This window comes from Pseudorca crassidens, chromosome X, assembly GCF_039906515.1.
Source record: "Pseudorca crassidens isolate mPseCra1 chromosome X, mPseCra1.hap1, whole genome shotgun sequence".
Taxonomy (NCBI): domain Eukaryota; kingdom Metazoa; phylum Chordata; class Mammalia; order Artiodactyla; family Delphinidae; genus Pseudorca; species Pseudorca crassidens.
In genome coordinates, this window is record NC_090317.1 from 43163910 (window position 1) to 43235998 (window position 72089).

Here is a 72089-nt window from a genome sequence, read left to right on the forward strand (position 1 = left end):
CCACCAATAAGGGGCTGGTTGAATAAACTGTGGTCCATCTACATCTGAGAGGACTGTGCAGCTGTAAAAAGCAATGAAGACTCCTCCTCTGTACTGTTGTGGAGTCATCTCCAGGATATATTGTTCAGTGATAAAAGCCAGGTGCAGAAAAGTGTGTGGAGCTGCTGCTGTCCAATATGACGGCCACTAGCCTCAAGTAGCTATTTACAGTAAATTAAATTCAAATTACATGAAATTAAAAAATCAGTTACTCAGAGTTGCCACGTTTTAGGTGCTAAATGTTCAATTCCTGAATAAGACTCAGGTACTTAATGACTGCTGTGTTGAACAGCACAGATACAGAACATTCCCATCTCCACAGAAGTTTCTGTTGGAGAGCACTGGTGTAGAATATGACAACTTTTACGTATGAAACGGGGAGAAAACAAATGTATGTTATATTTCCTTATATTTTAAGAACTGTACAGTTAATACAAAAGATGATAAAAATGCGTACCTATAAGGGGACAGAAGAGCAGCCCAGGATGCAAGCCAATGACGTAGATTCTCTTAAATATGAAACCTATATTACTGGCTCTATGCACTGAAAGGGCAAGAAACAATGACCAACACAGTAGTAATCAGCAACTGTAGTCCCTAGACTGAATTTCCCACTAAAAGGAACCAGGCTTCCTTGGAGAAATGCCTGATTTTTGGTCTAGGTAAGGATTGTACCAGGTGAGTCTGGACGGAACTCTCATACCAGAAATTATATCAAAAAGACTCATAACCTCAGGGCCTCCCATTGGCCAAAGATAGAACAATTTGAACATCAAAAACATTAATGACTATCATGCACTAAAACACGTCAAATATAGAAACATCTATGACACTCTAAAAAAAAAGCCAACAAAACCAACTCACTGCTCACCTTTGAGAATCCTAGGGAAACACCTGATTTTTGAAAGTGCAAATATTGCCAGTGAACTGTATATACACCTTGCCTTTCCTGTGCTTGTTATACCTACACATAGTTGTTGAGGGAAGAATTCTTTTATAAAAGAATTTCCGCCAATACATGCAGAAGCAATTAAAGAATTTGTACGTCATGCTTTTGCAACCTTTTATGAAATGTAGCTCTAGGCAATGATCATTAGAGGCTGCAAAAAAGGGATGTGAAAAGCAGATGGGAAATTTTATAAAAGCTGTGTCACAGTATCTCTGAATTTGCCTTTCCTCACTTGTAAAATGGGAACAATTCTATCCATATTAGACAATTACTGTGAGGAGCAAAAGGTCAATCGGGCAGATGATACATATAGTGCTGAATAGGGATGAATAGTCTTATCTCATACCTGACCTTCCTTTAAAGGAGATTCCCTTGATACAATCCAAACAGCATGATTATAAGACAATAATGTGGAAATATTAAATGGAAGGGAAACGTATAAGTTTTCATTACGTATTCACTTCAGTGTCATTTCTCTGTGCTGGAGTCATTTCTCAGATAATTTAGGAGAAAGGAAAACTGACTCCAGCATTTCCATTGGGTGTGTGAAAGAAAACCATTGGTCCATTTCACATTATTTCATATCTTTTCCCATTCCACTTTTAATAATTATGTTAATTTCTTAAGAATAACATGTGTACTCAAACGAACTTATCTATCAAACAGAAACAGACTCACAGACAGGGAACACACTTGTGGTTGCCAAGGGGGAGAGGGGGTGGGGGAGGGACGAATTGGGAGTTTGGAATTATCCGATGCAAACTATTTATACATAGAATGGATAAACGACAAGGTCCTACTCTATAGCACAGGAAACTATATTCAATATCCTGTAATAAACCATAATGGAAAAGAATGTCAAAAGGAATATATATGTGTAACTGAATCACTTTGCTGTACAGCAGAAATTGACACAACATTGTAAATCAACTATACTTCAATAATAATAATAAAAAAAGAATAACATGTACTGTAACCCAGCAAGAATGGGCTTTGCAGAAGAACACTACAGTAAATCACTGGGGGCCAGGCACATCATAGGTTCTTGGGTAAATCGTTTCCCCTATGCTGGCCATTTTTTTGGATAAAACCTCTCAGATGTAGAGGCTAATGAGATACCATCTGGTAAAGCACTTTTGAGACCTTAGATGGGATGGAAGAAGCTATTATTTCTACGTAATTACTTTCCAATCTACACTTCAGATATTATCATACTCTGTGTTGAATGAATTCAGTAGGCATAAGTCCTTGCATTACTTTGTACTTGAATGGCCATTTGTGAATAGTCTTAGGGTGGTTGGAAGGGAAAAGTTATATATTAGGGCAGGACCTCTGGCCCAGAAAATCATAGGGACTTATCTATTGTGAATGCATGCATTTTTTCTATCTCATGCATTTTCCACAACATTCCTGGAAGGTAGAGAATAACATATCTTTACATCATGTTGTAGCTGGAGAAACAGTAATGTACAGAGGTTAAGCAACTTGGCTGGGGGTCATCCTTCTCTTAAGAGGAAAAGCAGAGACTGACACCCTGTATGTCCAAGTGCAGACTGCATGATGCTCAGCTGCACATGACACCGTATTCAAATAAGTCTTGCTTTCCTGCTGACCTGGGTCACTTCTGAAATCTATCTTCACTTCCGATGCCAGGCTGATAGTCCTGCTTGTATTTATTCAAGTCGGTGAACATCACTGTACTTCAATTTCCTGTTCTGTAGAGACAAGGGAATGTGGTTAGGTCATTAGTGTTTGAAAGTGAATTCCCAGACAACATAAGGAATATGCACAGTATAATAGAGGGACAGGTGTTATGCTGAGGATGAATAATTGAAGGAACAGGCTCCAAATGCATGAAGGTCAAAAGTTCCTGGATTCATTAATGCATATTGATAAATCAACCTGTGAAAAAGTTGTACTAAGTGAAATCCCCACCAGCAATATCAGACTTTGTAGGATTCCCCATATGCACCCCCACACTGGAAATTCTCAGTAGTTTATTGTTACACTTGAAAAACATGAACATAGAAATTCTCTTATTGTCATCAGATTTAATTGGATAGTAAGGTTATTTAAAAGTATCCCTAGTATGCAGACTCTTCTGCTAATCATCATTTGCATTAGTTATTAATGCAAAAAGGTCCAGTGACATCGGCAACCTAACAAACCATGAGTGACGGCCTTATAAGCCAGCAAGTTCTCCTAGGGCTACTGCCTGCATGAAGGCTCCAGGGTGTGTGTGTGTGTGTGTGTGTGTGTGTGTGTGTGTGTGTGTGTGTGTGTGTGTGTGTGTGTCCTCTGGGGCCTCCTAAGGACAATGTGTATCCCTAGAAAGAGATTGAGAATATCTCTTTGTGATATATGTTGAGTTCAAGTTTAGAGAGGAGCTGGATCTGCTCGTTCTTGAGTCTTTCGAAATGGCACAAGAGTTGGACCACAGCAAGCTTCTGAGCAGACAGTAGTCTCGTTCCCCCAGATGGAAGGCAAGCCTGTCTGTGAACTCACCTGCTCAGGTCAGGGATGGATCCCTCCAGGACATAAGGTGTGGCAGTCTGCCTAAATGTGCCTCTGAACACTGAAGTTGAGGGCTCCCATCTTGCAGCTGTCAGTTGCAGAGCCCTGAGAAGCTGCATCCTCTCAGCCACCCACCACCATGGGCTCAGTCATCTGCATGAGGAGCTCTGCACTCAGGGATAAAAATCCTTAAATTCTTAGCACATCTTTGACACGTCGTGCATTCACCTATTCATCCGTTCATACGTTTAACAGACATTAAGAAGAAACTCTACACTATCCCTTCAGTAAGTTTTAGGTTTCTCCAGAATGGTAACAAGGAAATAAAGTGTGGGAAGGCTGGTGTGGTCAATTCAGATGTTAAATCTAAGAAGAGATAGATCCTTCTCATTAAGATTTCAAGCTGCTCAAGTATCTTATAAATGGTGATTATAGAACATCATTTAATGCTGTGGGCCTCTGTCCACATCTCTGGTTACTGACCTCTTTACATATATATTCTGCACTCTGCAACTAAAGATCTACAATGAATTCTTGATACTCAGTTCACATCCCCCGACCTCCCCTCCAACTCAGTCTTCATCTCTCATCTAATGGGGACGTCCCTCCACTCCTCCACTGAAATTTATCTTGCCAAAGTCAACAACCACCTTTTTGTCACATTTATACATCATGAGTGTTGAAATGCATGGCCAAATGGAGACAGAGGTTTCCCTAGCCAGGATACAATTAAGTTGCTTGTCTACAGACAAGGATTACATTGCAAACTGATACTGGCAGTTACCTGAAATCTAGAATTGTAAAACACCTTGCATGGAGACCAAGTCAGGTAATGGGGAAGTGTGTGCTATAGACAGTAGGCTTTCAAATGAAGTTGAAAATGTCCCCCACATGTCTCATACTTTTGCATCATTGAAAGGGATTTTACAAATAGGTCTACAGCAGGATAACAATGTTTATTAGGGTCTCCTCACTAGACTCTGTCTCACCTGTCTTTTTTTTTCTCACGGTATTTCCAATTATGGAATGAAATCATCTGAAATTGTAATGTTGTCTCACGTGTTGAGGGGCCGTATGGCCCAGCAGTTCCAGTTCTAGTTACACACTCAAGAGAAATAAAAACACGTCTACATAAAAACTCGGAGAAAAATATTCATAGTAACATTACTCATAACACCCAAAAAGTGGAAACAACTCACATGCCTATCAATTGATAAGTGCACAAGTAAAATTTGGCATAGTCATACAACAAACTATTATTCAGCCATGAAATGAATGAAGCACTGATACATGTACAACATATACGATCTTTGATACCATTATGCTAGTGAACAAAGTCAAACATAAAAGACCAAATACTATGTGACTCAATTTATAGGGAATGTTCAAAATAGGCAAATCCATAGAGACAGACAGCAAATCAGTGCTTGCCTGGTACTAAGTATGGGTACGGGGCTTCAGTGTTTTCAAACATTATGGAAGTGTTGGGAACTACAGAAATGCCTAAAATTCAGTTATGGTGACGGTTGCATGCATTTACTAAAAATCATCACACTGTACCCTCAAAGTGTGTGAACGTTATTGCCTGTAAACTTTACCCAAAGAAAGCTGTTTAAAATTAAAAAATTAAAAATAAAATATGATGTTGGCCTGGTCTTCTTTTGTACCACCATAACAAGCAAGTTACATTCAGGACGGACGTAGTTAAGGATGGTGATAGGAGTTGGTTATAAGGATTGCCATCCTGATAATTCCCTACCTTCATTCCTGGGCCTGGATTTAGGAAGGGAGAGCGAATGAGAAGCAAGGCCATGAAGGGGTTGAAAGAAACAGAAGGAAATGTGGTTGTCAGTGCGCACACACACACATGCACCCATACACTGACACACTCACACCATATATATTCATACATCGACCAGGCTGCGTTTTGAATCCTAGGACTCTCACAAGAGAGCGCAATGTGTGCTCAAAGAGGACACATTCCGCTCATGTGCAAATAGCCACATGAATCCTGAACTGTGCCCTTCAGCGCAGTTAAATGCCATCCACACAGCCTTGACAATGGGGAATATAAGGAACACTGAATTCCAAATGACACGAGGTTGTGAGACTCCATTATGTCTCATCCATAGGATGGAATTCTAGTCAGGCAGCAAAAACGAGTTATAGTGACGACAAGGAGAGAGGATTTGTTGCCTATCAGATTAGCAGCGATTCACATTATTTCTAAAGTGTGCAGAAACAGGAATTTTCATATAGTATTGTTAGAAATATAAAATAGTAAGAGTTTGTTCAAATAAAAGTTTTTTCATTGTTTTGAAAGAACACTTCCAGAACTTATAAAAATGCTTACTAAGATATCTGCATGTATATGAACAAGAATGTTAAGCACACTATAGTTTGTAATAGAAAACGTGGTAAAGGAACTATATTTACATCACTAGTACTGGAAAAGTGAATTCTGGAGCATTCATATAATGCAACAACCAGGGCAATATAAAAAAAATAAGTGAAATTTTATTGTCAAGTAACTTAAAATGTTATCACAGAAACTCATCTACATGGAAATATGGTCACAATAAGTGCCAAGGTGGGTTACAATGATCATAAATGACAGGGATCCAGTTTTGCTTATATAGGTGTATACCTCTTTATCCAGAGGTCTTTAAAAATAATAAAAAAAAAACCTTTCTGTTAAAACATAAAAATAAAAATGGTCTTTCTGTTGAAATCACATAGAGCTTTCCACTCAGCATAGAAAGAGGCTGCACTTTCTGTCTAGATACCTCAGTATCCCTGTACCTGGAGTGTGTCCCTTTTCCACCCAGACTTCCAGAAAGCTCTCTGGATTTAGGCCTTTCGCTCCCACATTCTGGCTCAGCGATGTTCATGCTGCAGTTCGGTCCACTGTCACGAGGTGGCACCATCGTACCTCCATTGTCAAACTTCTCTACAAAGACGTTCATTCAAAGAGCAAAAAAATACCATCCTCTTCCTCAAAACGCAGCCCATGAACCTATGTATAGAATGATTCTAATTTTGCCTGAAAAACCTGTTAGGTGTAAAAGAAGAGTGTAAAAACATATACTCCGGGTCTTGAATACGAAGACGAAATAGCAGGTGGCAGTAGCGTGTTGGCAACAGTCGGCTGTTGAAGGGCTTTACAGGACTGGTGGGAGGTGGAAGAGAGAATGGGGCTCCAGAGCGGGGTCTTGGCGGCTGTGCCCAGTGTCATGGACAGGGTATGACAGGGAGTGGGAAAAGTTCTGGACAGACTCTACGGGGTGGGTGGGGGTGGAGGGTGAACACCCTACTCTCTGGGAGGGACCCCCCCACCCCACCCCCCACCCCCCGTCTGCAGTGTGGACACTTCAACCTACACTTAGGAGATACCTCAATAAACTCGATGTTCTTTTCGGGTCAACAGCAGATGGGACTGCTCTAGTAATACATCTAAGTTTCACAAACATAATTAGTGTCTTAGTAAACAAAACATTCCAAGATCTTCTTATCCTTGGCCTCATGTGCTCATTTTCTTTGTGAAAGAAAAATGGAGGTGGAAGCCACCTGCTGGCCAGATCCAAGATTGCAGCTCTGAGGCTCCGACCAGGGAGCTTGGCCGAGGAGAGTGAGGACGAAGTTTGGGCTCTGGGTTAATGGTGTTAGCCAGTGTTTTCCGGAATTTTTCACTTGCTGGTGGCAATTTCTCTGTATCTACCATTTTTCTGGCATATCTAAATCTGAGATAGGAATCAAGCTCTGGTCTGATATGAAGATAAAGATTGTGAAGTGGAGTGTACAAGCCATAGGACATATAGAAACACACACATACACGCACCGTCAATTCAATTTTAAAAGCTACTTTGTTCTTCTATAAAATTGAATGTAATGAATGTTTATGACGTGAAGAATGTATGTGCACACATATGTGCACTATCATCTTCATCGTCAAGAGGGATTTTTGGGTGAGTACCCATGGGGCCACAATATCAGGGGAGTGTAAGATGCTCACTTCTCAAGCCTTGGAAGCCCATTTTCTCAAAGGGAGGCTGCCCTGTGTCCTCTCTCTCCTTAGGGCAAGGGATGTAACTTCATTTGAATCCTGCCACTTATCTGGAGAGGTGCTGTCGGTTCTATGAGCCTGAGCTTTGTTGTCTATGAAATGGGACTCGGGATCCTTTTGTCACACAGCCATCCCAAGGAGAAAATGAGAAAACCTGTTCAAAGTATATGGTACATTGTGGGACTTCAAGGGCTCTTTAAAAGTCAAGGCTCAGTAGCAGGGGCTGGCTGAGCCTTAGGGCTAAGGCAGGCACTGTGGAAAGGTGTTTTTCATTCTTTCTCCTAATGAGAATGTAGATATGTTTATGAAGGAAGCAAATCTCTCTCTGGTATGCCTTGAGTTCAAAGTTTTAACGACAGAAGGATCTCTAGCTTCTTGGGAGACTCAGAAGCTCCTAAGAGCTGCCCAACATCGTGCCTCTGCGCCGACCCTAATCCAGTTCCCCATGCTGGGAAGACAGGCTTGCCTTTGACTCACCTGGTGAGCTCAGTGAGAGATGGCACCAGGGCAGCAAGCCGTAGTGTTTGCCTAACTGCTGCTCCTGGACTGCTGCGCATGTTAATACGTTTATAGGAAAATTCTAGACCTGTCTCCCATTCAACAGTGCAGGGGTCCTCAGATCATGTCGCACCAGGATTTCAGCCACCTGCTGCCTCCCTGAGAGGCAAAGATCCACAAATTACTACCATTTCTTTGACACACAATTATCCATTCTTCCTATCACTCATAGCTCAATATATATTGAGCTCAAAAACCCATACTGTTCATTGGAGGCATCCCATTAACTCTAAAGTGGAAATAAGAGGGAAATATGGGAAATTTCTTTCAAAGGTTAAATCTGAGATGACATGACTCCTGCAATATTAACTTTTGCACTTTCAAGGAACTGAAGATGTAAAAGAAAATCCCTCTTTGGACCCCTTTTCCCCATTCAGTCACAGGCCTTCTCTCTGTGTCTGTCTCTGTCTCTGTTTCTCTCTCTCTCTCTCTCTCTCTCTCTCTCTCTCTCTGTCTGCCTCTGTTTCTCTCTCCCTTTCTCCCCCGTCCTTCAAAATCAAAGTTCCAGAAAGCATTTTCTGCATTCCCGGTTAACATTCTTCACTTCCCACTAACCTCTTATCTCACTGCACTATTGAATCTTGCAATGAACGTGCTCTCACCAAGGTCACTAGGTCCAGCTATTTGTATAAATATGTTAATACATGAAAATTGCCTTAATGACCTCCTAAATTATACATGCTATGCAGACTGCTTCTGTTACTTAACAACAAATCTTTGACAGTTTCCCAGGCTCTGGAGCGTGAGGTACAAACCCAAGCTGTCCTGTTCTCTAACTGTGTAGTCCTAGGCCAAGTTCTCCCCGTCCCTCAGTTTTTCATCTAGAAAATGGGGTTGAGCAACTGTATCTACCTCTTAGGGGTGCCTGGAGCATTAAATGAATCAATACAGTAAAAATCATTAGGAGTTTAAAAATTTAGCCATATTTATTTTATTTATTTTTTTTTTTTGCGGTATGTGGGCCTCTCACTGCTGTGGCCTCTCCCGTTGCGGAGCACAGGCTCCGGATGCGCAGGCTCAGTGGCCATGGCTCACGGGCCCAGCCACTCCGCGGCATGTGGGATCTTCCCGGACCGGGTCACGAACCCGTGTCCCCTGCATCGGCAGGCGGACTCTCAATCACTGCGCCACCAGGGAAGCCCGCCATATTTATTTTTTGCATATATCTTTATTATCATTACTATCCCCACAGGCACACACAAAAACATAGGATACAGAGTGGTGTTTATTCACAATCAATGACATTTGGAGTATACGGTTAGTGTGTGTGTTTGTTTCCTAGGGCTGCTGTTACTAATTAACAGGAACTTCGTGGCTTAGAACAACAGAAATGCATTATCCCATAGTTTTAGAGACCAGAAATCTGAAATCAAGGTGTCGGCAGGCAGCGGCCATGGCTCACGGGCCCAGCAGCTCCGCGGCATGTGGGATCTTCCCGGACCGGGGCACGAACCCACGTCCCCTGCATCGGCAGGCGGACTCTCAACCACTGCGCCTCCAAGGAAGCCCCAGAGGAGAATTCTTCCTTTCCTCTTCCAGCTTCTGGTGGCTCCTGGCTTCCCTTGGTTTGTGCCAGCATAACTCCAGTCTCTGCCTCTGTCTTCACATGGCCTTCTTCCCTCGGTGTGTGAAATCTCCCTCCTTTCTTTTATAAGGACATTAGTCATTGGGTTTAGGGACCATCCTAAATCCAATCATCTCTTGAGATCTTTAACTTAATTATATCTGCAAAGACCCTATTTCCAACTAAGGTATGGGGGTGTTATGATTTCGAAATATTGGGGGCACCCAATTCAACCCACTACAGTGAGATAAGTTATAAAATTAAGTGTAAGATGAGATCTTATGATTTGTATGTAAATATATAAATGTATGCATACATGTATAAATATACAATACCTGCATAAGTATAATTCTGGAGGAATATAATGCAGATGAAAACATTAGAAGGGCTTTTTTTAAATAAAATATTTATTAATTTATTTAAAATAACAATGATAAAACCATTATATTCAACCTATAAAATTAACAGAAATAACATTTTTATGAAAATAATTATACTTCTAAAATGAAAATAGTAAGAAGAGTAGCATTGTTTTATACTTTGGGCAAATCTCTTTAATGTCTGGCATAATAGGAGATAGTGGAATTCTCATACCTGCTTCTACAGTCAGACTATTGTTATATGTTGCTTTGGTTGAGTCATATAAGAAAATCTAGCCTCACACAAATATGTAGCTGGAAAAGGGGAAAGTATTTTAACAGCCTTGTTAAATAGTTGTGGATTTTCTTCTTTGCTGCTACATGAAAACTCAGCAAGAACTTCCTTCCAAAGAGTTCACTATGGAAAGAGGGGGAAAAGAGTAACTTTATAGTGGAGACAAACACTACCTCAGACAAGTGTGATCAAGGTTAACATCAACAGTGTTAAGTCACATTGATCATATGTGCCCTTGATATGATCTGATGAAAAGAGCACTTGACCTCTGTGGTCTTCTTCCCAAAGCCCACAATTCCAGTCAAATCATGAGAAAAACATCAGACAAATCCCATTCGAGGGACAGTCTACAAAATAACTGACGAGTATTCCCCAAAACTGTCAGGGTCATCAAAAAGAAGGAAAGTCTGAGAAATTGTCACAACTAAGAGGACTCTAAGGAGGCATGATGACTAAAGGTAATGTGGTATCCTGGATGGGATCTCTCTCACATAGCTCTTCAAATGTGCAGTCGGCAACGGTTCCACAGGCTTTATTCAGCCGCAGCTCTCTGCCTTGCACTTTTAGAATCCTTGGTCTAGTTAAATCACTTTGTTTCTGAGCCAGCTCATCAAACAACTTATCCATGACAGCCTCCACATTAGCTTCACTTGTGAGATAGTAGAGTTCTCCTGCAGCAGGAAGTTCCCTTTTCCGATAATCTATCCCAGAATCTAGCTGGACCATATTACAGTATTCCAGAAAGAAATACAGCATTGCCCACATACATGCATTCCTCTCTCTCATTGCCTCAGAGACCTTCAGGACAGCTATGAATGGTACAAAGTTAGCTCTTTGGGGTCCATTTTAATAGAGAACATCTGGTGGCCTGTTGGATGTTGCCACAACAACGACCCCATTTTTTTTTTTTCGGTACACGGGCCTCTCACTGTTGTGGCCTCGCCCGTTGCGGAGCACAGGCTCCGGATGCGCAGGCTCAGCGGCCATGGCTCACAGGTCCAGCCGCTCCGCGGCATGTGGGATCTTCCTGGACTGGGGCACGAACCCGTGTCCCCTGCATTGGCAGGCGGACTCTCAACCACTGCGCCACCAGGGAAGCCCGACGACCTCCATTTTTGAACAGATTTTCAAAAAGCTGTTTCAGAATCATGGCATCAGCAATGTCAGTGACCTGAAATTCATCAAAGCATAAGAGACATGCTTCTTCACTGATTTCTTCAGCTATAGGAGCTATTGGATCGTATGATTTAGCCATGAGTCCTGGTTTCCTTTATGGCAAACTCTGTTTAAGGCGGTGTATTCTTTTGTGAGCATCTAGCATGAAACCATGAAAATGAACCCGTTTTTTCCTCTTCATTTCCACATAAGTATAAAACATGTCCATCATCATTGTTTTCCCTGCACCTTAGAAAGAAAAGGCCTTCTGCCTCTATACTGTATCCTTTAAGGTCCTCATGTAATTCCCGCAAACACTGTATGACTCTTCTGTGATGTTCATCGTCCTTTAGCTCACGAGCTTTGATCAGAAAGTCACAGAGGTCCAGTGGTCCATGACAAACAGCTAAAGCTTTTGAATAAACCTCTGTAGCAGCAGTTGGAGACATACTCTCGGGGGTCTGAACTGTATAGGCTTTACAAAAGGGGTTTCCAGGGGCGGTGACCGAAGGGGCGAGAGCAGCAGCCCAAGCCCTGCACCCAACACATCTTCCTCTCAGCCGGCTCGGCGCTAAGCGCCTAGAAGGGCTTTTCTTCAGATGGTGGGCTTTGAGGTATTATTATCTTATTTCCCTTTGTATGTTATCTATTTTTAACTGTAATAAATTCCCATTGCCCTTGAAATTATACAAAATATTAAAAAGGCTGGAGAAACATAAACATTTTCTGCTCCAAGCACAGGGAAGTTATCCACTTTAGTAGGGGAACATCCCTGAGGCACAGGAAGGGAGACAGAATGTTGCAGGAGCCCCTTCCACAATATAACAGGACACAGGTCTCCAAATTCCAAACCACACTGATTAAGATCTGTTGTTTAAACTTTTGCCCAGCTAACTGAGAAAAAACCATGGGACGTTAGTTTTATTTCGCTGTGCCCTGATGAACAGTAATGTTGAGGGTCTTATCAGATGAGAAGCACTAGTGTGCACTAGTTAGGTGTGGGGCTCAGCTGCCACGCAGAACTGGTTCATATCTTAATCTTGTGACTGGCTAGCACTGCCATCACTGTGCCTCAGTTCCCTGATGGTTACAGTTCAGAAACAGTAGCTTCTCCTCACAGGACGTGGTGGGAATTAAATGACCAAGTATAGGTTTAGCACTTACAACACTGTAGGGCCAGAGGAAGTCAGTAATAATATTAACCATTCTTATTATTATCATACCTAAATTGACCATTAGTGCTTAAGGCCATTTTATTATTATGTGGGCTTATACTGATTGGCTTGAATTGACCTCCATAATATGATGTTTGTAGAAAAAAAGCAGTTTACAAAACCGTATGTAGGGTATCATCTCATTGCTCATCTTAAAAATGCAGGTTATATTTGCATAACAAAATTTCTGAAAACAAATATACACTCACCTCTTAAGAGTACTTATCCATGAATAGTAGACACCAAGGTTTTCTAATGATTTTTGCTCTTTTTATCTCTTCTTGAGATCCCCAAAGTAACATGGGGTTATAGATAGTTTAAGAGAAAGGGACATTTGACTAAATGGGATCACAGATCATTATGGAACAATACTTAATTACCTATTTAACCAAAGTGACAATAAAAGAATTTAAAAGCAAATACAGCAGGTTACATAGTTGTGAGCAAAACGTAGCTATTTTAATACTGAGAAGACTGTTTTCTTATGTAATTAAAGACATGATAAACACAACATGAAGCACAGGAAATTATTTTGGAAAGAGAAAAACTATCACCTTTCTAGGCAGATTATTTAAAAGGTACAGAAAAACCTTTCCCAATCTCTTATCAAGAGCAGACCTACAGTCAAAGAAACCCTGTCTTCATAGCAGATGAAAGAAAATTAAGTTTTATTTTAACAAAAATATACTATTGATATTAAAGCTTATTATTTAAACATTTATGGAAGATTGGCTCAAGATGGGGGAGTAGAAGGATGTGTGCTCACCCCTTCTTGCCAGAGTACTGGAATCACAACTATCTTCTGAATAACCATTGAGAGGAAGACGCTGGAACCCACAAATAAAGATACCCCACATCCAAAGACAAAGGAGAAGCCACAATGAGATGGTAGGAGAGGCACAATCATGAAAAAATCAAATCCCATAATTGCTGGGTGGGCGACTCACAACTGGAGAACCATTATACTACAGAAGTTCTCCCACTGGAGTGAAGGTTCTGAGCCACGTGTCAGGCTTCCCAACCTGGGGGCTCGGCAACAGGAGAAGGAATCCCCAGAGAACCGGACTTTGAAGGCCAGCAGGATGTGATTGCAGGACTTCCACAGGACTGGGGGAAACAAGAGACTCCACTCTTGGAGGGCACACACAAAGTCTCATGCGCACCAGGACCCAGGGGAAAGGAGCAGTGACCCCACAGGAGACTGAACCAAACCTACCTGCTAGTGTTGGAGGGTCTCCTGCAGAGGTGGGGGGCGGCTTTGGCTCATCATGGGGGCAAGGACACTGGCAGCACCAGTTCTGGGAAGTACTCTTTGGTGTGAACCCTCCCGGAGGCCCCCATTAGCCCCACCAAACAGCTTGCAGGCTCCAGTGCGGGGGTTGCCTCAGGCCAAACACCAACATGGAGGGAACACACCCCTCCCATCAGCAGACAAGTGGATTAAAGTTTTACTGAGCATGCCCTGCCTACCCACCACCAGTTCCACTCATCAGGAAGCTTGCACAAGCCTCTTAGATAGCCTCATCCACCAGAGGGCAGACAGAAGAAGCAAGAAGTACTACAATCCTGCAGCCTGCAGAATGAAAACCACAACCACAGAAAGTTAGACAAAATGATTATGTCCTAGATGAAGGAACAAGATAAAACCCCAGAAAAAGAACTAAATGAAGTGGAGATAGGAAACCTTCAAGAAAAAGAATTCAGAATGGTGAAAGTGAAGGTGATCCAGGATCTTGGAAAAAGAATGGAGGCAAGGATGGAGAAGATGCAAGAAATGTTTGAAAAAGACCTAGAAGAACTAAAGAACAAACAGAGATGAACAATACAATAACTGAAATTAAAAATACACTAGAAGGAATTAATAACAGAATAACTGAGGCAGAAGAACGGATAAGTAACCTGGAAGACAGAATGGTGGAAATCACAGCCGTGGAACAGAATAAAGAAAAAAGAAATGAAGACAGCCTAAGAGACCTCTGGGACAACATTAAACACATCAACATGGGCGTTACAGGGGTCACAGAAGGAGGAGAGAGAAAGGACCCAAGAAAATATTTGAAGAGATAATAGCTGAAAAATTCCCTAACATGTGAAAGGAAACAGTCAACCAAGTCCTGGAAGCGTAGAGTTCCAGGCAGGAAAAACCCAAGGAGGAACACGCTGAGACACATAGTGATCAAACTGACAAAAATTAAAGACAAAGAAACAATACTAAAAGCAAAAAGGGAAAAATGACAAATAACATACAAGGAAACTCCCATAAGGTTATCAGCTGATCTCTCAGCAGAAACTCTGAAAGCCAGAAGGGAATGGCACAATATGTTTAAAGTGATGAAAGGGAAGAACCTATAGCCAAGATACTCTACGCAGCAAGGCTCTAATTCAGATTTAATGGAGAAACCACAAGCTTTACAGACAAGCGAAAGCAAAGAGAATTCAGCACCACCAGACCAGCTTTGCAAAAAATGCTAAAGGAACTCCTCTAGGTGGGAAAGAGTCTAGCAACTTAAAACAACCCTGTACATATATAGACAGCTATATCAAAACTTCATGTGAGAAGATATACAGACTGCCAACAAACACATGAAAGAATGCTCAACATCATTAATCATTAGAGAAATGCAAATCAAAACTACAATGAGATATCATCTCACACCAGTCAGAATGGCCATCATCAAAAAATCTAGAAACAATAAATGCTGGAGAGGGTGTGGAGAAAAGGGAACACTCTTGCACTGCTGGTGGGAATGTGAATTGGTTCAGCCACTATGGAGAACAGTATGGAGGTTCCTTAAAAAGCTACAAATAGAACTACCATATGACCCAGCAATCCCACTACTGGGCATATACCCTGAGAAAACCGAAATTCAAAAAGAGTCATGTACCAAAATGTTCATTGCAGCTCTATTTACAATAGCCCGGAGATGGAAACAACCTAAGTGCCCATCATCGGATGAATGGATAAAGAAGATGTGGCACATATATACAATGGAATATTACTCAGCCATAAAAAGAAACGAAATTGAGCTATTTGTAATGAGGTGGATAGACCTAGAGTCTGTCATACAGAGTGAAGTAAGTCAGAAAGAAAAAGACAAATACCGTATGCTAACACATATATATGGAATTTAAGAAAAAAAATGTCATGAAGAACCTAGGGGTAAGCCAGGAATAAAGACGCAGACCTCCTAGAGAACGGACTTGAGGTTATGGGGAGGGGGAAGGGTGAGCTGTGACAGGGCGAGAGAGAGTCATGGACATATACACACTAACAAACGTAGTAAGGTAGATAGCTAGTTGGAAGCAGCCGCATGGCACAGGGATATTGGCTTGGTGCTTTGTGACAGCCTGGAGGGGTGGGATAGGGAGGGTGGGAGGGAGGGAGACGCAAGAGGGAAGACATATGGGAACATATGTATATGTATAACTGATTCACTTTGTTATAAAGCAGAAACTAACACACCATTGTAAAGCAATTATACCCCAATAAAGATGTTAAAAAAAAAAAAAACTTCATGCGAACAGCAAACCCAAAAACTACAATAGATACACACACAAAAAAGAAAAAGTAACCCAAACACAACACTAAAGATGGTCAGCAAATCACAAGGGAAGAGACCAAAGAGGAAGGGAAGAAAAAAGACCTACAAAAACAAACCCGAAACAATTAAGAAAATGGCAATAGAACACACATATTGATAATTACCTTAAATATAGATGGACTAAATGCACCAACCAAAAGACCCAGACTGGCTTAATGGATACAAAAACAAGACCCGTATATATGCTGTCTACAAGAGACCCACCTCAGACCTAGGGACACATACAGACTGAAAGTGACGGGATGGAAGAAGGTATGCCATGCAAATGGAAATCAAAAGAAAGCTGGAGTCGCAATACTCGTATCAGAAAAAAGTAGACTTTAAAATAAAGACTGTTATAAGAGACAAAGAAGGACACTACATAATGATCAAGAGATCAATTCAAGAAGAAAATATAACAATTGTAAATATATATGCATCCAACATAGGAGCACCTCAATATTTAAGGGGAATATTAACAGCAATAAAGGGAGAAATTGACAGTAACACAGTAAGAGTGGGGGACTTTAATACCCCACTTTCATCAATGGACAGATCATCCGGACAGAAAATCAATAAGGAAATACAGTTCTTAAATGACACATTAGACCACATGGACTTAATTGATATTCATAGAGCATTTCATCCAAAAGCAGCAGAATACACATTCTTCTCAAGTGCACGTGGAATATTCTCCAGGACTGATGACATGCTGGGCCACAAAGCAAGCTTTAGTATATTTAAGAAAATTGAAAATATATCAAGCATCTTTTCCAGCCACAATGCTATGAGATTAGGAATAAACTACAAGAAAAAAACTATAGAAAACACAAACACATGGAGGCTAAACAATATGCCACTAAACAAGCAATGGTTCACTGAAGAAATCAAAGAGAAAATAAAAAAAAATACCTAGAGACAAATGAAAATGAAAACACAATGATCCAAAACCTATGGGATTCAGCAAAGGCCATTCTCAGAGGAAAGTTTATAGCAATACAATCTTACCTCAGGAAACAAGAAAAATCTCAGATAAACAACCTAACCTTACACCAAAAGCAACTAGAGAAAGAACAAAGAAAACCTAAAGTTAGTAGAAGGAAAGAAATCATAAAGATCAGATCAGAAATAAATGAAATAGAGACAAAGAAGACAACAGCAAAGATCAATGAAACTAAAGGCTGGTTCCTTGAAAAGATAAACAGAATTGATAAACCTTTAGACAGACTAATCGAGAAAAAAAGGGAGAGGACTCAAATCAATAATATTAGAAATGAAAAAGGAGAAGTTACAACTGACATGACAGAAATATGAAGGATCATGAGACATTACTACAAGCAACTCTATGCCAATAAAATGGACAACCTGGAAGAAATGCACAAATTCTTAGTAAGGTCCAGTCTCCCAAGACTGAACCAGGAACAAATAGAAAATATGAACAGACCAATCACAAGCACTGAAATTGAGACTGTGATTAAAAATCTTCCAACAAACAAAAGCCCAGGACCACATGGCTTCACAGGCGAATTCTATCAAACATTTAGAGAAGAGCTAACACCTATCCTTCTCAAGCTGTTCCAAAAAATTGCAGAGGAAGGAACACTCCCAAACTCATTCAAGTGAGGCCACCATAACCCTGATACCAAAACCAGACAGAGATACCACAAAAAAAGAAAATTACTGGCCAATATCACTGATGAACATAGATGCAAAAATCCTCAACACAATACTAGCAATTCGAATCCAACAATACCTTAAATGGTTCATACAACATGATCAAGTGGGATTTATCCCAGGGATGCATCGATTTTTCAATATCAACAAATCAATCAGTGTGATACACCACATCAACAAATTGAAGAATAAAAACCACATGATCATTTCAATAGATGCAGAAAAAGCTTTGGACAAAATTCAGCGCCCATTTATGATAAAAACTCTCCAGAAAGTTGGCACAGAGGGAACATAGCTCAACACAATAAAGGCCTCATATGACAAACCTACAGCTAACATCATACTCAATAGTGAATAGCTGAAAGCATTTCCACTTCAATCAGGAACAAGACAAGGATGTCCACTCTCACAACTTTTATTCAACATAGTTTTTGGAAGTCCTAGCTATGGCAATCAGAGAAGAAAAAGAAATAAATGGAATCCAAGTTGGAAAAGAAGTAAAACTGTCACAGTTTGCAGATGATACTATGTATAGAAAATCCTAAAGATGCTACCAGAAAACTACTAGAGCTCATCAGTGAATCTGGTAAAGTTGCAGGCTACAAAATTAATACACAGAAAACTGTGGCATTTCTATACACTAACAATGAAAGATCAGAATGTGAAATTCAAGAAACAATCCCATTTACCATCACATCAAAAAGAATAAAATACCTAGGAATAAACCTACCTAAGGAGACAAAAGACCTGTACTCCAAAAACTATAAGATGCTGATGGAAAAATCGAAGAAGAGACAAACAGATGGAAGGATATACGATGTTCCTGGATTTGAAGAATCAATATTGTCAAAATGACTACACTACCCAAGGCAATCTACAGATTCAATGCAATTCTTATCAAATTACCAATGGCATTTTTTCACAGAACCAGAACAAAATATCTTAAAATTTGTATGGAGACACAAAAGAGCCTGAATAGCCAAAGCAATCTTGAGAAAGAAAAATGGAGCTGGAGGAATCAGGCTCCCTGACTTCAGACTATACTACAAAGTTACAGTCATCAAAACAGTATGGTACTGGCATGAAAATAGAAATATAGATCAATGGAACAGGATAGAAAGCCCAGAAATAAACCCATGCGCCTATGATCAATTAATCTATGACAGTGGAGGCAAGACTATACGATGGTGGAAAGACAGTCTCTTCAACAAATGTTGCTGGAAAAACTGAACAGCTACATGTAAGAAAAATAAAATTATATCATTCTTTAACACCATACACAAAAATAAGGTCAAAATGGATTAAAGACTTAAATATGAGACGGGACAACTCCTAGAGGAAAACATAGGCAGAACACACTGACATAAATTGCAGCAATATCTTTTTCAATCCGTCTCCCAGAGTAATGGAAATAAAAAGAAAAATAAACAAATGGGACCTAATTAAACTCAAAAGCTTTTGCACAGCAAAGGAAACCATAAATAAAACGAAAGACAACCCACAGATTGGGAGAAAATGTTTGCAAATGATATGATTGACAAGGGATTAGTCTCCAAAATATACAAATAGCTCATGTGGCTTAATATCGTCAAAACAAACAACCCAATCAAAAATGGGCAGAGCACCTAAATAGACATTTCTTCAAAGAAGACATACAGATTGCCAACAAACACAGGAAAAGATGTTCAACGTCGCTAATTATTAGAGAAATGCAAATCAAAACTACGATGAGATATCACCTCACACCAGTCAGAATGGCCATCACCAAAAAGTCTACAAACAATAAATGCTGGAGAGGGTGTGGAGAGAAAGGAACCCTCCTACACTGTTGGTGGGAATGTAAATTGGTACAGCCACTATGGAGAACAGTATGGAAGTTCCTTAAAGAACTAAAAATAGAGCTACCATATGATCTTGCAATCCTACCCCTCGGTATTCATCCAGAGAAAAACATGGTCCAAAAGGATGCACACACCACAATGTTCATTGCAGCACTGTTTACAATAGCCAAGACATGGAAGCAACCTAAATGTTCATCGACACAGGAATGGATAGAGAAGTTGTGGTACAGATATACAATGGAATATTACCCAGCCGTAAAAAGGAATGAAATAATGCCATTTGCAGCAACATGGATGGACCTAGAGACTGTCATACTGAGTGAAGTAAGTCAGACAGGAAAGAGAAATATTGCATGATATCGCTTATATGGGGAATCTAAAAAGAAATGATACAAACGAACTTATTTCCAAAACAGAAACAGATCACAGACTTACAGAACAGACTTATGGTTACCAGGAGGGAAGGATGGAGGGAAGGGATAGTTAGGGAGTTTGGGATTGACATGTACACACTGCTATATTTAAAATGGATCACCAACAAGGGTGTACTGTATAGCACAGGGAACTCTGTTCAATGTTATGTGGCAGCCTGAATGGGAGGGGAGTTTCGGGGAGAATGGATACATGTATATGTATGGCCAAGTCGCTTTGCTGTGCACCTGAAACTATCACAACATTGTTAATGAGCTATACACCAATATAAAATAAAAAGTTAAAAAAAAATCCAAAAAAATAAAATAAAAAATTAAACCTTTATAATAAATTCATTCAATTTTAGCCAGCTCGATCATACAAAGTAAATTTCTCTTTCTCTCTCCTCTACTTTCTATATCCATTTAGTGTGTCCTGTATTCTCCTCTTTCTCATTCTGAAACAACAAGTCATTCTACTGTAGGACAAAATTACCTTTTCCTTTACCAAAAATGCATCTCCATACCTCACACCTTTTCTTATCCCCAAACATCCTACTTTTCTTACATACAGAGATGAAATAATTTCCCATAGTAATTTTAGCAGTTTTAATTATATGTATTAATTAGAATTCTTAATGCTTACAAACCGTAAGCTCTAGTGAAAACTAGGAAGTAAGCAATTGTGAACTGTCTGTTCCATACCAACAGTTTGTAGATTGGCAAATTTATGAATACATTTGATAATTTTTAAAAGCATGTGCTTCCTCATAGTACAAACTTTCAATGTGGCACAAGACATTTTTGCTAACAAGACCAAATATCTTTTGTTCCTTTTTAATAAGGGGACAAAAGTAGGTAAACCTAGACGTATGTTTAGCCATTAATGTTTCAGTGTATTATTTTGAAATGATCTAGATATTACAAGAATATCCATAATTTAACTCAGCGAAATTCTAAGGTTGTAAGTTACTAAAAGTTACTAATTTGGGAAACTATTTTTAAGGAGACATTATAAAACATAATTACTCCACAAGTACAGAGCCCACGCACTCTGGAGCCCATGCACCACAACTAGAGAGTCTGCGCACCCCAACTACTGAGCCCACGTGCTCTGGAGTCAACACACCACAACTAGAGAGAAGCTTGCGTGCTGCAATGAAGAGCCTGCGTGCCACAATGAAAGATCCCACGTGCCACAACTAAGACCTGACACAGCCAAAATAAATTAAATAAATATTTTTTAAAAAAATAATTACTGTTTGAAAGTTCTTTTATACACTTTTATCTTATGTACATTTACTTAATTCACTTGCTCTTAACAATTATGTTGAGATCACTCATGAAATTTTAACAAGATATTAAGCAGCTAGCCATAATCTTGTTATTTTTCTTGCTGGCAAATATTGTAAGACATAACATGAACTTATGACTCATACATCTAGGTAGAACAAAAGTTGTATGTGCATTATATTTAATGTTGATACCTCTGAAGACATGTCTGTCTTAATTAATCCAACAAACAAACTAGTTTTTATTTACTTTAGATTATCTCAGATCATGTGAACTTGAAAAACATTTGTGTTAGTTTCTATTTTATTTCTGAGAGTTTAGCGATACTTAATTTATATAAGTACTTATTTTACTTTAAGCCAATCAAATAGAGATCTTTTACAAATCTTTTACCATTTGGAGGTAGAGCAGTATCACACATCTCTAACATACACATAGACATACAGACAAATAAAGATATAGCTTTCATTTTAAAATTTAGCAATGATATAGGTACAATAGTTTAAAACTCACTAATTTATAATAGAACACTTGGATTCAAACTGTGTTTCTGGCAGATGGAAAAGTTAAGGTTATCTGCTCAGATGGCTAAAGCTTTTTACCACTATTTGTAGAGAAGACTTTTAAGATTTTTTCATTTGTCTAGTTTCCAAATAGCTCCTTTTTTATTTCTTTAATTTCTGACAAGAATCACCTCCCTGAACTCTGCATTTAAAAGAGATGCTCTCAGGTCCTAGAGAAGACAGAGTTGAAAGTCAACATGTCAAAGGCACTGAGAAAAGATGTAAATTTTCTCTAAAAATGAGTTTTGGTGCATATTTGCCTATTATCAAAGGCCTAGGATAATTATTGTTTAAATGTTCCTTCTTTTTCTTTGTCATTTGTTTCTATGTATGTTTTTAATTTCCTCTTTGATTTCTTCAGTGATCTCTTATTTAGTAGCATATTGTTTAGCCTCCATGTGTTTGTGTTTTTTATATATATTTTTTCCTGTAATTGATTTCTACTCTCATAGCATTGTGGTCAGAAAAGATGCTTGACATGATTTCAATTTTCTTAAATTTTCCGAGGCTTGATCTGTGACCCAAGATGTGATCTATCCTGGAGAATGTTCCGTGTGCACTTGAGAAGAAAATGTATTCTGCTGATTGTGGGTGGAATGTCCTATAAATATCAATTAAATCTATCTGGTCTACTGTGTCATTTAAAGCTTGTGTTTCCTTATTTATTTTCTGTCTGGATGATCTGTCCGTTGGTGTAAGTGGGGTGTTAAAGTCCCCTACTATTATTGTGTTATGGTCGATTTCTTCTTTTATGGCTGTTAGCATTTGCCTTATGTATCAAGGTGCTCCTATGTTGGGTGCATAAATATTTACAATTGTTATGTCTTCTTCTTGGATCGATCCCTTGATTACATAGTGTCCTTCCTTATCTCTTGTAACAGTCTTTATTTTAAAGTCTATTTTATCTGATATGAGTATTGCTACTCCAGCGTTCTTTTGATCTCCATTTGCATGGTATATATTTTTTCCATCCCCTCACTTTCAGTCTGTATGTGTCCCTAGGTCTGAAGTGGGTCTCTTGTAAACAACATATATATGAGTCTCGTATCTGTATCCATTCAGCCAGTCTGTTTCTTTTGGTTGGAGCATTTAATCCATTTACATTCAAGGTAATTATCGATATGCCCCCTAAGAGTAGGCAACAGTCAGTAGGACACTAGCTGCAAATGGGGTGCAACCCACATTTCTTTCTGACTATATTCTTGGGGCCTACATCCTGACGTTCGAGACACCTGCACACACAAGAAATGACAACCTATGTGCCCTGGGCAGGCAGAAAGCCAAGCCAAGTTCTCAGAACATACAAGACAAACAGGAAAGTGATAGCTGTCCCTGGGAGGAAAAGGATCAATAGCCAACGGGTACCTAAAACCAAATTCACCAGTCACAATTCAAAGAATTAAATCTTACAAATGTCTTTCTTCTGCCAATTGGAATTTGGAAATGAAGAGACACTGTAAGATTTTAACCTTCCCCTCTTGACTGGACACTACAGACAGAGATCCAGGAGAGCTGACTTTGGTAAGAATTCTTACCCTTAGCCAGCTTCTGCCAGTTTTTCAGGATCCCATCTGTAGACTCCAGAGCAAGTGAGGTGCCCCAGTGGAGCCCTTCATGGTTGCCAAAATGGTAGGAGAGGAAAAATAATTTTCCCTTTACCGTTCGAGCTCTTGGCTGAGACCCCCTGTAATAAAAGACATTAACAAGAGAAAAACAAATAAGTTTGTTAATATGTATACTTCATGTACACGTGGGAGATTCCCAGGGAAACTGAATAACTCCTTGAGATGGCCCATGCCACCACCTTAAAAACAGTCTTCAGCCAAAGGCAAAGAAAGATGTTGGGGGTGGGAGGAGAGGCCAGTTATTCGAGGTTACCAAGAAAAGCAAGGTTAACAAGGGTAAGGTTTGTTATGCCGATTAAAGTTGGTGCCTTCTCCATTGACAAGTGTTTCATGTGATTTCAAGTCCTCCTTCAGAGGGAAGAACAGAGAGGGAGACACTTACTAGTGGAGATTTCCGTTATAAATGTAAATGTTCCTTACAAAAGGGTAACTTCTACTCTGTTTTTAGAGATTTTCTTGTGTCTGCTGTTTCTTAAAATAATCAGCTCAAAATACTCCTTACACCACAGAAGCATATTTTGGGTGGCATGTTCTGCTACCCTTCACAGCAATGGATAGTACAAATATAAATGGAGTATTCATGTAAAGAACAATATATATACCAAGTACCATTTGAAGACACATTAGCTAACAAAATACATGAAAACATAAAGAGCTGTTATTTTCAATGAAAAAAAGGCAAGTTGCAGAATATGAATAATGGGATTCTATACTGAAAAAGAAAACATGTATGAATAAATATTTTTGTGTATCTCTGATTACGATAATATTTCACCTACAGACAAACACATCTGGAGAAAATGCACCAATCTATTGAGAGTGGGCAACTTTGGGTCAAAGGACAGGTATCAAGCAGAAGGGAGAGTCAGGGTAATTTCATATTATAAATATACATTTCTGTATTGTTTGAAGAATTGTAAACAGGAAAATTTATTAAGAGAAAAATTTGAAAATAGAAAATACTTTTTACAGATAAATAAGTTACTTGAGATTTTAGTGTTTTGGAAATATATTCAAGGAATACCCATTTATGGAGGAAAGAAGCTGAGTACAATTTTTGATAATGCATTTGTATGTGTAAGTGTGTCTCAGTTTGGGTTTATGTGGCTGAAACTTGATAGTTAATCTGTGTGCTTCTGTGCCTCAAGTTCTAGCACCCTAAATATTCATGGGCTCTGGAGCCATGCTATTTGGGTCCAAATCCATGATGTGTCACTTTCTAAGTATGCTAGCTTAGGCAAAATACTTAACCTCCCAGTTCTTTACTATCTTCATCTGTAAAATAAGGATGAAAAATGTCACACTGCAATTCTGAGAATAAATGTTACTTGACCCAAAACAAATGTTGGCTAATTTTAATACTTTCATGTTTTTATGGGCCATTAGTATTCTTGTAAGCACTGAAATTATGATGCAAATGGATGTTTATTGACATTGAATGACATTCAATTTGTGTTGCTAGTGAAGAAAGGCAGGGTATAACACTATAAGAAAGATGAAATTTTATTTTTAGACAGAAGTATGACTATACTTGCAGAGGAAAAGGAACAGGATGGTAAATATCTGGGAAAAGATAATAGACTATTCTTCTTTTCTTGAGTTCTGTTAAAAGATAAACTGAGGCATATTAAAATTTTTACAAATTTAATTGAACAAAGATTCATTCTAATTGAGCACCAAATGGGAAGTGAATAGGAATGCTCCACTGACAGGAGCCAGGAGAATGGGTCACTTAGGAAAGGTACGGAAACAAGGAAAAGAAATTATTTGGCTGGCAACAGCTTAAAGCTCACTTGGCTGTTTGTGGTTGGTTGTCCTTGGTTTTTGATTTTGTAACCTTGAGGCATTTACAGGCTTAGATTTTGGTTTGCTTACATGGGCCACCATGGCATTAGGGCCACCTCTAATGGCCCCCTTGTTTAATTACTTAAACAATTCCACCTTTTGGTATGAGTGGCACTCTCAGTCACCACCAAAATTGTTCCTGTCTCACCATGAAAACTTGTAGATTATGATATCAGGTCCACAGAAGAATTACTTTTGCTATTTATCTCATTGTTCATCTTGTTCCTGTTTCTTCAAGCACAGTGAGACCATCTGATGGCTGTGAACATGCATTTAAGACCTTTGAGAGAACACAGAGCACCAGGGAGACTACAATGATGACTATCAGGAGGATAATACCAAGAGAGTAATGTATACTCTTTAGCTAGGGCCCCCATGAACCAAACCAATTGGCATCAAATAAATCAAAGAATGTACCTGGAAAGGCATCAACTTGTTTTAGCTAAGTGTCTTGTTTGTTAATTCCTTGTATTGGCTACAATACCAGAGGTGTTTATCCAGGTACCACAATAGGTATTTGTTATGGCACAGACTGCTCCTTGTTCAGCCAATAAGTAATCTAAAGGAAATCTCTTATCTAAAGCCATCTTAGCAAGAAAAGTCTAGGGACTCTGTTGTATAACTATGGCCTTTTTCTTGTATTCAGCAATAGTTGCCAGAGTTAAGAGGCATTGTCTTCCCATGCATTAACAGAGAGAAAAAGCAAGTACCAAAAAGGCAAGAGGAATAAGAGTTTCATATTGGAGATGAGGATCTTGATCTGTGATCTTGGGAGAGCTGTCCACCTCTAGATGCCTCAAGATGCTGAGGAACCTCCCTAGTCAACTTTAAGTTTAGATCTCCAGCCCTTATGCAGTTTCAAGAGTCTGGAAGTGATTCCTGAAACTTGACTCTTGAATCTTGGGTCAAGATTCGAGTGCCTGCAGTTTGGCTGCTATCTGGATAGTGAGGGGAACATGGTATGATCCCTTTCAAGGAGGTTGAAAGGAAGTCTTTGTTCTTATTGATTTCAGGTCAGAAGGGTGGGAGAAAATTGGAAGTGTTAGTTTGGAGAGTTGTAGCCAGTATCTGAGGAAACTGGAAGAATTCAGGATCCAGTCCAATTTACAGGTAGATAACAAAACCTCAAAGATAATGAACATGAATAGAACCTGATATCCACAAGGATGTCTTACACTTTTTTACTAAACATCTTCTTCTCTCTACAACCACTCTCTCACTTCTATTAAAGATAATCACAGCGGAGATCACGTTCCTCCCCACAGATACACCAGAAATACATCTACGCGTGGAACAACTCCTACAGAGCATCTACTGAACGCTGGCAGAAGACCTCAGACCTCCCAAAAGGCAAGAAACCCCCCACGTACCTGGGTAGGGCAAAAGAAAAAACTAAACAGAGACAAAAGGATAGGGACGGGTCCTGCACCAGCGGGAGAGAGCTGTGAAGGAGGAAAAGTGTCCACACACTAGGAAGCCCCTTCGCGGGTGGAGACTTCGGGAGGCGGAGTGGGGGAGCTTGGGAGCCGCGGAGGAGAGCACAGCAACAGGGGTACGGAGGGAAAAGCGGACAGATTCCAGCGCAGAGGATCGGGCCGACCGGAACTCGCCAGCCGAGAGACTTGTCTGCTCGCCCGCCGGGGCGGGCGGGACTGGGAGCTGAGGCTCCGGCTTTTGTCGGAGCGCCGGGAGAGGACTGAGGTTGGCGGCGTGAACACAGCCTGCAGGGCGTTAGTGCACCGCGGCTGGCCGGGAGAGAGTCCGGGGAGAAGTCTGGAACTGCCGAAGAGGCAAGAGACTTTTACGTCCCTCTTTGTTTCCTGGTGCACGAGGAGAGGGGATTAAGAACGCTGCTTGAGAGAGCTCCAGGGACGGGCGCGAGCCGCGGCTAAAAGTGCGGAGCCCAGAGACAGACATGAGACGCTAGGGCCGCTGCTGCCGCCACCGGGAGGCCTGTGTGCGAACACAGGTCACTAGCCACACGCCCTTCCGGGGAGCCTGTGCAGCCCGCCACTGCCAGGGTCCCGGGATCCAGGGACAACTCCCCCGGGAGAACGCACAGGCGCGCCTCAGGCTGCAACGTCTCGCAGGCCTCTGCCGCCGCAGGCCCGCCCCACACTCCGTGCCCCTCCCTACCCCCGGGCCTGAGTGAGCCAGAGCCTCCGAATCAGCGGCTCCTTTAACCCCGTCCTGTCTGAGCAAAGAACAGACGCCCTCCGGCGACCTACACGCACAGGGGGGGCTAAATCCAAAGCTGAGCCCCTGGGAGCTGTGAGAACAAAGAAGAGAAAGGGAAATCTCTCCCAGCAGCCTCAGAAGCAGCGGATTAAAGCTCCACAATCAACTTGATATACCCTGCATCTGTGGAATACCTGAATAGACAACCAATCATCCCAAATTAAGGAGCCCTGTGGATGAAAGGCTCTTGGTGCTGCAGCCAGGAGTCAGTGCTGTGCCTCTGAGGTGGGAGAGCCAACTTCAGGACACTGATCCACAAGAGACCTCCCAGCCGCACATAATATCAAACAGCAAAAATTTCCGAGAGATCTCCATCTCAACGCCAGCACCCAGCTTCGCTCAACGACCAGCAAGCTACAGTGCTGGACATCCTATGCCAAACAACTAGCAAGACAGGAACACAACCCCACCCATTAGCAGAGAGGCGGCCCAAAATCATAATAAGTCTACAGACACCCCAAAACACACCACCAGACGTGGACCTGCCCACCAGAAAGACAAGATCTAGCCTCATCCACCAGAACACAGGCACTAGTACCCTCCACCAGGAAGCCTACACAACCCACTGAACCAACCTTAGCCACTGGGGACAGACACCAAAAACAACGGGAACTACGAACCTTCAGCCTGCAAAAAAGGAGACCCCAAACACAGTAAGATAAGCAAAATGAAAAGACAGAAAAACACACCGCAGATGAAGGAGCAAGATAAAAACCCATCAGACCTAACAAATGAAGAGGAAATAGGCAGTCTACCTGAAAAAGAATTCAGAATAATGATAGTAAGGTTGATCCGAAATCTTGGAGATAGAATGGACAATAGAATGGACAAAATGCAAGAATCAGTTAACAAGGACCTAGAAGAACTAAAGATGAAACAAGCAACGATGAACAACACAATAAATGAAATTAAAAGTACTCTAGATGGGATCAATAGCAGAATAACTGAGGCAGAAGAACGGATAAGTGACCTGGAAGATAAAATAGTGGAAATAACTACTGCAGAGCAGAATAAAGAAAAAAGAATGAAAAGAACTGAGGACAGTCTCAGAGACCTCTGGGACAACATTAAACGCACCAACATTCGAATTATAGGGGTTCCAGAAGAAGAAGAGAAAAAGAAAGGGACTGAGAAAATATTTGAAGAGATTATAGTTGAAAACTTCCCTAATATGGGAAAGGAAATAGTTAATCAAGTCCAGGAAGCACAGAGAGTCCCATACAGGATAAATACAAGGAGAAATACGCCAAGACACATATTAATCAAACTGTCAAAAATTAAATACAAAGAAAACATATTAAAAGCAGCAAGGGAAAAACAACAAATAACACACAAGGGAATCCCCATAAGGTTAACAGCTGATCTTTCAGCAGAAACTCTGCAAGCCAGAAGGGAGTGGCAGGACATATTGAAAGTGTTGAAGGAGAAAAACCTGCAACCAAGATTACTCTACCCAGCAAGGATCTCATTCAGATTTGATGGAGAAATTAAAACCTTTAGAGACAAGCAAAAGCTGAGAGAGTTCAGCACCACCAAACCAGCTCTACAACAACTGCTAAAGGAACTTCTCTAGGCAAGAAACACAAAAGAAGGAAAAGACCTACAATAACAAACCCAAAACAATTAAGAAAATGGGAATGGGAACACACATATCGATAATTACCTTAAATGTAAATGGACTAAATGCTCCCACCAAAAGACACAGATTGGCTGAATGGATACAAAAACAAGACCCATATATTTGCTGTCTACAAGAGACCCACTTCAGACCTAGAGACACATACAGACTGAAAGTAAGGGGATGGAAAAAGGTATTTCATGCAAATGGAAACCAAAAGAAAGCTGGAGTAGCAATTCTCATATCAGACAAAATAGACTTTAAAACAAAGACTATTAGAAGAGACAAAGAAGGACACTACATAATGATCAAGGGATCGATCCAAGAGGAAGAAATAACAATTGTAAATATTTATGCACCCAACATAGGTGCACCTCAATACATAAGGCAAATACTGACAACCATAAAAGGGGAAATCGACAGTAACACATTCATAGTAGGGGACTTTAACACCCCACTTTCACCAATGGACAGATCATCCAAAATGAAAATAAATAAGGAAACACAAGCTTTAAATGATACATTAAACGAGATGGACTTAATTGATATTTATAGGACATTCCATCCAAAAACAACAGAATACACATTTTTCTCAAGTGCTCATGGAACATTCTCCAGGATAGATCATATCTTGGGTCACAAATCAAGCCTTGGTAAATTTAAGAAAATTGAAATTGTATCAAGTATCTTTTCCGACCACAACGCTATGAGACTCGATATCAATCACAGGAGAAGATCTGTAAAAAATACAAACACATGGAGGCTAAACAATACACTACTTAATAACCAAGTGATCACTGAGGAAATCAAAGGGGAAATCAAAAAATACCTAGAAACAAATGACAATGGAGACACGACGACTCAAAATCTATGGGATGCAGCAAAAGCAGTTCTAAGAGGGAAGTTTATAGCAATACAATCTTACCTTAAGAAACAGGAAACATCTCGAATAAACAACCTAACCTTGCACCTAAAGCAATTAGAGAAAGAAGAACAAAAAAACCCCAAAGTTAGCAGGAGGAAAGAAATCATAAAAATCAGATCAGAAATAAATGAAAAAGAAATGAAGGAAACGATAGCAAAGATCAATAAAACTAAAAGCTGGTTCTTTGAAAGGATAAACAAAATTGATAAACCATTAGCCAGACTCATCAAGAAAAAAAGGGAGAAGACTCAAATCAATAGAATTAGAAATGAAAAAGGAGAAGTAACGACTGACACTGCAGAAATACAAAAGATCATGAGAGATTACTACAAGCAACTCTATGCCAATAAAATGGACAACCTGGAAGAAATGGACAAATTCTTAGAAAGGCACAACCTGCCAAGACTGAATCAGGAAGAAATAGAAAATATGAACAGACCAATCACAAGCACTGAAATTGAAACTGTGATTAAAAATCTTCCAACAAGCAAAAGCCCAGGACCAGATGGCTTCACAGGCGAATTCTATCAAACATTTAGAGAAGAGCTATCACCTATCCTTCTCAGACTCTTCCAAAATATAGCAGAGGGAGGAACACTCCCCAACTCATTCTATGAGGCCACCATCACCCTGATACCAAAACCAGACAAGGATGTCACAAAGAAAGAAAACTACAGGCCAATATCACTGATGAACATAGATGCAAAGATCCTCAACAAAATACTAGCAAACAGAATCCAACAGCACATTAAACGGATCATACACCATGATCAAGTGGGGTTTATTCCAGGAATGCAAGGATTCTTCAATATACGCAAATCAATCAACGTGATACACCATATTAACAAATTGAAGGAGAAAAACCATATGATCATCTCAATAGATGCAGAGAAAGCTTTTGACAAAATTCAACACCCATTTATGATAAAAACCCTGCAGAAAGTAGGCATAGAGGGAACTTTCCTCAACATAATAAAGGCCATATATGACAAACCCACAGCCAACATCGTCCTCAATGGTGAAAAACTGAAAGCATTTCCACTAAGATCAGGAAGAAGACAAGGTTGCCCACTCTCACCACTCTTATTCAACATAGTTTTGGAAGTTTTAGCCACAGCAATCAGAGAAGAAAAGGAAATAAAAGGAATCCAAATCGGAAAAGAAGAAGTAAAGCTGTCACTGTTTGCAGATGACATGATACTATACATACAGAACCCTAAAGATGCTACCAGAAAACTACTAGAGCTAATCAATGAATTTGGTAAAGTAGCAGGATACAAAATTAATGCACAGAAATCTCTGGCATTCCTATACACTAAGGATGAAAAATCTGAAAGTGAAATCAAGAAAACACTCCCATTTACCATTGCAACAAAAAGAATAAAATACCTAGGAATAAACCTACCTAAGGAGACAAAAGACCTGTATGCAGAAAATTATAAGACACTGATGAAAGAAATTAAAAATGATACAAATAGATGGAGAGATATACCATGTTCTTGGATTGGAAGAATCAACATTGTGAAAATGACTCTACTACCCAAAGCAATCTACAGATTCAATGCAATCCCTATGAAACTACCACTGGCATTTTTCACAGAACTAGAACAAAAAATCTCACAATTTGTATGGAAACACAAAAGACCCCGAATAGCCAAAGCAATCTTGAGAACGAAAAATGGAGCTGGAGGAATCAGGGTTCCTGACTTCAGACTATACTACAAAGCTACAGTAATCAAGACAGTATGGTACTGGCACAAAAACAGAAATATAGATCAATGGAACAGGATAGAAAGCCCAGAGATAAACCCACGCACATATGGTCACCTTATCTTTGACAAAGGAGGCAGAAATGTACAGTGGAGAAAGGACAGCCTCTTCAATAAGTGGTGCTGGGAAAACTGGACAGCTACATGTAAAAGTATGAGATTAGATCACTCCCTAACACCATACACAAAAATAAGCTCAAAATGGATTAAAGACCTAAATGTAAGGCCAGAAACTATCAAACTCTTACAGGAAAACGTAGGCAGAACAATCTATGACATAAATCACAGCAAGATCCTTTTTGACCCACCTCCTAGAGAAATGGAAATAAAAACAAAAGTAAACAAATGGGACCTAATGAAACTTAAAAGCTTTTGTGCAGCAAAGGAAACCATAAAGAAGACCAAAAGACAACCCTCAGAATGGGAGAAAATATTTGCAAATGAAGCAACTGACAAAGGATTAATCTCCAAAATTTATAAGCAGCTCATGCAGCTTAATAACAAAAGAACAAACAACCCAATCCAAAAATGGGCAGAAGACCTAAATAGACATTTCTCCAAAGAAGATATACAGAGTGCCAACAAACACATGAAAGAATGCTCAACATCACTAATCATTAGAGAAATGCAAATCAAAACTACAATGAGATATCATCTCACACCAGTCAGAATGGCCATCATCAAAAAATCTAGAAACAATAAATGCTGGAGAGGGTGTGGAGAAAAGGGAACCCTCTTACACTGTTGGTGGGAATGTAAATTGATACAGCCACTGTGGAGAACAGTATGGAGGTTCCTTAAAAAGCTACAAATAGAACTACCATATGACCCAGCAATCCCACTACTGGGCATATACCCTGAGAAAACCATAATTCAAAAAGAGTCGTGTACCAAAATGTTCATTGCAGCTCTATTTACAATAGCCCAGAGATGGAAACAACCTAAGTGTCCATCATCGGATGAATGGATAAAGAAGATGTGGCACATATATACAATGGAATATTACTCAGCCATAAAAAGAGACGAAATTGAGCTATTTGTAATGAGGTGGATAGACCTAGTGTCTGTCATACAGAGTGAAGTAAGTCAGAAAGAGAGAGACAAATACCATATGCTAACACATATATATGGAATTTAAGAAAAAAAAAATGTCATGAAGAACCTAGGGGTAAGGCAGGAATAAAGACACAGACTTACTAGAGAATGGACTTGAGGCTATGGGGAGGGGGAAGGGTAAACGGTGACAAAGCAATAAAGAGGCATGGACATGTATACACTACCAAACGTAAGGTAGATAGCTAGTGGGAAGCAGCGGCATAGCACAGGGAGATCAGCTCGGTGCTGTGTGACCGCCTGGAGGGGTGGGATAGGGAGGGTGGGAGGGAGGGTGATGCAAGCGGGAAGAGATATGGGAACATATGTATATATATAACTGATTCATTTTGTTGTGAAGCTGAAACTAACATACCATTGTAAAGCAATTATGCTCCAATAAAGATGTTTAAAAAAAAAAAAAAAAGATAATCACAGTAAGACCAATTTGTTTGCAAAACAGGTCTAGTCTCATTAAACTTGGCCTGATGTTTACATAACTGTAGCAAGAGTAGTGACTGGCCACAGAGGCTATTTTAAATTTTTCTTTGCTGGAACTTTTTATAAGGAATCTCAGTTGGACATTTAAAAGCCTCTTGAGGCTAAGAAGCCAAGCCTGAGACTTGCCATCAAACTTTGCCTACAATACCTATAGATCTGGGTTAATTCCTTTCTTCTTGAAGTCTCCTCAATTTCTTGAGGTTTCCGGGCCTGCAGGAAGAGACCTTCCTTCCTTACCTGGGAAAGCTGCTGGGAACGCAGCAAGCAAGGTAACAGGCTGGTTTTCCAAGAGGCTTTACTGGCTCCATAAAGTCAGCCTCAGTTCCTTAAAGTTGTGTGGTCTATATTCTATGCATATTCTGAATTATGATATTCTGTCAAAGCCATAATATAAACAATGTTTCAAATTGTATTCTAAAAACAGATTCTTACTGAATTTATACAAATAACTAAATAGCCATGAAAATAAGAACACTCAACAAATTTCCTAATTCTGGAGGGATCAGATACGGAGAAAAATGAAATGTTTCAATTCTGTTTACAAAGGTATACTTTATCAAATTGCTATACATCATAGACAGCTTAAAAGAAAAAGGTTTCTTTAAACTTGTAAATAAAAACATTAAAGAACCAGCAGTGTTTCACATAAAAAGTCATAAAAATTATAATCATCCCCATCAGTTCATTCAACCCATGTTATTAATTCTTGTTCTACTTGAATCTAGTTTTTCCATTAGAGCTCTGGAAATTCTTACCCAGTCAGTAGTATGTCCTTAAACTTTTCAGAAACCTGTATTCTATAGTACTTTTCAGAGTTTTCTCCATGAATCTCTCTGAAGATGAATCACTTTTGCAAAAGCATCAGAGTAAAACAACAACTGTCTGTAAATGACAAAAAACATTTTAAATGCCCATGATTAAATACCTGATGAGAGTTTATTATAATGAAATTGACTATGAAATTTGGTTATTTATGTGACATAACACATAGCAAGATAATAACCAGAATTATGACTGATAACATTATACCAGGACATACTAGATTTCTAGGACTTTCATACAATTTCTGGAACACATATTAAAAACATATATCCATACAGATATAACCTAAGAAGGTTTAGTATCACTTATTTGACAATGCTTCCCATGTATTTCACCATATCCAATAAACCTAATAATTTTAACATCTTACCAGGTGAGAGACAAAACCTTTGAGATTTTCCGGAAGCCCTCTGGGAAATCTCAAAGTTAATTTAAGGTTAAAAAGATTCCATTCATAATTTGGTTTTGGGAAGTTGTCAAAAATGTCAAAAGGTTTGAGCATTTGATTAAATAGGATCATAGATCATTATGAAATAACTAATTATTTATTTAACCAAAGTGACAATAGAAGATTTTAAAGGCAAATACAGAAGGTGACATAGTTGTGAAGAAAACTTCACACTTTTAATATCGAGAAGACTCAGTTTTCCCAAGTAACCAAAGACCTGATAAAGACAACAAGAAGCAGAGGAAATCATTTTGGCATGACATAAAATCTTTGTTGACCAGGCAGACTACGAAAAGGTAAAGAAAAACCTTTCCCAACAGCTTATCAAGATAAGACCAATAGTCCAAGAAAATGTTTTTTTTTAACAGAGAGAAAACCAAATTCTGATTTTACACCAATGTAATTTTGATATTAAGACTCACTCTTTAAAAACAAAAATAAATTCATTCCAATTTAACAAGCTTGACCACACATACAATTATTTTCTCAAGAGTCCTTTTCCACAAACCTTCTATACATTCAGGTTTTGTACTGTATTTTCTCTTCTCTTTCATTCTGGAACAACCAGCCAGTCTACTTTAGGACAAAATTACTTTCCTTTTCCCTCAGGAAAAAAACATGTCCTTCATACCTTTCCTTATTCAAAAAACACATTCTAATATCCTTACCCACTTTTCATAAACAGTTGTTTTCTTTTGCCCTTATTACTTTGAAAGTTTTAATTACATACACTGATAAGAATTCTTAACCCTTAGAATTCTTAATTTCTAGTTAAAACCAAGAAGTAATCGTGGACTGCCTGTTACATTACCATTCTGTGGATTAGCAAATTTATAGATACATTTCATAATTTCTAGAAGTATATTCCTCTTCATAGTAAATTTTTTTAATTTGCCATAAAATATATTGACTAATTGACCCAAATATCTTTGGTTCCTCTGTAATAAAAAGTAGGTAAGCCTATGTTCAGTAACCAATGTTTCAGTATATTATCTTATATGGAAATTATCTAGATATTCAATGAATATTCATCATTTAACTTAATTTAGTTACTTTAAGGTTTCAAGTTACCAAAAAGATTTTGGAGACTATTTTTAAGTAGATATACCATAAAGCATAGTTATTATTGAAATGTTCATTTGTAAACTTTTACTTACCTCTATTTAATTTACTTATTCTTAACAATTATGTTAGATTACTCATGAAAATTTCATGAGGCATTAAACAGCTAACCATCATCTTGTTAAAAAACAAAATTCAACTGAATATATTTTAAAGATCTTATTGGCTTTATTCAGTGACTTATGAATTGGGCAGTATCCAATCTAGTAGATAGAAAGTAGCTCTGAAGAGCTGTAGAAAATGACTTATACATGGAAGAGAGTAGGAATAAGGAGGTTATATAGGCAACAAAGTAGATTGGTTATTGCCAGATTACTTTTCTTCAGAGGACAGAAGAGATCTATTAGGCAGATTACCAAACAAGTGCTGATCAGGCAATTCCTGATTGACTGGTATAAGGTTCCATTTCTGGGAAAGCCAAAACAGTAATGAAGTCTTGGTTTGGTGGGGCTTACCATAAGTGACTCCATTTTGGACCTGTTGCCACGTTTTAAAGAATCTTAATTTATTTTTCTTGCCAACAAATTCTGTAACAGATAAATTGAACTTATGACTACTATACCCAGATAAAATGAAAGTTGTATATCTGCATTATATTTAATAATGATTACTCTGATGTGTTTATTTTAATTAAACCAACAAATTTAGCTTTTTATTTACTAAAGATTAACCTAGATCACTTGAATTTGAAAAATATTTCAGTTAGTTTCTATACTTCTGAAAAAAGTATACTTAATTTATATAAGCACTCTTTTTTGTTTGTTTTTTGTTTGTTGCTGTTTTAGTATTTGTTTACTTATTTATTTACTTTTGGCTGCCTTGGGTCTTCATTGCTGCATGCGGGCTTTCTCTAGTTACGGCGAGCGGGGGCTACTCTTCATTGCGGTGCGTGGGTTTCTCATTGCAGTGGCTTCTTTTGTTACGAAGCACATACTCTAGGTGTGCGAGCTTTAGTAGTTGTGGCACACAGGCTCAGTAGTTGTAGCTCGCAGGCTCTAGAGCGCAGACTCATTAGTTGTGGCACATGGGTTTAGTTGCTCCGCGGCGTGTGGGATCTTCCTGGTCATGGGCTCTAACCCATGTCGCCTGCATTGGCAGGCAGATTCATAACCACTGCGCCACCAGGGAAGTCCCTGTTTTCATATTAAAAAAAAAATTTTATTCAGTCTTTTGAGATCTTCGTGTTTTATAACATATTTTAATTTTTTATATATTTCCATTTCTACTTTCCTCTTCTGTTGTTCTGTGTTTTTTCCCTTTTCATTTTATTTTATTTTTTTAAAATCAGTTTTATCAGATTATTCTGTTTCCTTGCTTTATTCTTCAATTGGCACACTGCTATGGTTTTGTTTTTAGGTTTTGTGTTTTTCTGAGTTCTGACTCAAGTTGTTTGATTTTGTTTGGGGGTTCTGTTTGTCTGGTGGTTCTCTCGCTTTTTGTCTTATTTGGTTCTGTTTTTGTTTCTTTTGCATGTGTGTGTTTCCTTGTTTCTCTTTTTGTTTGTTTGATTTCGTTTTTACCATTTCTCTGGGGGCTTTTTTGTCTTTTTTTTCGTTCTTTAATATATATATTTTTTATTTTTTATGTTTCTATTTCTGCATTGCTTTTCTATTGTTCTGTCTTGTTTCCCCTTTCTCTTTTTTTAATTTTTTAAAATCATTTTTGTCAGTTTGTTTTTTCTTAGCTTCACATATCAGTTGGTACTCTGCTTTGGTTTCGTTTTTGGTTTTTTTTTGTTTTTTTTTACTTTTCTTTTAAATTGGTGATTTCGTTCTTTGGTTCTTTTGTTTTTGTGGTTGTTCTCTTGCTTTCTGTTTTATTTGGTTCTGTTTTTGTTTCTTGTGTGTGTGTGTGTGTGTGTGTGTGTGTGTGTGTGTTTCCTTGTTTCTGTTGGTTTGAGTCTACTTTTTACCATTTGTCTGGGTTTTTGTTACTCATTCTTTTTTAATCCCCTTTACTGCCAGGACGAGTGACTTGTGGGGTCTTGGTTCCTCGACCGGAAGTTGGGCCTGAGGATCTGGGGTGGGAGCACCAAGTCCAGGACGCTGGAACAGTAGAGAATTCCTGGCCCCAGGGAAGATTAATCACTGAGGGCTCTCATGGAGGCCTCTCTCTGAATCCAAGACCCAGCTCCACCCAACTGCCTGCAACTCCCAGCGCTGGACACCTCACACCAAACAGCAAGAGGGACAGGAACACAAACACACCCATCAGCACACAGACTATCTAAAGTCATACTAAGCTCACAAACACCCCAAAACTCACCACCTGATACGGGCCCTGCTCATCAGAGAGAAAAGACTTAGCTCCACCCACCAGAACACAGGCAGCCGGCCCTCCCATCAGGAAGCCTACACAACACACTGGGTCAACCCCACCACCGGGGGCAGAGAACAGAAGCAAGAGGAACTACACCTCTTCAGCCTAGGGAAAGGAGACCTCAAATACTGTAAGTTAGGCAAAAAGAGAAGACAGAGAAATATCTTGCAGACAAAGGAGCAAGATAAAAACCCACAAAACCAAATAAATGAAGAGGAAATAGGCAATCTATCTGAAAAAGAATTCAGAGTAATGATAGTAAAGATGATCCAAAATCTCGGAAATAGAATAAATACAAGAAATGTTTAACAAGGAACTAGAAGAACTAAAGAGCAAATAAACAGTAATGAACAACACAATAAATGAAAAAATACTCTAGAAGGAATCAATATCAGAATAACCGAGGCAGAAGAACGGATAAGTGAGCTAGAAGATAGAATGGTGGAAATAACTGCCACAGAGCAGAATAAAGAAAAAAGAATGAAAAGAATGGACGACAGTCTAGAGACCTCTGGGACAACATTAAGGGCACCAACATTAGCATTATAGGCATCCCAGGAGAAGAAGAAAAAAGAAAGGGTCTGAGAAAATATTTGAAGAGAATATAGTCGAAAACTTCCCCAACATGGGAAAGGAAATACTCAATCACGTCCAGAAAGTGCAGGGAGTCCCATACAGGATAAACCCAAGGAGAAACACACCGAGACACATATTAATCAAACTAGCAAACATTAAACACAAAGAAAAATTATTAAAAGCAGCAAGGGAAAAGCAACAAATAACATACACTGGAATTCGCATGAGGTTAACAGCTGATCTTTCATCAGAAACTTGGCAGGCCAGAAGGGAGTGGCAGGACATATTTAAAGTGATGAAAGGGAAAAACCTACAACCAAGATTACTCTACCCAGCAAGGATCTCATTCTGATTCGATGGAGAAATCAAAAGCTTTAGAGACAAGCAAAAGTTAAGAGAATTCAGCACCACCAAAACAGCTTTACAACCAAAACTAAAGGAACTTCTCTAGGCAGGAAACACAAGAGAAAGAAAAGCCCTATAAAAACAAACCCAAGGGGCTTCCCTGGTGGTGCAGTGGTTAAGAATCCACCTGCCAATACAGGGGACTCGCGTTTGAGCCCTGGTCTGGAAAGATCCCACATGCTGTGGAGCGACTAAGCCCGTGCACCACAACTACTGAGCCTGTACTCTAGAGCCGGCGAGCCACAACTACTGAGCCCATGCAACACAACTACTGAAGCCCAAGCGTGCCTAGAGCCCATGCTCCGCAACAAGAGAAGCCAACACAATGACAAGGCTGCACACCACAATGAAGAGGGACAACCCCCGCCACAACTAGAGAAAGACCATGCACAGCAACAAAGACCCAACACAGCCAAAAAAAAATAAATTTAATAAATTAAAAAAACCCCACAAACCCAAAACAATTAAGAAAATGGTAATAGGAACATACATATCAATAATTACCTTAAATATAAATGCATTAAATGTTCCAACCAAAAGACACAGACTGGCTGACTGGATACAAAAACAAGACCCATATATATGCTGTCTACAAGAGACCCACTTCAGATCTAGGGACTCATACAGACTGAAAGTGAGGGGATGGAAAAAGATATTCCATGCAAATTGAAATCAAAAGAAAGCTGGAGGAGGAATACTCATATCAGACAAAATAGACTTTAAAATAAAGACAAGAGACAAGGAAGAACACTATATAATGATCAAGGAATCAATCCAAGAAGAAGATATAACAATTGTAAATATTTACACACCCAACATAGGAGCACCTCAAAACATAAGGAAAATGCTAACACCATAAAAGGGGAAACCGACAGTAACACAGTAATATTTGGGGACTTTAACACTCCACTTTCACCAATGGAAAGACCATCCAAACAGGAAATAAATAAGGAAACACAAGTTTTAAATGACAATTAGACCAAATTGACTTAATCAATATTTACAGTACATTCCATCCAAAATCAACAGAATACACTTTCTTCTCAAGTGCAAACGGAACATTCTCCAGGATAGATCACACCTTGAGTCACAAATCAAGCCTTGGTAAATTTAAGAAAATTGAAATCATATCAAGCATCTTTTCTGACCACAACACTATGAGACTAGGTATCAATTACAGGAAAAAAAAACTGTAAAAAACACAAACACATGGAAGCTAAACAATAAGCTACTAAATAACTAAGAGGTCACTTAAGAAATCAAAGAGGAAGTCAAAAAACACCTAGAAACAAATGACAATGAAAACACGATGACTCAAAACCTATGGGATGCAGGAAAAGCAGTTCTAAGAGGGAAGTTTATAGCAATATAATCCTACCCCAAGAAAGAAGAAACATCTCAAATAAACAACCTAACCTTACATCTAAAGCAATTAGAGAAACAAGAACAAAAACCCCCAAATTTAGCAGAAGGAAAGAAATCATAAAGATCAGATCAGAAATAAATGAAAAACAAATGAAGAAAACAATAGCAAAGATCAATAAAACTAACGTCTGGTTCTTTGAGAAGATAAAGAAAATTGATAAACCATTAGGCAGACTTATCAGGAGAAAAAGGCAGAAGACTCAAATCAACAGAATTAGAAATGAAAAAGGAGAAGTAACAACTGACACTGCAGAAGTACAAAGGATCATGAGGGACTACTACACGCAACTATATGCCAATAAAATGGACAACCTGGAAGAAATGGACAAAGTCTTAGAAAAGTACAACCCTCCAAGACTGAACCAGGAAGAAATAGAAAATATGAACAGACCAATCACAAGCACTGAAATTGAGACTGTGATTAAAAATTTTCCAACAAACAAAAGCCCAGGGCCAGACGGATTCACAGGTGAATTCTATCAAACATTTAGTGAAGAGCTAACACCGATCCTCTCAAGCTCTTCCAAAATATAGCAGAGGGAGGAACACTCCCAAACTCATTCTACGAGGCCACCATCATCCTGACCCCAAAACCAGACAAAGATGTCACCAAAAAAGAAAACTACAGGCCAATATCACTGATGAACATAGATGCAAAAATCCTCAACAAAATACTAGCAAACAGAATCCAACCGCACATTAAAAGGATCATACACCATGATCAAATGGGGTTTATCCCAGCAATGCAAGAATTCTTCAATATATGCAAATCAATCAATGTGATACACCATACTAACAAACTGAAGGATAAAAACCATATGATCATCTCAGTAGATGTACAAGAAGCTTCTGACAAAATTCAACACCCATTTATGATAAAAACTCTCCAGAAAGTGGGCAGAGAGGGAACCTACCTCAATATAATAAAAGTCATATACAATAAACCCACAGCCAAATTCATTCTCAATGGTGAAAAACTGAAACTATTTCCACTAAGATCAGGAAGAAGACAAGTGTGCTGACTCTCACCACTATTTTTCAACATAGTTTTGGAAGTTTTAGCCACAGTGATCAGAGAAGATAAAGAAATAAAAGGAATACAAATAGGAAAAGAAGAAGTAAAACTGTCACTGTTTGCAGATGACATGCTGCTATACATAGAAAATCCTAAAGATGCCACCAGAAAACTACTATAGCTAATCAATGAATTTGGTAAAGTAGCAGGATACAAAATTAATGCACAGAAATCTCTTGCATTCCTTTACACTAACAACGAAAAATCTGAAAGAGAAATTAAGGGAACATTCTCATTTACCATTGCAACAAAAAGAATAAAATACCTAGGAATAAACCTACTTAAGGAGGCAAAAGACCTGTACGCAGAAAACTTAAGATACTGAGGAAAGAAATTAAAGATGATGCAAACAGATGAAGAGGTACACCATGTGATTGGATTGGAAGAATGAATACTGTGAAAATGACTATACTACCCAAAGCAATCTACAGATTCAATGTGATCCCTATCAAATTACCAATGGCATTTTTCACAGAACTAGAACAAGAAGTTTTACAATTTGTTTGGAAACAGAAAAGACCCCAAATAGCCAAAGCAATCTTGAGAAAGATAAACAGAGCTGAAGGAATCAGGCTCCCTGACTTCAGACTATTCTACAAAGTTACAGTAATCAAGACAGTATGGTACTGGCACAAAAACAGAAGGATAGATCAATGGAACAGGATAGAAAGCCCAGAGATAAACCCACACAGTATGGTCACCTTATCTTTGACAAAGGAGGTAAGAATATACAATGGAGAAAAGATAGCCTCTTCAGTAAGTGGTGCTGGGAAAACTGGACAGCTACATGTAAAAGAATGAAATTAGAACACTTCCTAACACCATACACAAAAATAAACTCAAAATGGATTAAAGACCTAAATGTAAGAACAGACACTCTAAAACTCTTAGAGGAAAACATAGGCAGAACACTCTATGACATGATTCACAGCAAGATTCTTTTTGACCCACCTCCTAGACAAATGGAAATAAAAACAAAAATAAACAAATGGGACCTAATGAAACGTAAAAGCTTTTGCACAGCAAAGGAAACCATAAACAAGACAAAAAGACAACCCTAAGAATAGGAGAAAATATTTGCAAATGAAGCAACTGACAAAGGATTAATCTCCAAAATATACAAGCAGCTCATGTAGCTCAATAGCAAAAAATCAATCAACCCAATTCAAAAATGGGCAGAAGACCTAAATAGGCATTTCTCTAAAAAAGAAGATATACAGATTGTCAACAAATACATGAAAGGGTGCTCAACATCACTAATCATTAGAGGAATGCAAATGAAAACTACAATGAGGTATCACCTGACAACACTCAGAATGGCCATCATAAAAAGTTCAGATACATATATTATGAAATATCCACACGATGTAATAATATACTATACACTAATGAGAATGAATGATCTACAACTCTAGATGACAGTAACGTAAATCACTCATACATACATCATGTTGATTAAAAGGAACCATACTCAAGAGTACATGCTGCCTATTTCCAGGAATTTTTCCTCTGGCCTCACCTATCAGACCATCCCTGCCTCCCAACCAGTGAAGCCTAGAGCACAGAGCAATGTGATTCCCATTTGAAAAGCACCTTGAGTTCATAAAAGGGAAAATAATTCATAATGGCAGTCCAAGTAATTATTTTAACATCCAAGTTGTCTAATGCATAGGAACTATAATTATTATTCCCTTTATCCATTTGTTTTTATAATTATTGCCCTTGACAGAAGACGTAAATAGACATTTCTCCAAAGAAGACATACAGATGGCCAAAAACCACATGAAAAGATGATCAACATTGCTAATTATTAGGGAAATGTAAATCGAAACTACAGTGAAATATCACCTCACTCTGGTAAGAATTGCCATCATTAAAAAGTCTACAAATAATAAATTCTGGACTTCCCTGGTGGCGCAGTGGTTGAGAGTCCGCCTGCCAATGCAGGGGACACGGGTTCGTGCCCCGGTCTGGGAAGATCCCACATGCTGCGGAGCAGCTAGGCCTGTGAGCCATGGCCACTGAGCCTGTGCGTCCGGAGCCTGTGCTCTGCAACGGGAGAGGCCACAACAGTAAGAGGCCCGCATACTGCAAAAATAATAATAATAATAATAAATGCTGCAGAAGGTGTGGAGAAAAAGGAACCCTCCTATACTCTTGGTGGGAATGTAAATTGGTGCAGCCACTATGGAAAACAGTATGGAGCTTCCTTAAAAAACTAAAAATAAAGCTACCATATGATCCAGCAATCCCACTCCTGGGCATATATCCAGAGAAAACCATAATTCGAAAAGATACATGCACCCCTATGTCCATTGCAGCACTATTTTCAATAGCCAGGACATTGAAGCAACCTAAATGCCCATTGACCTATGAATGGATAAAGATGTGGTACATATATACAATGGAGTACTACTCAGCCATAATAAAGAATGAAAAAATGCCATTTGCAGCAACATGGATGCAACTAGAGATTATCATATTAAGTAAAGTAAGTCAGAAAGAAAAAGACAAATACTGTATGATATCACTTATATGTGGAATCTAAAATATAATATAAATGAACTTATTTACGAAACAGAAATAGACTCACAGACATAGAAAACAAACTTATGGTTACCAAAGGGGATGTTGGGGGAGAGAGGTAAATTAGGAGTTTGGGATTAACAGATAAAAACTACTGTATATAAAATAGATAAACAGCAAGGTCCTACCATATAGCACAGGGAACTATATTCAATATCTTATAATACACCATAATGGAAAAGAATATGGAAACAAATATATACATATATATATATGCATAAAACTGAATCACTTTGCTTACACCAAAACAAACACAACATTGTAAATCAACTCTACTTCAATAAAAATAAATAAATAAATAATTATTGCCCTTGAAAAAGATTCTCTCCTTGACCAAACACTAGTTACACTCCTCTTAGCTCTCTTTTGAACCAGGCCTCAACCTGGCCAATAGTCTTGAACAAAACACTAACGTAGTTTCTAACAGCTCAAGGCTGCATCCCTAAGATGACCCTAAATTCTCTTAAAGTGATTGTCTGAGAACACTCAAGCCTTCCAGGACAATTTACTATTTGTTCCAGCTAACACAGGAGGAGAGGACCTTCTCTCCCAGACTCTGTGGGAAGGTAGAAATCTAACTTGAATTCAAGTGCCAGTTAGAAACCCAAATGGGTTTCACATGGATGAACACCCCTTTCCTGTTTTTTGTAATTTTTACTTCCCTGGCTGTATTGGTCACTACTTACCCCCTCCCTTTTCCCTCATGCTCACTTTGAAAAGCCTAGTCACCTCTGTACAAATTGAAGTTGGGGTCAGTTCACGCTGGACTCTTTTCCCTGTCATAATAGTATATTACTGATTAAAATATGTCCTTACCACTTTAACTAGGGTCTGGCTTTGTTCATCTTTAACATTTTTTTCCTATAATCATTACCTTTTTATTAAATAAATACCATCTGGTACATGGCAAAATGCCTAACGAAGCATAGTTTCCACCCAAAGAGATATGGATGGCCCTAACCTAACATCACCCATCATGGGCTGACATAGTTCAACAAATGTCTCCTTCTTCTTCCTAAGTGTATTGGTTAGGAGTGTGGGCTATGGAGACAGACCAGGTCCAAACTGTCCTTCTGCCACTTATAAACTGTGTGAGTTGGAATACTCTTACTTCACCTTATAGTCACTCAATGTATGAAATTGCCTTATGTATAAAATTGGGATTGTGCAGTACTTACTGTAGAAGACGAAACGTTTCTAAACAAATATGGCTTTGTGTTTTGGTCTTTACAAGGATAAATGGCCCTGAATACCAATATTTTAAAAATTCTACTGCAGAGATATTGGGATACCTGGCTCTCTGTGATCTTGGGAGATTGAAAGAACCACTCTGCGCTTCAGTTACCGCTTCTGTAAAAGGGGGAAAACAACCGTCCCTACGTCATGGGCTGCTGCTTTGAGAACTGAGTTAATACATAACCATTAGAACAGTGCGAGGCACACAATAACAGCTCACTAAATGCTAGCTGCTTTAAACAAATACTGACAATATGATATTTTTATAGTTTTATAGTTTACACATATGTTTAATAAAGCTTAATAGTCTTACAACTGAATCCTATTCATCAAATGTTAGATTTTGTGTATCATTAACTTTCACTATTAACCACTGTTGGATACCTAACTAATTATGAGAATATCTCAAAGTACTTGGAACAACTGATTTCAGGAAATACACCACCATTTCTGCACATGGCCAAACATAAAGCTGAGGTCCCATGCAGGATCCTGCCTTATCCTCACATACCTCCCGTGCACACCCACTTGCAGGCCCCTCCTGCCCTACCTCCAACAGGCCCTGTCCAGGCCACCCATCCTCTGCACACCACTGCAGCTCAGGGCCGATCCACCCTCGTCTCTCCCCTGGACCCTGCAAATTCTCCTAACGGTTATCCCCATAGCTATCCTGTCCCTGTCCAGTCCATTCCCCACACAGCAGCCAGAGTTGCCTTGAGAGCACGTGAATCAGAGCATGTCACTAGGGACCTTGCCTGTCTTGTTCTATGTGCTGTGTCCCCGGTGCCTAGTTCAGTGCTTCACATATAAATCTCTGAATAAATATTACTTACATGAAGGAACTGTTACCTATTTGACATATAGGAGCAGAGACAAATATTTAAGACTGAGGTACAGGAGAAGTTGACAAGGAAATTAGACATTAAAGGATTCAAAATTTTAAGAAGTGTTTGTTGCAAATCTGCAGCAGAGCTGTTTAAAATGGGATGAATACCAGAAACACCGGAGATGTTACTCAAAATGTAGACACCTCACATTCTACCTCCCTGGTTTTGATTCAGCAGACCTGGGGTGGACCCAGGAATCTGGTATTTTTAACAAGACCCCAAGTGAGTTTAATGAAGTGCTTTGAGGATCCCACTTGGAGAAATCCTGACCCAAACAGCTAACATTTGTGTAGCATTAATTTAATGCCTACCATGCAGAGTTCTATGATATCTGGGGTGTATCTGTTAATGTTATTACTTGAAAGTGCACTGGTCCTTCCCTCCCACCTATGAGCACAGATTGCTTTCCCACATGGGCTCATACCTAAAGCCCACAATACTCCTGGGTGGTCAGAAACATTGAGTACTGTTATCCTGATGTATAGAAGACAATGGAGGGAAGGGTGGTGACTTACCTTACACTCTTGTTCCAGGAACCTATCTAGTAGACTCGACATCACACTTGGTTCTTCTCTATTGGATCCTGCTCCTGGGACTCGAAGTCCACACCCTTCTCTGATGTTCCACTGTAAGGAGATAAGACAGCACATGAAATAGAGAGGAAAGAGAGATGAAGGGAAAGTACATGAAACACAGGGGAAGAGGTGAGGATGTTCTGCCTGCTCCCTCTCAGTTCACTGGAAGCTGTGCAGTGATGCTCTTCCTCTTCCCCAGCTCCATCACACAGCCCCCTCTGCACACACAGCAGTGACACTGAGGCTCACAGGTCATGGACATGTGCGCTTATCCCTGCTTATGTTACATGTCCAAGTACTCTCCCTGGAGGTCATGCTACTATGGTAATGCCAGAGGCATCATATTGACAGAATGAAGTAAGCAAAGTTGGAATGGGGAACTAACATTGCTGAGGGCCTAATAGGTGCCACACACTGAAGGCTGTAATTATCAGACTTTTTCTCTTCAGTTCCTCAAAGGGATGTTCTGAGGTGGGGATCATAATTTTCTTTCTACACATTAGGAGATACTCAGGTTTAGAGAACAAAGTACATGTTCAAAGAATTCTAAGGAGGTGTCAAATAGACACAGAAGCCAACTTAAAGCGACCTCTATTGGCCAATTCTGGGACATTTTGAGCATCAAAATAAATATAGCATCAGATGGTAGCCCTCTGAGCAAAATAGGAATCTATGAGTCATACTGATATAAATATTAAAACAGAGAGAAGAGAAAGCTCTACCTCCAGTCAAATTTCAATGAACAAACGGAAAGGAATGAGCAAATCAGAAAAGCAACACTTGACAACTATCATAGTAATAAATAATTCAGGTTAGAATTATAAAATGATGTTCAAGCTGTGCCAAATCCCACAGCAGTCACTGAGTCACCATGGTAACCATGCTGGCCAAGTGAAGCTGGAAAAAAAACGAACAACAACCACTGTGATTTGGTTCCAATTATGTGCTAGGAAGTTAACAGGACTGACATGACCACAGGATTAATCTCAAGTATTCCTTATAATAAAGATTCCTGGCAGCTTCCCCAATATACATACAAACGTACATGCTCATATACATACATGCTCTCTCCTTCTGTCTGTTTCACCACCTGATAACCCAGGAATTCATTGAGGAAGACTTGCTGGGGGACAGAAAAGAAGAACCCCACAATTAAATTGGTTCAATTCTAACCACACACATGAAGTTAAAAGCTACCGTAACTATTTTCTTTCAGTGGCTAATTTTTCTGGAGATGTCATGTAGAATTATCTCCATGACATTTTCCTGCCTAGCTTCAGCACATTGCCAATAACGTCTAAAAGCTGATATAGAAACACAGTCAAAAGCATGTTATGCATTAAGTAGCTTTTCCACCCTAGGGTAGCCTGTGCTTTCAACCAAAAAGTTCCTGCAATGGCTATTGTTAAGCATTTGGCTGCTGACAGTTCAGTGAAAATATAGTAATTGAAAACTGTATTTACAAAATAATGCTCTTTACAATAGCATCAAAAAGTCTGAAATACTTATGGATAATCTGTCCACAAATGTGCAAGGCCTGTACTGAACACTACAAACCATTGCTCAGAAAAATTAAAGAAGACTTAAATAAATGGAGAGACAACTGTCTTTAAGGGTCAGAAGATTCAGTATTGTTAAGATGGCACTTCTCCCCAAACTGATCTATATACTCAGTGCAATCCCAATAAAAATCTTAGAAAATATTTTTTAAAAGAAATTTATGGGCCAATTCTGAAGTTCATGTGGAAATGCAGAGGCCATGAACTATGAAAAACAACTTTGAAAAAGAATAAGGTTGAAGGATGAACACTCCCAGATTTGAAGACTTACTATAAACCTACGGCAATCAAGGCAGTGTGGTATTGGAATCAAGGTAGATAAGCAGATTGAAGGAAAATAATAAAGAGTCCAAGAATAGATGCAAACATACATGGAAAACTGATTTTTGAAAAAGAGGCAAAGGCAATTCAGTGGAGAAATGATAAGTCTTATCAACAAACGGTGCTGGGACAAGTGGATATTATATACACAAATATAAACTGTGACGCACATATCACATTATACACAAAAGTCCACTCAAAATGGATCATAGACCCAAATATACTCTAAAGCTATCAACCTTCTAGACGAAATATAGGAGAAAAATCCTTGTGACCCTGGGTTAGGTGAAGATTTCATAAATGAGACACCGAAACTATAATCCATAAGTGAACTAATACATACACTGGACTTCTAAGTTAAAAACTGCCCTTCCTAAGATACTGGTGTGAGAATGAAAAGTCAAGGCACTGAGTGGGAGAAAATATGTGCAAATTACATATCTGACAAAGGACCTATATCCAGAATATAGAAAATCTATCAAAAGTCATTTAGGAAAACAAAGACACTATAATAAATAAATGGGGGAAATTTTTGAATAGAAATTTCACCAAAGAAGATATAGAATTAGCAAATAAACACATGAAAATATGCTCAACAACATCATTAGGGAATTGCAAATTAAAACTACAATCTGATACCACTACATCCACATGAGAGTGGCTAAAATTAAAAAGACTGATCATCCCAAGCATTGGCAAGGTTGTGGAGGATGGAACTCTCACACACTCCTGGAGGGAATGAAAAATGGTGCAACCAGTTTGGCAGTTTCTTAACAATGTTCATCTTACATCTACCATATGATCCAGACACTGCACTGTTAAGTATTTACCTGAGGGAAAGAAAGCATATGTCCATGCAAAAACTAATACACAAATATTCACTGGAGGTATAATTAAAAAACAACAACAAATTTCAAACAAATTGCAGTATATCTGTATACTGGGATACTAGTCATCAATAAAAAAGAATGAACTATTGATACATGCAACAAAAGGGATAAATCTGAAATAAATAGGCTGAATGAAAGAAGCCAAACCAAAACCAATGAACTAAAAAAACCTTTATGATTCCATCTGAATAAAATTCCAGGATATGAAAACTAATCTATAGTGAGAGAAGTTCAGTGGTTACCTCGGTACACTGCAGAGGGAGGGGAGGGAGGCCAGGTAATAAAGAGCTGAAACTGTTATGTACTGGGAAAGTAAACGTAACTATATTTAAGAGTATTTGGTTATTTTAGCAGATTAATAAGACACTCTAAAGTAATTATTTAAAAATATAAATTCTTAAAACATATTTTAAACTTACATTTGGAAATTTTCTGCCTTCTTAAAACTTTTCATTATAGAATAGATAAAAACATGGCTTCCAGGGAAGAAACTATATTACAATCTCAAATCGCTAGGAAGACTTTCTAACCAAATGCATATTTCAACAACCACCTGATAGAAACATGAGAATCACTGAATAATATTTACCCAGTGAGAACAATTTAGGTATATTTATTCCAAATGCATGTTAAAGATCAAGTTCCTCCCTCAGACTGGACAAATAATTGCTTTCAGACAAAAGAAGACATTTCTAATGGACCTCAAGGGCTATTACAAAGCATGCAGCTGCTGATAGAATGGAGTTCCACCTGCTAAAACTTTTCTTCCATGATAAGATCAAAGTAGCTTCTCTACTTTTAGGCTAGTATGTGAACCTCACAAGAGCTATTCCACAGCATGCTTTTATCAGATCTGTGAACTCACTTGAGCCAGGCGGCATAACCAAATAAAGATGTGAACTGTTGGGTTCTCCTGAAGACTGTTGCCTTTGAATCTGGAGTAGAAGCTTCAGAAGCCATCAGGACACAGATCCTCAGAACCTGCCCCCTTCAGACACCTGATATGAGCAAGGCCATCGGCATGAGGAGCTGCACAGGGAGAGACAGATCCAGCAATTACCATGCTTTACTGGTGTAACTGTGTGCCCTGCACCGTGCTAAGCACTGGGTTAGTGACAATGACAGTGAAACAACTGGGTAGTGATCCTAACCACCAGAAGGTACAATCAGCTTCCCACCAGGGCCTTTTTCTTCTCCTTTCCTCATATGTCCCCTAAGAACAAAGTGGAAAAGGAATAAGAAGTGGCCTGAATTCATACAGACATTCATGCTCCTGCAATAACCACAGGACCATCGGCTTATTCACGTGTTATCGCTAAACGTTCACAGCGATCCTGTGGGGAAAGCATTCTTATCCCCATTTTACAGAGGGGAAAGCTGAGGCTCAGAGAGTCGTTACCTGTTTCACCTCCCGCGCCCCTGCCTTTAGAAGGAAAGTGGCTCCAGGACACCCCTGGAGCAGGACACCGCACCCACTGGGGCTGGGCGGGACCCCAATGGCTTTACCTACGAGAAAGCGGAGGCACCAAGCCCCAAAGCGGGAAAGAGGTGACTTGGATGTGGATCCCTTTATCTCCCCACACCCCAGGGCGGCCCAGCCCGCACCTCACGGACCCACACTCTCAGCTGAGTCCCAAAAACCTGAAGGCGGAACCTGCTTCTCTCATCAAGCAGCGTCCGTCTGTATTAAAAAATCGTCACGGTCGCCATATTGACGTCAGGTTTCTATGGCAACCGCGAGGCGCAGGCTTGTTTCTCTACATCGGAAATGCCTCTTCACAGCCATCCATCCACACCCTGGATTTCGCCGAAAGCAGAGTACCTTTGCTCTTCAGGCTGCCACCGGAGAAATAGAGGCACTAGACTGGGACCCGGGCGGTTGGCGAAATTCTGCCCACGTTGTTGTAACAAGGCATGTGCCTGTCGTCAGGAATTTTGTGTTAAAATGAGACAGGAAGGAAGTATCAGTATAACAAAACTCAGGGAGGTGTCCTAGGGTTTTTGAAGGTGAACTAGCCCTCAGAGGGTGAACGTGTAAAATCACAGGCCATGCTAAGCAGTTAGCCATCTGTGGCAGAAAACTAAGAGACTGACTGTAATCATGTGACTGAATGATCGAGGAACACACAAAATAAATGCCATTTAGGCAATTTGGGAATTATTTAAAGAAAGCAGGCCTAGAATATTATAGTTATTTAGTAGGCAGAAACTTAGTCAGTTGGACCATACATTGGTTTGTCCTGGGGAATTCTAATCCTCCATTCCTGTTAACTTCTTCTATATGAAGGGGCATCCATGACCAAAACACTTCTAGACTCTCCATACACTCATTTCTTCTCTATCACAGGAACGACTTACCTGATTAGTGACACTGGAAGGAGAAATTAATTGCACAGCTCAGGCCCGCTCCCTTCAAAACTCTTGGTGGTGAGTTGCCCTTATGGAGCACATGTTCTGCTCTGCCCTCATAGGTGGGTCTTACAATTGGCCCACAGTTCTCTCCCCTTTCTGTGTCTTGCTGGCTCCCAATTATTCCTATGGTCTTGCTCCAAAATTCTTGGGCTTCTAAAGGCTTCCCCACCCCTAATACATCACTGCTCCACATCTGAGCTCTAAACCAATTAAGAAATATGAAAAAAGAATAAGAACAATATATCAACTTTACTCCTTATAAAAGTGATATTGAGAAAGTGGCTTAGATCTACAGGCACATTTCCTATTAATGAACCTAGAATCAGATAGACTTATCCACCCAGCAGTACTACACTGGAACTGTCACAAAAGTCAAGGACTACAGTGCATTATCTGTTGGCTGTCTGGTGGCTGTCAGCTCAGGGTGCTCTCAGTTCCTAGAGGCAACTCTAATTCCTTGTCATGTGGACCCCTCTGTCTTTGAGCCAGCAACAGCACATTTATTTATTTATTTATTTATTTTTTAACATCTTTATTGGGGTACAATTGCTTTACAATGGTGTGTTAGTTTCTGCTTTATAACAAAGTGAATCAGTTATACATATACATATGTTCCCATATCTCTTCCCTCTTGCGTCTCCCTCCCTCCCACCCTCCCTATCCCACCCCTCCAGGCTGTCACAAAGCACCAAGCCAATATCCCTGTGCCATGCGGCTGCTTCCAACTAGCTATCTACCTTACTACGTTTGTTAGTGTGTATATGTCCATGACTCTCTCTCGCCCTGTCACAGCTCACCCTTCCCCCTCCCCATAACCTCAAGTCCGTTCTCTAGGAGGTCTGCGTCTTTATTCCTGCCTTACCCCTAGGTTCTTCATGACATTTTTTTTTTCTTAAATTCCATATATATGTGTTAGCATACGGTATTTGTCTTTTTCTTTCTGACTTACTTCACTCTGTATGACAGACTCTAGGTCTATCCACCTCATTACAAATAGCTCAATTTCGTTTCTTTTTATGGCTGAGTAATATTCCATTGTATATATGTGCCACATCTTCTTTATCCATTCATCCGATGATGGGCACTTAGGTTGTTTCCATCTCCGGGCTATTGTAAATAGAGCTGCAATGAACATTTTGGTACATGACTCTTTTTGAATTTTGGTTTTCTCAGGGTATATGCCCAGTAGTGGGATTGCTGGGTCATATGGTAGTTCTATTTGTAGTTTTTTAAGGAACCTCCATACTGTTCTCCATAGTGGCTGAACCAATTCACATTCCCACCAGCAGTGCAAGAGTGTTCCCTTTTCTCCACACCCTCTCCAGCATTTATTGTTTCTAGATTTTTTGATGATGGCCATTCTGACTGGTGTGAGATGATATCTCATTGTAGTTTTGATTTGCATTTCTCTAATGATTAATGATGTTGAGCATTCTTTCATGTGTTTGTTGGTAGTCTGTATATCTTCTTTGGAGAAATGTCTATTTAGGTCTTCTGCCCATTTTTGGATTGGGTTGTTTGTTTTTTTGCTATTGAGCTGCATGAGCTGCTTGTAAATTTTGGAGATTAATCCTTTGTCAGTTGCTTCATTTGCCAATATTTTCTCCCATTCTGAGGGTTGTCTTTTGGTCTTGTTTATGGTTTCCTTTGCTGTGCAAAAGCTTTGAAGTTTCATTAGGTCCCATTTGTTTATTTTTGTTTTTATTTCCATTACTCTAGGAGGTGGGTCAGAAAGGATCTTGCTGTGATTTATGTCATAGAGTGTTCTCCCTATGTTTTCCTCTAAGAGTTTGATAGTTTCTGGCCTTACATTTAGGTCTTTAATCCATTTTGAGCTTATTTTTGTGTATGGTGTTAGGGAGTGATCTAATCTCATACTTTTACATGTACCTGTCCAGTTTTCCCAGCACCACTTATTGAAGAGGCTGTCCTTTCTCCACTGTACATTACTGCCACCTTTATCAAAGATAAGGTGTCCATATGTGCATGGGTTTATCTCTGGGCTTTCTATCCTGTTCCATTGATCTATCTTTCTGTTTTTGTGCCAGTACCATACCGTCTTGATAACTGTAGCTTTGTAGTATAGTCTGAAGTCAGGGAGCCTGATTCCTCCAGTTCCTTCTTTCGTTCTCAAGATTGCTTTGGCTATTCGGGGTCTTTTGTGTTTCCATACAAATTGCAAAATTTTTTGTTTGCAACAGCACATTTAATCTTTCTTGTACTTTGAATCTCTGACTTCTCCTCCTGTAAACAGCCAGAGAAAATTATCTGCTTTAAATGGCTTGTCTGATTAGGTCAGGCCCACCCATATAGTCTCCATTTTGCAATATAACATACCATAATCATGGAATTGATATCTCTTCATATTCATTGGTTCCACCCACACTCAAAGGTGAGGGGATTATACAAGTCTGAGAATCATTGGAGATCATCTTAGAATCCTGCCTACCACATGGAGCTTCAGACCAAAAAATGTGCAACCTTTAATCAGTGATATCCAGCTTTAAACTGAGTTTTCTGACCCAAAGCTCAGGCTACTGGTATAGAACATCATATTGTTAGGGCTGAGGCCAGAACAAAGGGAGTGCCTCAAACGAGGTTCTATAGTCAGGGATATGTCTGGTCTCCTGACTCCAATTTCCTCTCCAGCATCCACATTATTTTGCTCTGTACTATCTCTTCTACCTCAGAATCATTGGGAAACTTCTCTTCCTTTAGTGTCAAACTAGATGATAAACTAAGGGGACAGGAAAGCATACACTTTAACAGGAGACAGAATGGTGATTTTCTTCTCTTTCCCCAACTTCCACAAGTAACTCATCCCATAATTCATAACTGGCACTAAAGCTAATACATTATGATATATTTCAGCTCTTGCTACTACCTTTCCAAATGCTCTTTATGGCAGTAGTGCTCTTTGGATTAGAATAATTTCACCTCCTCTCTGGGAGGGAGGAGCCCAGTGGGCCAGAACTGATATGTGATACCATAATCTGGTTGAAGTCTTACTATGTCCCATATGTACTTTACAGGTTTTCTCACTTACAGCCCAGGACAGCACTGTGAGAAAGGTATCATGATAAGTCACAGATAACCAAGCTCAGGCTGACAGAGCCTATGTCACCTTTTCAGATAAATGGCAGGATGGGGTGAGGTCCCATCTCTTTCCCTCCCCACAGTATGACCAGGAGCTTCCCATTTAGAAGATGATAGTTTTACACTTCCTCAGTATTGTGCCCTCATGGGTACACACTCAACAACTTCTCTTGTTGAGGAAGATCATAGATGATTAAATACTGCTCCTTGGACCAAGATGCCTAACGGTGGGGTCACACAGATTGGCTGGTCCCTGAGATCACTCCCAGGCTCACTGATCCCACCCCACTGACATCAGGCTTGGGCATGTGACTAGATGTGGCCAAATATAAGAGGAAATCAAATATGCCCCTTGAGTGGAAGTGTTAAGAACCATTGAGAGGTTCCATCAGTACTCTTTTTTCCCTCTGCCTCAGAATGTCCCAGATTTCTTGTAAAGTAGTTTCACTCATCTAATCTTTCAGTAACACTAGGATATGAGAATTTAAATGATGACAGGAATGCTTGTGAAGAGAGAAGCTAAATGGCTTATACCCAAATTTGGCCTGATAGAAGATCAATTCAAATCTTATGCCCTAAAACTGAGTCAAAAGCCAGGAGAAGTTACGCATCTTAGCCAGGGTCATACAGAAAATAGTTAGGGACCAACATTTCCTTCCTTTTGCTCCATTGCTTTCTCCAGAACACCCATCATCATGCTTGTGCTTCTCTGGGTGTTTATGTTTACTGAGCCACAAGATGAACTCACATACCCAGTTAGTGGGCATTCCTGATGTTAACTCTCCAAGAGGGCCTCATAAGAGCTCAGTAAAGGTACACTGATTCCATGGAAATGGGGTGACAATTTTTCCCCTAGCCCACCTCCATTAGACAACTTTACAACACAAAAGTGGCACCAACTCTTAAACACTAGGTGGGTCTGTGTGAGTTATATTCCTTCTTGTTGTCATAGTTCCAGAAGCTCTTTAGGACATAGTTATGCTGTTTAGGGCTATGTAGTTTAGGTTAAAGTAATCTTGGAAGCAGAAGTGAGGAAGTGGGGTAGGAAGGAAACTAACACTTCAAGGGCCTACTACTGGCCAGACAGTGTGTTAAGAACTCTACATACTGTTTTTATAACTTCTTACAATTGTTCTGTAAGTTAAGTATCAGTATTCCCGTTACAACTCATTCCTCCTCCAAGGCACACTCTACCGAGGCTCAGAGAGGTTAAATACATTTTCCAAGGACACACCTGATAAGAGGCAGCATAGTTATTCTAATCCAGGGTTGTTGGATTCCAAAGTTGGGTTCTACACTGAATCTGTGCACATAGGGTGGGTAGTAACGTTTACCTTGCTCTAGAGCAGGTTTTCTCAACCTCAGCACTGTTGACACTTTGGGTCAGAGAACTCTTTGTTGTGAAGGCTGTTCTATGTATTGTGGGATGTTTAGCCTCTACCCACAAGATTTCAGTAGCACCCCCAGTTGTGACTACCAAAAATGTTTTCAGACATTTCCACATGTCTCCTGGAGCTGGGGAGCAAAATCACCACCATTTGAGAACTACTGCTCTAGATACACATTTCTGACAGGTAATTGGATACATGGGTCTGGAGACTAGAAAAAAGTCCTGAGATGAAGACAAGATTTATAGGCTGAATGGGGCCTGGCATGTAGTAGATGCCCCATAAATATTTGTTAAATAAATGCAAATGGCTTATAAAATTGAGAGTCGTCAAGCCTTTTTATATCCTTATACCAGTTCTACAAACTGAAGTAGGATCATTCTTATAAACTTTATCAAAATCTGCATTTTCAACCCAACATTTATTGCTTAGCTTTTGTTTCCCTTTGTAAAAGTAATGTATTTGAGATGGAAGAACATGTCTAAGTGAGTTACACTACCACCAGGTAAATCCAGAGCCAGAACTCAACATTAAGATGGTGGAACAAGAGACTGAAGGTCCAGTGTAGCCTGTATTTCTGTGACAGACGCCATGCTAACTACTTTAATGACATTAACATATTTGATCTTCACAACAGCCTTTAAGGTTTTATCACCATTTATGGATCAGAAATTCAAGGCATGGAGAGGTTAAGGAACTTGTCTAGGTCACACGGTTAGTAGGAGACAGAGGAAGCGCCCTTCCCAGGACTGTATGGTATTAAAGCCCATTGATATTAACCACAAAGGTATCCTACCATGCATCAACAGATATCTCTAAAGCCTTGCCCAGGGTCTGGAACTCAGTGACTTTTTAACTGAATTGAACTTAGATATAGTGACTGAATGTAGAATTCTTCTGAGCCTGCAGCATGACTCTTAAAATAATTCCTTGAACTTACATGGAAAAATATCTCCCTTCTAGAAACTCAAAGTATTTTTCTGAATAGAAATAACTTTATTCTCTGGCCCAGACCTAGCTGGCTGGGAGAAGAGGCTGGTGTGATCCTCTTTGACAGGTGAGACCACCTCCTCTTTGGGCAGTGACTTACCCAAGGTCATCCCAGAGTTTTGAGGTGAGGTCTGCCCCCGGGACCCAGGGAGATCTCCTGGATGGTACTGTAGGGTCCTGTACAAAATACACAGAAATAGTTTTTGATGCTATGCAGCACCCTACCTTTCAAAGGTTCAATGGAAAAGTATTTTCTTGAAGTTATCTGCAGCCAGAAGTAAGGGAACATGACAGCACATGGAATGAGAACAAACAGGATGATGACTTTCTTCCTTTTCCCCAGCTTCTCCAGGGGAGGAGAGCAGAAAACAGCAGGTTTTCCAGGGGCTCTCTCTTTACCCCCTTTCTTACCCCTTTGCTCCAGCCCAGCCCTTTGTGACATTAGAGTAATGTAGACAGAAGCCAGGAACCTGGGGTGCCCTGACAGTGGGGACAGAAAGATGGGAGGTGCCTGACAACCAGAATGGTACATCAGGAAACACAGGTACTGAAGCCCATGCCATGGCCATTGGTTCATCCATCAAGCTCTCAGTTTCCACCTGTTTGTTTGCAGTGCCATCACTCTACCCCAAAGCAATGAAGCTCACACATAACACAAATATGTTTTTTCCAAGTGAGACTAAGAGGAGTGAAGTGACTTACAGACATGAACAGGGAGGTCTCCTGTCTCTCTTGATCCAGTGTCCAGTGTCCTGTCTGGCAGACAAGTGGCTTTGATCTCACCCTTCAGGATCTCAAAGAAATCACTCTTCTCTCATGTGAAACAAGGAAATAAGGGGACAGGAAAACATGGGAAACACGGGAAACAGAGTCAGTGGTGAGTTCATTCCCTTACCCCAAACTCCATTCATGGGGCACATGACTCAGTTGAATGGAAATGGTGCAAACACCTTTTTTCCCCAGCCCTCAAGGCACTTATTCCACTGCATGAAACGGCGTTGACTCACAGTCAAAATGGAAACATGTGTGTATTTTCTTCTTCTCTCCACATGCTCTCCAGATCATGCTGCCCCTCAAATATATTCACATCTGTAGTTCACCCTCTCTTGCCCCCTCCACTACTAGTAGGGTAAAGCTCCACCAGATTCCTGACTCTCAGCAGATCTGTCCTCAAAAACTGTGAGTCCCTCTTCCTTTTTCCTTTGAATGTATGGCTCGGCTTCCGTCTTCACAGGCCCATTGAGGCTGGAAGGGAATGGGACCAAGGCCCTAAGTCACACAGTGACTGTACCGTCCTCACATTCCCAGGGAGCTGGATGCCTCCTGATGAGCATCTTTCTGATCCCGGTGGATCACTCCAGGAGAGCAGGGAGGTGGCAGGATCCTCCTTTGGAAGAAAGCTGTTTCTAGGCAAGAATTATAACTCAGAGGTTGTATTCAGTTCCATCAGTTTTAGACATGGAGAGAGTCACAGAGTAAGGTTGTTCATGTGGTAGATTCTTTTAAAGGAATTAATTAAGGCCTCCTGGCAAAGTGAAGGGAGCTGCCTCTGATGAGAGCCAGGCAAAGGGCTTCTGAGAAATGACCTCCTCTCCCTGAGACTAATTGGGGAGGAGCGTGGATGAGGTCTTTCCTTGAGGGCCCTGGGGGACAAAGAACCCCATGTCTAGCATAATCCACCCAAAACAAGAGTAAGGATTTATAGTGAAGCCCAGAAGGAGATAACTACATGTGACAAACAGTGGCTGGACACTTTTGATGAGTGCTACAACGTTTCTTTTCCCACCCCATATACTGGCAGAAAAGAATCACAAGTCATTTTTTCAGTACGAAATGGGAAACACCAAATAAATTAGTCAGTGAATAAAGTTTCTAGGAAAACTAGCAGTAGCTCCTCCACCCAAGGCTGAACTGGCAACCAAGACTCTGATAAGCAGCTCTGCATGCTAGGGTAATAATGGAAGTTTCAGAGGAGAAAAAAAAGAGGCGGGTAATAATGGAGCCACCCCGTTGCCAGGTCAACAGACACTGAACTGCTCTGGCCAGCCTCCCTTTAAGCCTCTTGCCCAAATCACCCATCACTGTGAACTTAGACTGAGTGAAAGAGGAGACGACAACCCAGAGAGTTTGTGACTGTGGGACAGCTCCTCTTCCAACACTTTAAAATTATGGACTCCTTGCTGTTGGCAGAGTGAAGAGAGGGCCTTCTCTGAGTGAAAATCTGTCCATCACAATGGGTGGTTGGTCAGACATGATTCCCTATCACTTTTTCATGTTGCAGCTGATTCTCTCTCTTCTGCTCCTCATCATATTAGTGTCCCACAGGGCTTTTCAAATGTGGAAACAACTTCGGACAACTTAACTCCAGGAGATTCAGCCTCTCTAAGATGAAAGATTCTCAAACTCCATTGGTGTCTGCAGCTCTCAGAAGAAAAGAACAAAGAACAGGCTGAAAGAGAAGATCATGTAGTCCATTACCATCACCTTTTGGTATTGAATAGCTGGCTCTGGCTTTGCTCAAAGAACCAGGGATCTCCACGCCATGTGACATAAGAGCAGAAAACATAAAGATCAGCAAATATGCCTCTGTATATTTTTGTTATTATCTCCTGAAGTTTCTCATTTTGTACAGGTTTTGTAAGTAGCCTTTACTGTAAATACCCTATACTATGTGACAGGGATTGTGTTAAGTGCTCTACTTGCGTCATCTAATCCTCAGCACAGGTCTCTGAGGTAGGTACCACTTTTATACCTGTTTTACCGAAGAGGAAGTAGAGGCTGAAGGGGTTTGTCTGCAGCACCAGCTAATTATAAGTGGCAAGGCTGGGACTCAAACCCACACCATATGACCCCCAGACACTCACTCTCCCCTTTGATGTTCCCTGGTGGGCATAGAGTGTGACAGTCCTTTGTGGTCCTGGGTGAACAACTTGGTGAGATGGAATGATTTCTCCTGGCTACTTCAAATTTCCCCTAGCTTAACATGAAGTCCTTTGAGGCTATAGCCTGGTGGAGAGTCAACACAACCAAGCCTCTTAACATTTCATAAGTAGCCTGATGACACACTTGTATAGAATAGAGGAATCCTTTACACATCAGCAAATAATGGTCTTCTTTTATTTTTTGAATATATTCTTCTTTGAAACACATTTCTTTGCAAGTTCATGTGGGAGTTATTTAAAAGATAACAAAATGTAGGTTCCTTGGGATATTCTACAATATATAGGCAATCATGCATGTCATCTGCAAATAGGGACAGTTTTATTTCTTCCTTTATTTCTTCTTTTCTAATTTGTATGCTTTTCATTCCATTTTCTTGCCTTCCTGCAATGGCTAGAACTCCCAACACTATGTTTAATAAGAGTGAAGAGAGCAGACATTCTTGTCTTGCACGCTGTCTTAGGGGGAAAGTATTCAGTCTTTCAGCATTAAGTACAGTGTTATCTGTAGGTCACTGTCAATACTCTGTATAAAGTGGAGAAAGTTTCCCTCTATTCTTTTTTTTTTTTTGCGGTACGCGGGCCTCTCACTTTTGTGGCCTCTTCCGTTGCAGAGCACAGGCTCCGGACGCGCAGGCTCAGCGGCCATGGCTCACAGACCCAGCCGCTCCGCAGCATGTGGGATCTTCCCGGACCGGGGCACGAACCCGCGTCCCCTGCATCTGCAGGCGGACTCTCAACCACTGCGCCACCAGGGAAGCCCCAGTTTCCCTCTATTCTTAACTTAGAGTTTTTAATCATGAAAGGGTTTGGAATTTATCAAATGCCTTTTTTTTAGTTTATTTATTATTATTGTTATTTTTATTATTTTTGGCTGTGTTGGGTCTTTGTTGCTGTGCACGGGCTTTCTCTAGTTGTGGTGAGTGGGGGGCTACTTTTCGTTGCGGTGCCCAGGCTTCTCATTGTGGTGGCTTCTCTTGTTGCGGAACATGGGCTCTAGGCGTGCGGGCTTCAGTAGTTGTGGCATGCGGGCTCAGTAGTTGTTGCTTGCGGGCTCTAGAGCACGGGCTCAGTAGTTGTGGCGCACGGGCTTTGTTGCCCTGCAGCATGTGGGATCTTCCGGACCAGGGCTTGAATCCATTTCCCCTACATTGGCAGGCGGATTCTTAACCACTGCGCCACCAGGGAAGTCCCTCAAATGCTTTATATGCATTAATTGAAATGATATATATTTTTTATTTGGTGGATTACATTGGTTGATTTTTGAATGTTGAATCAGCCTTGCATCCCTAAAATAAACACCACTTGGTCATGGCATGGACACATCTACACCCCACATATTTTGATATATTATGTTCTTTTTTTTTTTTTTTTTTTTTGCAGTACGCGGGCCTCTCACTGCTGTGGCCTCTCCCGTTGCGGAGCACAGGCTCCGGACGCACAGGCTCAGCGGCCATGGCTCACGGGCCTAGCCGCTCCGTGGCATGTGGGATCTTCCCGGACCGGGGCACGAACCCGTGTCCCCTGCATCGGAAGGTGGGCTCTCAACCACTGCACCACCAGGGAAGCCCGATATATTATGTTCTTATTACTCAGGTCAAAGTATTTTATAATTCTCTTTGTGAGGTCTTCATTGATCCATGGATTATTTATAATCATGTTGTTTAAAATTCAAGTATTAGAGGATATTCTGATATATTCCTGTTATTCATTACTAACTTAATTCAGCTGCCAGCAGTGACCATACTCTGTATGATTTTAATCCTCAAATTTTTTTAAACTTGTCTGTCTTAAGAATATGGTTGAATGTTTTTGAATATTCCATGTTTACTCAAAAATACTTATTCTGCTGTTGTTGGTTGGTTGAAATTTGTTCTACAGATTTCAATTAGGTCAAGTTAATAGTGTTGTTCAGGTTTTTTTTTAATTGATAGGCTTAATTTTTTTAGAGCAGTTTTAGGTTTACACAAACAGTAAATCAAAAGTACAGAGTTCCCATACACACCTTCTGCCCCCAACAGTTTCCCTAATATTAGCATCTTGCATTAGAATGGTACATTTGCTACAACTGATGAGCCGCTATTTTTTTCATTTTATTATTTTATTTTTTATTGAGAGATAATTGACATTTAACATTATATTACTTTCAGGTGTACAACAATGATTATATGTATATACTGCAAAATGTCCACCACGATAAGTTTAGTTAACATCTGCTGATGAACCAACCAATATTGATGCATTATTATTAACTAAAGTCCAGAGTTTATATGAGTCCACTCTTTGTATTGTACACTCTATGAGTTTTGACAAACGTATAATGACATTTATCCACCATTGTAGTATCATACAGGATACTTTCAGTACCCTAAAAATCCGCTGTGCTCCACCAGTGCATCCTTGCTTTCTTCTCCCTGGTCCCTGGCAACCACGGATCTTTTTACTGTCTCCATAATTTTGCCTTTTCCAGAATGTCATATAGTTGGAATCATACAGTATGGAGCCTTTTCAGTTTGTCTTCTGTCACTTAGAAATATACATTTAAGTTTCCTCCATGTCTTTTTGTGGCTTCATAGCTCATGTAGTTTTATTGTTGAATACTGTTCCATTTATAGATGAACCACAGTTTGTTTATCCATTCACCTGTTGAAGGACATCTTGGTTGTTTCCACACTTTGGCAATTATAAACTACTACAAATATTTGTGTGCAGATTTTCATGTGTTAATGTTCAGGATTTTATATCCTTAATTTTTTGTCTACTTGCTCCATCAATTATTGAGAGAGGAGCATTGAAATCTACAACTATAATTTCAGATTTGTCTATGTATCTTTTCAGTGTTAGGATTTGCTCAAGCATTTTGAAGCATATTATTGGGTGCAGCATATTTAGGATTTGTATGACCTCTTGATGAATTAATCTTTCTATCATTATAAAAATGTCTTTGTTTTTCTGAATATTGCTTGTTCTAAAGTATACTTTGTCTAATGTTAACATAACCACAAGCCTTTCTTGTAATTAGAGTTTTTCTTAATATACTTTTCTACCCATTGAATTTAGCCTATTTGTGTCTTTATATTTAAAGTCTATTTCTTTTTTTAAGATTTTTTTTGATGTGAACCATTTTTTAATGTTTTTATTGAATTTGTTACAATATTGCTTCTGTTTTATGTTTGGGTTTTTTGGCTGTGAGGCATGTGGGATCTCAGCTCCCCGACCAGGGCTCGAACCCGCAACCCCTGCACTGGGAGGCAAAGTCTTAACCACTGGACCACCAGGGAAGTCCCTAAAGTCTATTTCTTGTAGAGCAAATATTTGAGTCTTGCCTTTTCATCCAGTCAGACAAGCAAGCCTTTTAATTGGAGTGTTCATAACACTTATGTTTAATGTAATTTTCAACAAAATTTGGTTCAAATTTGATATTTTGCTATTTGTTTTCTATTTGATTGTGTCTCTTTTTAAATTTTTCCTCTTTTCTTGCCTTCATTTGGATTACTTGAACATTTTTAGTAATTTATGTCATCTCCTCTGTTGGCTTGTTAGTACACTTTATTTTTACTAGTTTCTGTGGAATTTGCATAATGTATTTTTAACTTCTTACTATCTACTTTCAAATACTGATTTAGCAATTCACATATGAATGTAAGAATCCTACAATAATCATATTCCATTTTCTTCTCCCTTATTGTGGTATTTTTGTCATATATTTTACTGGTGTATATCATATAAATTCCATAATGTATTTATCTTATATTAGCTTTTTGGGGTTTTTTGTTTGTTTGTTTGTTTGTTTGTTTTTTGAGGTATGCGGGCCTCTCACTGCTGTGGCCTCTCCTGTTGTGGAGCACAGGCTCCGGACGCGCAGGCTCAGTGGCCATGGCTCATGGGCCCAGCCGCTCCGCTGCACATGGGATCCTCCCAGACCGGGGCACGAACCTGTATCCCCTGCATCGGCAGGTGACTCCCAACCACTGCGCCACCAGGGAAGCCCAATCTTATATTAGTTTTAAAATAATCTTTTAAAAATATTTAAAACTGAGAAAAATTATATTTACTTACATATTTACCATATTTAGTGTTCTTCAGTTCTTTGCCCAGATTCAGTGTTCCATCTGGCATCCTTTTCCTTTAGTCTGAAGTACATTTTTAAAAATACTTTTTATATTGCTAGTCTACTGGCAACAAACTCTCTCAGGCTTTGTTGAATACTGAAGTATTTTATCATTATTTTCAAGGATATTTAAATAGACATCAAATTCTAGTATGACAGTTTTTTTTTTTAAGCACTTCAAACATGACTTTCCCTTGTATTCTGGCTTACACTATTTCTGATAAGTAATCCATACATAGTGACTTTTACCTTTGTTTTTCTTTCTGTTTCTTTGTCAACTTCTCCAGCTGCTGTTAAGATTTTCTTTTTATTACTAGTTTTCAGATATTTTGTCATTATATGCTTTGGTGTGGCCTTATTTGTTTTTATCCTGCTTGGCTTCATTGAGATTCTTGAATCTCTGAGTTTTTAGTTTTCCTTAAATTTGGGAAATGTTCTGCCATTATTTTTTCAAATATTTTTATTGTTCCCTAACTATATATATATATATATATATATATATATATATATATATATATATATTAGACATCTTGGTATTGTCCCACAGATCACTGAGGAAACTCTTAGTTTCTATTGCTAGGCCAGCCAACTCAATGACCTTTTATTTTGCAGTGTCGAGTCTACCATTAACCTCAATGAATAAAATTTTCATTCAGAAATTGTATTTTTAAATCTCTCAAAGCTTCACTTGGTAGCCTTTATGTCTTCTATTTAACTCCTTATTATATTAATATTTTCCTTTAAATCCTTGGGAACATTTATAATAGCTCTTTAAAGTCTTTGGATGTTAACCTCAACTGAGATGCTGCTATAATTTCTGGGCTGTTTATATTGACTATTTTTCCCTCTTGATTATTGGTCATATTTTCCTACTGTTTTTGTATTGCTAGAAAGTTTTTATTAAATGCTGGACATTGTGAATTTTATGTGGTTGAATATCGGGATTGCTTTCTTCCTTTAAAGGGTGCAGGATTTTGTTCTAGTAGGCAGATCATCTTAACTCTTTTGAGGCTTATCTTTAAATTTTATCAGGCATGTTTACGGTACGTTTTACTCTAGGGTTATTTTATTACTAATACTAAAATATTTTCCTTCCGAGGACTCTACTGAATGCTCCCAGTATTCAGGAGGACTCTGCAATTTGGCTGATGACAACTGAATGATTTCCCACCTGTGCAAGCTCTGAAAATGTTTCAACCTGCAGCTCCCCAGTTATTCAACAGTTGTTATTTGCTGGGTTCTATATATGTGATAAGGTCAAATATGTTAAGAATTTTGTAAAATCTTTGAGGTCCTTACTGATAATTTTTGAAAACACTATTAGTTACCAAAAAAATATCCCTTGTATTATTCTTTCTCACTATAATTATGAATTTTTCTACTTGTCCTGGTATTCTGATTTATATTTTTTGCTTTATGCCTTTAGGTGCATATAAATAAAGGATTAGGATACCATCTGGTGGATTGATCTTTTCTCTTTATTAAATGTCCCTCTTTATCTATACAAGTGAGTGTCCATTGCCTTGAATTCTACCTTGTTTGATATTTTAAAAGTGGTACCAGAATTCTTACAGATACAATTTGCATAATATACCTTTCAACATTCTCTTGGTTCCACCCTTTCTCTGTTCTTATATTCAACGTGAATCTTATATAACCATCTTATAGTTTTATTTTACTGGAATACTGAGAGGCCGAGTGGAGATTTAGACCCAATTAGAAGTGACAAGTTCCAACACCTGGACTCTTAGAGCCTGAGCTGTATTGCTTCCCTGAATATTGCAAGTCCTCTCTCTTCTTGGTCTCCATGCTCTCCTTAGCTGATCCCATTCACTTCTGCAGTTGTCACTACAATTCCACATGTCTAGCCCAAACTACTCTTTGGCCCTACAGACTTTTATTCAATTCTCTAGTGGAACTTTCCTCCTGAATGTCCCAAACTTACCTCAGTCTCAACAGGTCCAAAATTTGTTCCACCATTAATCAAGATTAACACTGTTTCTCTGTCCCAGGCTTCCAGCTCAGTGATGTTCAAGCTGCAATGCTGGCTCTGGTCACAAAGGTGACCCTTTACTTTTTAAGTTTCTTCAATAGACATCCAAGTTTTGCTAAAAGAGAAAAATAAATCTGTCCTTATTTTTAAAAACAAGTTAGGAGATATTATCTACCCCACAGTACCTATTCAGTTCAGTTTTGAAAATGTATATGAATCAAAGAGATTGACAAAGTCTACTTGGCACGTTCTTCCCCACAAAATATGCATTCGTACAACAAATGCCTATCTTCACGCATTGCTGACAGGTGACTTAATTTTCTCCTGGAAAGCTTTTCTCTGTGTCCTTGCTTCTACTTCTTCATAGTTTCTGCTCTCCCCTAATTTCATCTTCCTCACAAGTTGGACTTAACATGATTACCTCTCCAGTCAGAGACTCCCATTGTTTTCCTTTTTGCTTCCCAACATCGATTGCCTGATTATCTCTACTATGCCCATTTTTATTCAATGCGAGAGAAAATACAATTCCTCTTAGAATAAACAGTGGGATTAGGATTTGCTGTTACTAAAATATGTTTCAAAACAACAAAATTTTAAAATTATATTTAAGAAAATAGGTGGCTGTCTCTAGGTGTTCCTTAACTCCTTGGACTTAACATGATTACCTCTCAAGTCCTCAATCTTAGGGACTCCTTTTTTTTTTTTTTTTTTTCAGTACACAGACCTCTCACTGTTGTGGCCTCTCCTGTTGCGGAGCACAGGCTCTGGACGCGCAGGCTCAGCGGCCATGGCTCATGGGCCTAGCCACTCCGCGGCATGTAGGATCTTTCCGGACCGGGGCACGAACCCGTGTCCCCTGCATCGACAGGTGGGCTCTCAACCACTGATCCACCAGGGAAGCCCTAGGGACTCCTTTTTTTTCCTTTTGCTTTTTTTCCTTTTTGGTTCCCAACATCGATGGCCTGAATTTCTCTACTATGCCTAATTTTATTCAATGTGAGGGGAAACCCGTCTCCGTTTAGAGGAAACAATAGGGGCTTCCCTTGTGGTGCAGTGGTTGAGAGTCCGCTTGCCGGTGCAGTGGACACGGGTTCGTGCTCCGGTCTGGGAGGATCCCACATGCCGTGGAGCGGCTGCGGCCGTAAGCCATGGCCGCTGAGCCTGCGCGTCCAGAGCCTGTGCTCTGCAGCGGGAGAGGCCACAGCAGTGAGAGGCCCGCGTACTGCAAAAAAAAAAAAAAAAAAAAAAAAAACCATAAAAGAGGATACAATAGTATTGGAATTCGCCACCACGAAGATATCTAAAAAACAGCCATTTTAAAATTATATTTTAGAAAATAGGTGGCTGTTCCAATCATTGCTTTAATGGATTAGGTACTTGTTTTATTGAAAGGCTGAGAGCAATGATTTTGGACCCAACAGTTTGGGTATATCCTGGTTTTAAAATTTACTAGCTATACAACTACAGGTAATTTGCTTAATCTCTATGTGCCTCAATTTCCTCCTACATAAAATGGGTACATTGATAGTATAGCCCTCACAGACTTCTTCTAAGGAATGGATTGATTAGTACCTATAAATAGCTGAGAACACCGTCTCTAATATGGTACACACTAAAAGTATGTTATGAATATTGTTATTATTACCATTTTTCTGCATAGTCCAAATTAATATGATGACATATATATATTCAGAATTGTTTTAATGGCAATAAGATTATAACTGTACAAAAAAATAAAAATCTAATTCAGATTTGATGGAGAAATTAAAAACTTTACAGACAAGCAAAAGCTGAGAGAGTTCAGCACCACCAAACCAGCTTTACAACAAATCCTAAAGGAACTTCTCCAGGCAAGAAATACAAGAGGAGGAAAAGACCTACAATAACGAACCCAAAACAATTAAGAAAATGGGAATAGGAATATACATATCAATAATTAACTTAAATGTAAATGGACTAAATGCTCCCACCAAAAGACACAGATTGGCTGAATGAACACAAAAACAAGACCCATATATATGCTGTCTACAAGAGACCCACTTCGGACCTAGAGACACATACAGACTGAAAGTTAAGGGGATGGAAAAAGATATTCCATGCAAATGGAAACCGAAAGAAAGCTGGAGTAGCAATACTCATATCAGACAAAATAGACTTTAAAATAAAGACTATTAGAAGAGACAAAGAAGGACACTACATAATGATCAAGGGATCGATCCAAGAAGAAGATATAACAATTGTAAATATTTATACACCCAACATAGGAGCACCTCAATACATAAGGCAAATACTAACAGCCATAAGAGGGGAAATCGACAGTAACACATTAATAGTAGGGGACTTTAACACCCCACTTTCACCAATGGACAGATCATCCAAAATGAAAATAAATAAGGAAACATAAGCTTTAAATGATAAATTAAACAAAATGGACTTAATTGATATTTATAGGACATTCCATCCAAAAACAACAGAATACACATTTTTCTCAAGTGCTCATGGAACATTCTCCAGGATAGATCATATATTGGGTCACAAATCAAGCCTTGGTAAATTTAAGAAAATTGAAATTGTTTCAAGTATCTTTTCTGACCACAACACTATGAGACTAGATACCAATTACACGAAAAGATCTGTAAAAAATACAAACACATGGAGGCTAAACAATACACTACTAAATAACCAAGAGATCACTGAAGAAATCAAAGAGGAAATCAAAAAATACCTAGAAACAAATGACAATGGAGACATGATGACCCAAAACCTATGGGATGCAGCAAAAGCAGTTCTAAGAGGGAAGTTTATAGCAATACAATCCTACCTTAAGAAACAGGAAACATCTCGAATAAACAACCTAACCTTGCACCTAAAGCAATTAGAGAAAGAAGAACAAAAAACCCCCAAAGTTAGTAGAAGGAAAGAAATCATAAAAATCAGATCAGAAATAAAGGAAAAAGAAATGAAGGAAACGATAGCAAAGATCAATAAAACTAAAAGCTGGTTCTTTAAGAAGATAAACAAAATTGATAAACCATTATCCAGACTCATCAAGATTTAAAGGGAGAAGACTCAAATCAATAGAATTAGAAATGAAAAAGAAGAAGTAACAACTGACACTGCAGAAATACAAAATATCATGAGAGATTACTACAAGCAACTCTATGCCAAAAAAATGGACAACTTGGAAGAAATGGACAAATTCTTAGAAATGCACAACCTGCCAAGACTGAATCAGGAAGAAATAGAAAATATGAACAGACAAATCACAAACACTGAAATTGAAACTGTGATTAAAAACCTTCCAACAAGCAAAAGCCCAGGACCAGATGCTTTCACAGGCGAATTCTATCAAACATTTAGAGAAGAGCTAACACTTATCCTTCTCAAACTCTTCCGAAATATAGCAGAGGGAGGAACACTCCCAAACCCATTCTACGAGGCCACCATCACCCTGATACCAAAACCAGACAAGGATGTCACAAAGAAAGAAAACAACAGGCAAATATCACTGATGAACATAGATGCAAAAATCCTCAACAAAATATTAGCAAACAGAATCCAAAAGCACATTAAAAGGATCATACACCATGATCAAGTGGGGTGTATTCCAGGAATGCAAGGATTCTTCAATACACGCAAATCAATCAACGTGATACACCATATTAACAAATTGAAGGAGAAAAACCATATGATCATCTCAATAGATGCAGAGAAAGCTTTTGACAAAATTCAACACCCATTTATGATAAAACCCTGTAGAAAGTAGGCATAGAGGGAACTTTCCTCAACATAATAAAGGCCATATATGACAAACCCACAGCCAACATCATCCTCAATGGTTAAAACCTGAAAGCATTTGCACTAAGATCAGGAACAAGACAAGGTTGCCCACTCTCACCACTCTTATTCAACATAGTTTTGCAAGTTTTAGCCACAGCAATCAGAGAAGAAAAGGAAATAAAAGGAATCCAAATCAGAAAAGAAGTAAAGCTGTCACTGTTTGCAGATGACATAGTACTATACATAGAGAATCCTAAAGATGCTACCAGAAAACTACTAGAGCTAATCAATGAATTTGGTAAAGTAGCAGGATACAAAATTAATGCACAGAAATCTCTGGCATTCCTATACACTAATGATGAAAAACCTGAAAGTGAAATCAAGAAAACACTTCCATTTACCATTGCAACAAAAAGAATGAAATATCTAGGAATAAACCTACCTAAGGAGACAAAAAACCTGTATGCAGAAAATTATAAGACAATGATGAAAGAAATTAAAGATCATACAAATAGATGGAGAGATATACCATGTTCTTGGATTGGAAGAATCAACATTGTGAAAATGACTCTACTACCCAAAGCAATCTACAGATTCAATGCAATCCCTATCAAACTACCACTGGCATTTTTCACAGAACTAGAACAAAGAATTTCACAATTTGTGTGGAAACACAAAAGACCCCGAATAGCCAAAGCAATCTTGAGAACAATAAACGGACCTGGAGGAATCAGGCTCCCTGACTTCAGACAATTCTACAAAGCTACAGTAATCAAGACAGTATGGTACTGGCACAAAAACGGAAAGATAGATCAATGGAACAGTATAGAAAGCCCAGAGATAAACCCACGCACATATGGTCACCTTATCTTTGATAAAGGAGGCAGGAATGTACAGTGGAGAAGGGACAGCCTCTTCAATAAGTGGTGCTGGGAAAACTGGACAGGTACATGTAAAAGTATGAGATTAGATCACTCCCTAACACCATACACAAAAATAAGCTCAAAATGGATTAAAGACCTAAATGTAAAGCCAGAAACTATCAATCTCTTAGAGGGAAACATAGGCAGAACACTCTATGACATAAATCACAGCAAGATCCTTTTTGACCCATCTCCTAGAGAAATGGAAATAAAAACAAAAATAAACAAATGGGACCTAATGAAACTTCAAAGCTTTTGCACAGCAAAGGAAACCATAAGCAAGACCAAAAGACAACCCTCAGAATGGGAGACAATATTTGCAAATGAAGCAACTGACAAAGGATTAATCTCCAAAATTTATAAGCAGCTCATGCAGCTCAATAACAAGAAAACAAACAACCCAATCCAAAAATGGGCAGAAGACCTAAATAGACATTTCTCCAAAGAAGATATACAGACTACCAACAAACACATGAAAGAATGCTCAACATCATTAATCATTAGAGAAATGCAAATCAAAACTACA

At 39.3% G+C, this 72089-nt stretch overlaps 2 long non-coding RNA genes and 1 pseudogene across 5 annotated transcripts; all 3 read right to left on the reverse strand.

The window, feature by feature from the left end:
- Positions 1-983: 983 nt before the first annotated feature.
- LOC137216746 (uncharacterized) lies at positions 984-51611 on the reverse strand. Of its 4 annotated transcripts, XR_010939840.1 has the most exons (6): positions 51438-51611; positions 50797-50960; positions 48223-48284; positions 47102-47212; positions 3494-3669; positions 984-2703 (listed from the first exon to the last, which is right to left on the reverse strand). It is a non-coding gene; the product is annotated as an uncharacterized lncRNA (long non-coding RNA). The 4 variants fall into 4 exon arrangements; XR_010939839.1 differs by lacking the exon at positions 3494-3669 and having other exon boundaries at positions 51438-51609; XR_010939841.1 differs by lacking the exons at positions 984-2703; positions 3494-3669 and adding an exon at positions 33639-34567 and having other exon boundaries at positions 51537-51591.
- LOC137217246 (AFG1-like ATPase pseudogene) lies at positions 10028-12113 on the reverse strand (annotated as a pseudogene).
- A 2326-nt stretch (positions 51612-53937) lies between the features above and the next one.
- On the reverse strand, positions 53938-67520 carry LOC137216559 (uncharacterized). Its single transcript, XR_010939827.1, has 4 exons — positions 66813-67520; positions 58520-60266; positions 57918-57994; positions 53938-54587 (listed from the first exon to the last, which is right to left on the reverse strand). It is a non-coding gene; the product is annotated as an uncharacterized lncRNA (long non-coding RNA).
- Positions 67521-72089: the final 4569 nt, after the last annotated feature.